This window comes from Phyllobates terribilis, unplaced genomic scaffold, assembly GCF_046119375.1.
Source record: "Phyllobates terribilis strain yellow unplaced genomic scaffold, ASM4611937v1 Scaffold_9__5_contigs__length_417890890, whole genome shotgun sequence".
Lineage (NCBI taxonomy): Eukaryota > Metazoa > Chordata > Amphibia > Anura > Dendrobatidae > Phyllobates > Phyllobates terribilis.
The window spans coordinates 248,090,267-248,162,355 of NW_027362769.1; positions in this window are offsets into that span (position 1 = coordinate 248,090,267).

The following is a 72,089-nucleotide window of genomic DNA, read 5'->3' on the forward strand; positions in this document are numbered from 1 at the left end:
AGCATGACGCTGCAAGATGCTGTGGTAGCTATGCTGGTTCAGTATGCCTTCAATTTTGAATAAATCCCCAACAGTGTCACGAGCAGAGCACCCACACACCATCAAACCTCCTCCTCCATGCTTCATGATGGGAACCAGGCATGTAGAGTCCATCCGTTCACCTTTTCTGCTTCGCACAAAGACACGGTGGTTGGAACCAAAGATCTCAAATTTGGACTCATCAGACGAAAGCACAGATTTCCACTGGTCTAATGTCCATTCCTTGTGTTCTTTATCCAAAACAAGTCTCTTCTGCTTGTTGCCTGTCCTTAGCAGTGGTTTCCTAGCAGCTATTTTATCATGAAGGCCTGCTGCACAAAGTCTCCTCTTAACAGTTGTTGAAGGGATGTGTCTGCTGCTTGAACTCTGTGTGGCATTGACCTGGTCTCTAATCTGAGCTGCAATTAACCTGCGATTTCTGAGGCTGGTGACTCAGATAAACTTATCCTCAGAAGCAGAGGTGACTCTTGGTCTTCCTTTCCTCATGTGAGCCAGTTTCTTTTTAGCGCTTGATGGTTTTTGCAACTGCACTTGGGAACTAGTGTTGAGCCACCCCCGTAGTGTTCGGGTTCAGTTTGGTTCGTCAAACACCGGGATGTTCGTGGAACTGTTCGTCGAACACCTTAGAACACCGTCGAACACCGTCGAACACCGTTAAAACCAATGGCAGGCAAACAAAAACACATAGAAACACATAGAAAACACCTTCAAAGGTGTCCAAAAGCTGAAAAACTGCTCAGAAGACGCTCTCTTTAAAAAATCCGGCCAGCAATTAAGCATGCATCGGTACCCGACAATTTAGACAAGAAGGAATAGAGCATCACACATAGATTAGATAGATAGAAACATGTCAATCACATATATAAGAAGTACAGTGACAGTGTTGCTTACTGTACTTGTCATTTAGTCTTAAAAGATTTTTTTTTAAAAATAATAGTGTTTTCATGCACTGTCTCTTTAAAAAAGCCGGCCGGAAATTCAGCATCAGTACCCGACAATTTATAACAGAAAAAATAGTGCATCACACATAGATTAGATAGATAGAAACATGTCAGTCACATATATAAGAAGGAGTGTTGAGCCACCCCCGTAGTGTTCGAGTTCGGTTCGGTTCGTCGAACACCCGTATGTTCGCCGAACTGTTCGTCGAACTGTTCGTCGAACACCGTCGAACACCGTTGAAACTAATGGCAGGCAAACAAAAGCAGATAGAAACACATAGAAAACACCCTCAAAGGTGTCCAAAAGCTGACAAACTGCTCAGAAGACACAACTAACACATGGAAAAGTGACAAGTACATATAGTCATGCGAAAAGAAAAGAGGTGGAGGAGTAAAAGGAGGGGGAGACACAGATATAGGCATGTCATGTCCTTCTAAAATCCAAAAAGTGAGAAGCCGACACGTTCAGTCCGCTCCTGCCCGTGCGACCTCCGTGTCGCCGGGTTTGTGCCAGAGCTGCGGTGGACCCTGACGGCCAGCCCCCCTCTCCCAATACTGGTGCCTGTCCGCTGGTGGGTCGAGTGAGCCCCCCTGAGGTGGAGGCAGGTCTAAGCTTTATAATTTAAATTATCTCTCTAATTTGAATGAATACACTTTAAATACTTTTACAAGGATCTATTGGAGGGCCAGTCTCATGCCAGCAGCCGTGTAATTCCAGCTCCAGTAGCGTCCACTAAAGCTGCTGCAGTTAAAAAGCTTTTATAAAGATCAAGCTCGGCGGTCCACCGCAAGGCGTCCTAACGCCAGTCCCAGCCCCTATGCCTTGGGGTGCCTCCCCAATGCTCTTCACTGAGTGTCCCGGGGCCCGAACCATTTCCATTGAAAAAATTAAGTGTACAAACTACAGGTGGTGTAGCTTGCTTAACAGCAGGGATAATCCGCTGACTAGCAGACACTGCTACTAGGCACAAAGTATTTCCTGGGCTAGATGCAGTTAAAAATTTGTAATTAGATACTCTCGTTGGATGCTGAGAAAGCACTCCATAGAGTCTCCTGGCACGCCATATATTATTCCCTTAAAAAGCTTGGGGTAGGGGTCTAGGGGACCCTTTTATAGGCAAAATTACTGCCCTGTATCGCAATACGTTACCTAGGCTGAAGATAAATGGAACATTTTCATCACCTTTCATAATCACCATTGGGACAAGGCAGGGATGTCCTCTGTCCCCTCTCTAGTACATCCTAGTGACGGAGCACCTGCTCTCATCAATTCACCATCAGCCCAATATTAGGTGGATTGAGCTGGGAGGCACCGAGTACAAGTGCTCTGCATTTGCTGATGATGTCCTAGTATATATTACTCAATCACATATATCCATCCCTGCTGTTATTGCTGAAATAGATCACTTTGTTACATGGTCAAATTTTAAAATCAATGCAGCGAAGTCTGAGGCCATCGATGTCTCCCTCCCCAAATCCATACAGGTTTCCATTCAGTCCAACTTTCCCTTTGCCTTGCCCTCACAGGGTATCAAATACTTAGGAATTCCTATTCATAGAGACCTCTCCCCTCTATGTTATCTTAATTTTGGGCACTTTATTGAACAACTCCATACAGACCACTGTTGACAAGTTAGAACTGTAAGATTCACTACGTGAACCACTGGTGTTTTGTGGAAAAGCACATGCACACTGTGTTCCAAATTATTATGCAAAAAGTGTTTAGGAGTGATAAGGGAAGAATTTGTTTGTCAGTTAAACTCATTGATGGTGATGTGTGTCAGGGCTCTTTATATCACTGTAAGCAATTGCAGACACCTGTGCTAATTAGTTTGGCAGGTTTGTCCAATGAAAGGCAAGACTACTTAATAAGTCTGTCCCCACATTATTAAGCAGCCTACATTTTCTGCCAAAATGGGAAAGAAAAAGGATGTGTCGGCTGCTGAGAAGCAACAAATTGTGGAGTGTTTAGGTCAAGGCATGAATACAATCAACATTGCCAAGACACTTCATCCTGATCATCGCACAATCAAGAAGTATGTAGCTGATTCACAGTACACACGTGTGCGTGCTGATAAGGGAAAATTGAGGACTCTTTACTACAGTCAATTACGTCAGGTTAAAAGAGCAGCAGCAAAAAAGCATTGTCATAGCAGCAGACAAGTTTTTGAAGCTGCTGGTGCCTCCACCGTCACCCGAACAACAAGATGCAGAGTCCTTCAGAGGTTTGCAGCTGTGCGTAAGCCATCCTGTCGACCTCTTCTATCCACTGCACACAAGCATAAACGGCTCCAGTGGGTCAAACAATACATGAAGACTGACTTCAAAACTGTTTTGTTCACCGATGAGTGCCGTGCAACGCTCGATGGTCCAGATGGATTGAGTGGAGGATGGCTGGTTGATGGACACCCCACGCAAACACAGCTACAGAGCCAACAAGGAGGAGGTGGAGTAATGCTTTGGGCTGGAATCATGGGGAGAGAGATTGTCGGCCCCTTTAGGATCCCTGAAGGGGTAAAGATGAACTCCATAATGTATGTGGAGTTTCTCAAACAGCACTTCCTGCCAGGGTTCAAGAAGAAGAACCGTGTATTCCGCAGCAAGATCATTTTCATGCATGATAATGCACCGTCTCATGCTGCACATAACACATCTGCATCGCTGGCTGATATGGGCATAAAAGGGGACAAACTTATGGTGTGGCACCCATGCTCCCCTGACCTCAACCCCATTGAGAACCTCTGGAGCATCATCAAAAGGAGTGTCTATGATGGTGGGAGGCAGTTCACATCTAAGCAACAGCTCTGGGAGGGTATTCTGTCCTCATGCAAAACAATTGAAGCAGAAACCATCCAAAACCTGACAAATTCAATGGATGAGAGAGTTGAGAAGCTCCTTTCGAACAAGGGGTCCTATGTGCAAATATAACATCACCTAGAATAAAGTTTTGAGTTGAAAACTGTTTGATTTCAGTTTCTAATAACCTGCTAATGCTTATAATTTCAAAAATCCCCAACAATGTCACCATTTTTTTGTTCTTTATTAAAATGAAAAGGTTGATTGAAGAGTGTGGGGGATCTAAGAGTGTGGCAACCCAGTAGTCAGGATTACTTTGAATTCTGACAATCTGAGGGTCATGTTGCAGGTAGTGCAGCAAGAAGGCACTCATGTGTCTTGCACATCTAGGAGCCCCAAAATTATTTTCCGGGCTAGATGCAGCTAAAAATTATTATTAATTTGAAAGCTGGTGGAGCTTAGTATAGATGGCCTAATAGAATCAGTACTGCAAACTGCTACAAATCCCAAATTGTTTTCCATCCAAAATACAGATAAACATGATTAGTAATTTTAAATCTGGTGGAGTTTAGTAAAGATGGCCTAATAGAATCAGTGCTGCACACTGCTACAAGGCCCAAATTATTTTCCAGCCAAGATACAGATAAACATGATTAGTAATTTTAAATCTGGTGGAGATTAGTATAGATGGCCTAATAGAATCAGTACTGCACACTGCTACAAGGCCCAAATTATTTTCCAGCCAAGATACAGATAAACATGATTAGTAATTTTTAAGCTTTAAACGGTTGGTGAGGTGATTTTAACAAATCATCAAGCTTTTACTCTCCCCAGGATGACACAGGGGTAGAAAAGTCGTTTCGGATCCATGATTTGTTAATTTTTATGAACGTGAGTCTGTCTACATTATCAGTGGAGAGCCGCGTGCGCTTATCTGTCAGCACACCACCAGCAGCGCTGAACACACGTTCAGACAGAACTCTGGCTGCGGGGCATGACAAGATCTCCAAGGCGTAAGTGGCGAGCTCCGGCCATTTATCCAGACTGGAAGCCCAAAAAGAGCAAGGGTCCAGTGATACAGTCATGACTTCAATGTTTACTTGGAGATACTCCTGTACCATCGTCTCTAGGCGTTGACTATGTGTCAGACTTCTTGTCTCCTGTGCCTTGCAAAGGATGGGCTAAAAATGTGGAGAAATGATTCCGCAAAATTGATGTTACCAGCAGATACTGTGTTTCTGTTACGTTTTGAGAGCTGAACACTCGACGGTCCCACGGTTTGCAAGTTGGAACTGTGAGATTCACTACGTGCACCACTAATGTTTTGGGGAAAAGCACATTTAAGATTCTGCAACAGTCTCTGCTGATACTCCTGCATGCGTGCATCTCTTTCTATGGCAGGAATAATTTCTGCAGATTTACTTTTGTACCGGGGATCTAACAGTGTGGCAACCCAGTAGTCAGGATTATTTCTAATTCTCACAATTCGAGGGTCTTGTTGCAGGTAGTGCAGCAAGAAGGCACTTATGTGTCTTGCGCATCCAGGAGCACCAAGTCCCTGTTGTGTTGGTGGCGAGGTAACAATCATGCTTCCTTTCTCTGCCCCCCCACCCCCAACCTCGCACAAAAGAAATGTGATCAAGCTCTCCCTCATCTGATGAGTCTTTCATCCGTGCGTCCTCCACCTCTTCCTGGGCTACTGCACCTTCCTCACTATTTTGGCTGCTAAGATGCGCCCTGGTAAAACCATCTCCCCCACCCTCACATGCCTGCCGCCTTGGTGCTGCCGACCGTCTGGACCTTGCAGATGTTAGGCCTTCCTCATACAACTCCTCCTCCTCTACTTCCTCCACCTCCTCTTGTGCCACCACCTGACTCCGAATTCTGTTTAACATGTGCTCCAGCATGTAAATCACCGGAATAGTCTTGCTGATAATGGCATCGTCAGCACTAAACATCTTCGTCGCCATTTCAAAACTGTGCAGAAGGGTGCATAGGTCCCTGATCTGAGACCACTCCTCCAGCGTGATTTGCCCCACCTCTGGATCTCGTTGGCCCAGGCTATATGTCACAACGTATTGCACCAGGGCTCGACGGTGCTGCCACAGTCGCTGCAACATGCACAGAGTTGAATTCCACCGGGTAGGCACATCGCATTTTAGCCGGTGAAGTGGCAGGGCCAACGACTTCTGTAGAGATGCAAGACGCTGAGCTGCGGGATGCGAATGGCGGAAGTGAGCATACAGCGACCGTGTCCTCTGCAGAAGGCCATCTAGTCCGGGATAGCGGGCTAAAAATTGCTGGACAACCAGGTTCAACACGTGAGCCATACAAGGCACGTCTGTGACCATTCATGAAACTGGTTTTCCAGAGCTGACCACAACTCCTCAGGTGTGTGACTCACATTTCCCCGAAATTTAAAGTAAAAACCGCCTGATGACGTTGAGCCCTGCTGCCAGCATAATAAGGAGGTGTGCAGGATCCCTTCTGCGCAGTTAGAGAGCTTGTGGCATGACCAGACAGGCTTTGGGTGCAGGTGGACGACTGAGAGGAGGTTGAGGAGGCAGAGGCAGTGAAGGAACTTTGAGATAAAGAGGATTAACGCACAACTCGTGGGGACGGCAAGACTTGGACAGCAGCCCCTTGTCCTGCTGTCACCATAGTAACCCAGTGCCCAGTCAGCGACATGTAACGCCCCTGTCCATGCCTACTCGTCCAAGTGTCTGTGGTGAAATGCACCCTGTCACACACAGAGTTTCTCAAAGAAGCAGTGAAGTTGTGTGTGACATGCTGGAGGAGAGCAGGCACACCTTTCTTTGAGAAGTAGTGCCGACTGGGCATCTGGTACTGGGGCACTGCGACGGACATAAGGTCTCGAAAATCCTCTGTGTCCTCCAGGCGGAAAGGAAGCATTTCTGTAGCCCAGAGCTTGCAGATGGTGAAATTCATCCTCTTAGCTTTCTCATGGCTAGGAGGAAATCGTCTTTTACTTGTCCATATCTGAGGGACTGAGGGCTTGCAGTTGTGCTTAGACGGGGTTGAGAAGGGTGTCACCGGCAAACTGCCCGTCTGTGAGGAAGTTGCAGGCGGACATGTTAGGTTGCCTTGATCCAAAGGTGGTGCTATCGATGTCGGACAGCGCTGAACACCAGCTGGTGTTTCCACCTCCAAAGAAAATGATGACCTGCTAATCACGCTGGCTGTTGCGGGTAAAGAGGTGGCAGGTCTGCGTCCCAAAACAGGTGTGACTGCTGTCCCCCCAGTCACAGAGGATGAAGAGGCCACAGATGCACAAGATGTAGCAGACTGTGGTTGACCCGGCCGGCTAGGTCGCATTGTAGCACAGTGAGCTTCTCACTGCAACTTATGCTTCATATCCATGTGCCGATTCATGCATGAAGTACTCAAACTATGTATTTTTTGGCCTCAACTTAGCTTTTGCTGACAAATGTTACAGATAACACGAGTTGGGTCATCTTTATCAATCTGAAAAAATGCCCAGGCTTTGCAAGGCTTAGCACCCATGCGTCCTGAAGAGCAACCACGACTTGTGGTCAGAGGCAGAGTTGTGTTTGAGGATGCAGTTGTTGACGTGCTTCCAGTACTACGTCTGTGTCCAGGAAGGCGCAACCTGACCTCGTCGTCACTAGCATCCTCCTCCACCTCCTCTGCTGACCTCATCTCTTGGCTGACTGTGGGTTGACAGTAAGTGGGATCTCCAACCTCATCATCATCACCCTGTGCTTTATCACACCCGTCGTCCTGAGAGCCAACCTCTTCCTGCCCTGACAAAAAACTAAAGTTGTCGCTCCAATCAGGTATTTGAGTCTCATCATCGTCTTCCTCATTGTCTCCACCAACAGGAGTTACAGTTTGGGAACGAGGGTCTACATTATGGTCAGAACCTTCTGCGTCTGATCCTGGATCCGACTCATAAAGATTCTGGGAATCAGTGGAGATAATTTCCTCATCTGGATTCACAGAAGATCTGGAGCCAACCTCTGATTCCCAGGCTATAGTATGAGTAAACAGCTCTGCAGACTCAACCATCTGTTCTAACCCATACTCAGATGGGCAGCTGGAGACATGGGAGCTGTGAGGAAGGGTGCGATTGGGGTGACACCTTTGAGGACTGGAGGATTTGTGATGTTGAAGTTGATGTGGAGGAGAGCCCACTTAAAGGAGCACTTGATATCCGTTGAAGCACCTGCTGTTTTTGTGCCTCATCTGGAATTTGTAGCGATTGGCGTGGCCTTAAGAAAGGGATCGCATCACATTGTCCGCTAAAAGAAGTAGACATCTTAGCTTGGCTGGAAGATGGTCTTTCTACTGCAGATGTTACTGTTGCTTTAATACCTACCCCACGGACACAACCTTTTTTTCACTTCCCAACACGCCTATTCCCCTTTCCACCAGCAGCAGGCCTTTATCCACTCATTTTGGTGATTAACTAATTCACAACTCTGGAGTTGTTTGCACAAAAAACAATGGATGGGAACCGAGCAGAGCTGAGTGGCCAAATTGTGGTATTAGCCCAAAAGTATTGGCTGGGTTAGATGCAGATAAAAATTATATTGAATTTGCAATCTGATGGAGGTCAGTATAGATTGACTAATAGAACAAGTCCCACACACTGCTACAAGCCGAAATATTTTTTCAGAGCTAGATGCAGAAAAAAATTATATTGAATTTGCAACCTGATGGAGGTTAGTATAGATGGACTAATAGAACAAGTTCCACAAACTGCTACCATCCGAAATATTTTTTCAGAGATAGATGCAGAAAAAAATTATATTGAGTTTGAAACCTGATGGAGGTTAGTATAGATGGACTAATAGAACAAGTCCCACACACTGCTACAAGCCGAAATCGTTTTTCAGAGCTAGATGCAGAAAAAAATTATATTGAATTTGCAACCTGATGGAGGTTAGTATAGATGGACTAATAGAACAAGTCCCACACACTGCTACAAGCCGAAATAGTTTTTCAGAGCTAGATGCAGAAAAAATTATATTGAATTTGCAACCTGATAGAGGTTGGTATAGATGGACTAATAGAATAAGTCACACACACTGCTAGATGCCGAAATATTTTTTCAGAGCTAGATGCAGAAAAAAATTATATTGAATTTGCAACCTGATGGAGGTTAGTATAGATGGACTAATAGAACAAGTTCCACACACTGCTACCATCCAAAATATTTTTCAGAGCTAGATGCAGAAAAAAATTATATTCAATTTGAAACCTGATGGAGGTTAGTATAGATGGACCAAAAGAACAAGTCCCACACACTGCTACAAGCCGAAATCGTTTTTCAGAGCTAGATGCAGAAAAAAATTATATTGAATTTGCAACCTGATGGAGGTTAGTACAGATGGACTAATAGAACAAGTCCCACACACTGCTACAATCCGAAATAGTTTTTCAAAGCTAGATGCAGAAAAAATTATATTGAATTTGCAACCTGATGGAGGTTAGTATAGATGGACTAATAGAATAAGTCACACACACTGCTTGATGCCGACATATTTTTTCCGGGCTAGATGCAGAAAAAAAATTATATTGAATTTGCAACCTGATGGAAGTTAGTATAGATGGACTAATAGAACAAGTCACACACACTGCTAGAAGCCGAAATATTTTTTCAGAGCTAGATGCAGAAAAAAATTATATTGAATTTGCAACTTGATGGAGGTTAGTATAGATGGACTAATAGAACAAGTTCCCCACACTGCTAGAAGCCAAAATATTTTTTCAGAGCTAGATGCAGAAAAAAATTATATTGAATTTGCAACCTGATGGAGGTTAGTATAGATGGACTATTAGATCAAGTCCCACACACTGCTACAAGCCGAAATATTTTTTCAGAGCTAGATGCAGAAAAAAATTATATTGAATTTGCAACCTGATGGAGGTTAGTATAGATGGACAAATAGAACAAGTCCCACACACAGCTACAAGCCGAAATAAGTTTCCAGAGCTTTATGCAGAAGAAAATTAAATTGAATTTGCAACCTGATGGAGGTTAGTATAGATGGACTAATAGAACAAGTCCCACACACTTCTAGAAGCCGAAATATTTTTGCAGAGCTAGATGCAGAAAAAAATTATATTGAATTTGCAACCTGATGGAGGTTAGTATAGATGGACTAATAGAAAAAGTCCCACACACTTCTACAAGCCGAAATAAGTTTCCAGAGCTTTATGCAGAAGAAAATTAAATTGAATTTGCAACCTGATGGAGGTTAGTATAGATGGCTAATAGAACAAGTCCCACACACTGCTAGAAGGCGAAATAATTTTTCAGAGCTAGATGCAGAAAAAAATTATATTGAATTTGCAACCTGATGGAGGTTAGTATAGATGGACTAATAGAACAAGTCACACACACTGCTAGAAGCCGAAATATTTTTTCAAAGGTAGATGCAGAAAAAAATGATATTGAATTTGCAACCTGATGGAGGTTAGTATAGATGGACTAATAGAACAAGTCCCACACACTGCTAGAAGCCGAAATATATTTTAATAGCTAGATGCAGAAAAAAATTATATTGAATTTGAAATCTGATGGAGGTTAGTATAGATGGACTAATAGAAAAAGTCCCACACACTGCTAGAATCCGAAATATTTTTTCAGAGCTAGATGCAGAAAAAAATTATATTGAATTTGCAACCTGATGGAGGTTAGTATAGATGGACTAATAGAACACGTCCCACACACTGCTAGAAGCCTAAATATTTTTTCAGAGCTAGATGCAGAAAAAAATTATATTGAATTTGCAACCTGATGGAGGTTAGTATAGATGGACTAATAGAACAAGTCCCACACACTGCTGCAAGCCGAAATAGTTTTTCAGAGCTAGATGCAGAAAAAAATTATATTGAATTTGCAACCTGATGGAGGTTAGCATAGATGGACTAATAGAACAAGTCCCACACACTTCTAGAAGCCGAAATATTTTTTCAGAGCTAGATGCAGAAAAAAATTATATTGAATTTGCAACCTGATGGAGGTTAGTATACATGGACTAATAGAAAAAGTCCCACACACTTCTACAAGCCGAAATAGTTTTTCAGAGCTAGATGCAGAAAAAAATTATATTGAATTTGCAACCTGAAGGAGGTTAGTATTGATGGACTAATAGAACAAGTCCCACACACTGCTAGAAGCCGAAATATTTTTTCAGAGCTAGATGCAGAAAAAAATTATATTGAATTTGCAACCTGATGGAGGTTAGTATAGATGGACTAATAGAACAAGTCACACACACTGATACAAGCAGAAATATTTTTTCAGAGCTAGATGCAGAAAAAAATTATATTGAATTTGCAACCTGATGGAGGTTAGTATAGATGGACTAAGAGAAGATCTCCCACACACTGCTAGAAGCCGAAATATTTTTTCAGAGGTAGATGCCGAAAAAAATTATATTGAATTTGCAACCTGATGAAGGTTAGTATAGATGGACTAATAGAACAAGTCCCACACACTGCTAGAAGCCAAAATATTTTTTCAGAGCAAGATGCAGAAAAAAATTATATTGAATTTGCAACCTGATGGAGGTTAGTATAGATGGACTAATAGAATAAGTCCCACACACTGCTAGAAGCCAAAATATTTTTTCAGAGCTAGATGCAGAAAAAAATTATATTGAATTTTCAACCTGATGGAGGTTAGTATAGATGGACTAATAGAACAAGTCCCACACACTGCTAGAAGCCGAAATATTTTTTCAGAGGTAGATGCAGAAAAAAATTATATTGAATTTGGAACCTGATGGAGGTTAGTATAGAAGGACTTATAGAACAAGTCCCACACACTGCTAGAAGCCGAAATAATTTTTTAAGAGCTAGATGCAGAAAAAAATTATACTGAATTTGCCCTAAAGGTTTTACTTCGCTAGGTACAGTAAAAAAAATTGTATTCTACACACAGGTGGTGTAGCTTGCAACACAGATAGGCTTCTCCACTGACTAACACACACTGCAAGAGGACAAAAAGGATTTGCTTTGTTAGATTTAGCCAAATGCTGTGAAAAAAACTTGCACAGCACTGGCACAGACCTGCCTGGCAAAAATTGATAGGAACTGATGTAACCTAGCCCTCAAAAGGACTGCAATTACAATTATTCTTTACTCCCAACCTATCTATTTAAGAGCACAGACCTGCCTGATAAAAGTGATAGGAACTGATGTAACTTAGCCCTGAAATGGACTGCAATTACAATTAGTCTTTTCTCCCAACCTATCTATTTAAGAGCACAGACTTGCCTGATAAAAGTGATAGGAACTGATGTAACCTAGCCCTGAAAAGGACTGCAATTACAATTAGTCTTTATTCCCAACCTATCTATTTAAGAGCACAGACCTCCCTGATAAAAGTCATAGGAAATGATGTAACCTAGTCCTTAAAAGGACTGCAATCACAACTATTCCCTACTCCAAAGCTTTCTGTAGATTTGTGCGAAAATTGGCTTGAAATGAACAAAGTATAGCGCACACAGCAACAGCGGTGCCGTCTAACATGCAGCTGCAGCAGTGAGAAAATGGTGGCGACGGGGAAAATGGCTGGGTCTTATAGGTCAAGGACATGTGACATACACTGCCAAAGACACATGCCCTTGCTTGTGTGAAAAAAAGCAGTTCGATTCGCGTGTGCGCTGCTGATAGGCTGACAGATTGCACCTCCCCACTGTAAATGAGGGAAAGAGAAAAAAAAATGGAGTTCTTCATTATTTCTGCTGAGATCCATCCCCTGCCCCTCCCCCCGCCCCGCTGTACACTCAAACTGCGTATTAACATAAATTTTCAGCATTACTGAGAAAAAATCCAGTTATGATTTTGGTGCACAAACAGTTATCGAACATAACATCGAACAGCTGAATTTTTTTCAAATCGTTCGTGTTCGCCGAACGGCTCGAACACCGCCCAAAACACCGCCATTTCTGGGGCGGCTGATGGCTGGTGTTTCTAGCCTGGGAGGGGGCCAATATTCATGGCACCCTTCCTAGGCTATTAATATCAGCCCCCAGCTGTCTGCCTAGCCTTTGCTAGCTATTAAAATAGGGGGGACCGCACGTCATTTTTTGGGGGGTCCCCATTTTAATAGCTAGTAAAGGCTAGGTATTCAGCTGGGGGCTGATATTAGTAGCCTGGGAAGCTCCGTGGGTATTACCCCCTTCCCAGGCTTCAAACATTTGCCCCAGCCATCTGCTTAACCTCCGCTAGAGACTAAAATTACTGCGAACCCCACTCCAATTTTTTTTAATAAATCCTTTATTTTAACACTAAATGACAAGTACAGTATTCAACACTATCACTGTACTTCTTATATATGTGACTGACATGTTTCTATCTATGTAATCTATGTGTGATGCTCTATTCTTTCTGTTATAAATTGTCGGGTACCGATGCTGAATTGCCGGCCGGCTTTTTTAAAGAGACGGTGCTTGAAAACACTATTATTTTTTCTAATAAATCCTTTAACACTAAATGACAAGTACAGTAACCAACACTGTCACTGTACTTCTTATATATGTGACTGACATGTTTCTATCTATCTAATCTATGTGTGATACTCTATTCTTTCTGTTCTAAATTGTCGGGTACCGGTGTATGCCGCTGCTGAATTGCCGGCTTTTCATGTTTCACTGTGAACACTGTTCCCATCGATTTGGGCAACCACTGTAATGCCACAACCACCATGGCTGTGGCACTGCAGTGAGTGGCAGACAATCCCTGCATGATTGGTGCTCTAAATAGCGCCAGACATGCAGGACATGCTTTTGGTGCACGAACAGTTATCGAACATAACCTCGAACACCCGAATTTTTTGCAAATCGTTCGCGTTTGTCGAACGACTCGAACACCACCCAAAACAGCTCGAAATTGAGATTGGCGAACAGTTCTAGTCGAACACCGCTCATCTCTATTGGGGACACTTTCAAAGTTTTCCCAATTTTTCGGACTGACTGACCTTTATTTCTAAAAGTAATGATGGCCACTCGTTTTTCTTTACTTAGCTGCTTTTTTCTTGCCATAATACAAATTCTAACAGTCTATTCAGTAGGACTATCAACTGTTTATCCTCGGACGCAAGGTTTGAATGTCAAGCAGAAGACTTGAGGGAGAGATTTCTCTCGCGTAGTTATAGTAATAGATCCATCAATAGGGGATATAATCGAGCTAAACAGACTCCAAGATCTGGCCTTTTAAATAAGGCCTTTAGAGGTAAACAAAGGGACAATAATATAAGGTTCATCTCCACGTACAACTCTCAATGGAATATTATGCGTCATATTCTGGAGCGACATTGGAGCATTTTGAGGACTGACTCCACATTCGCCATGACCCTTCCAGACAGACCACAGTTAACTGCAAGGAGAAACAAGAGTATCCGAGATAGACTGGTGAGGAGCCATTACGTGGCTGAGACAGTCCCCTTGTTCGGATCTAGGGGCCTGAGGTGGGACTTTTTTCCATGCGGCCACTGTCTGGCATGCAGGAATATGATAAGGGCTTTCGATTTTTGGTCTTCCTTTGGCAAACAGCAATTTCAAATTACCCATCATATTTCATGTAGTTCCATGCATATAATTTATTATGCTACTTGCGCCTGCAATCTTATTTATGTAGGCCTCACCTCTCGCGAACTAAGAATCCGAACAAGGGAACATGTACGTGATATCATAGCGGCCAGGGAGGCCCTGGATCCCTCTGGGTTAAAAACAATACCGAGGCATTTTAGACTAGTTCATGGCTGTGATCCATTATCGTTTAAGGTACGGGGCATTGATAGGTTGCGCTGTGGCATCAGGGGAGGTGACTTACAACGTCTTTTAGCCCAAATGGAATGTCGCTGGATTGAGACCTTGGACATGGTGACTCCAAAAGGATTGAATGAGAAACTGAGTTTCTCCTCCTTCTTATAGGGTCTTTTCCTCCATGCTTTTTGTTTTAATTTTATTCCTTATAATATTTTAATTTTGGGGTTTTTTCTGCTTGTGTTTTAGATATTTGCTCCATATGACGTGCAATAGCTTTACTCATCATGTTTCTGATCTATGTCCACTTGTTCTTGTCGTGAATCGTTGCTGATGCCTCATCTAATTAAAAAGGAATTTTCCTTAGACACCAGTGCTAATTAGCATGGTGAATTTTTAAAGGTATGTTTATGATTGTAAGTGTATTATCTAATAAAATGATGACTTTATATTATTGTTATGAGTTATTCTGGCTTTATTTGACTCAGAATGGTGCTTTGTAGGTTCTGATAATTGGGAGTCTTTGGGTCTAATTATGATGTAGCTTGTTCGGGATTTCTTTGTTATTTCCCCACTGTACATTGAAAAGATTTTTCTGTTACAAAAAAATCCTGCCACATGCGTAGATGCTTATGTAGTGACATCACTTTTCTTCTTCTAAAGGTAAATGAAGAGGTAAACGGAGTGAAAATTTTAAACATTTGGGGTGGTGATATACAATAAAATGTTATATTGTGGTATAGTGAGTATTTCGAACCCATAGATGCCTCACAGAATTTTAAAATTTTGAGACATGGAAATATGACATTTCAGTGGTAAAATTGCTGTAAATTTTTTAGGTACACAAGGGTTAATAGGTGAAACTGGACCCCATAATTTGTTGTGCAATTTCTCCCGAACCCGGCGATGCCCTATATGTTGTCAGAAATTGCTGTTAGGCCACACGTCAGGGCTGAGAAGGAAGGAGCGCTCTTTGGCTTTTGGAGCACAGATTTTTCTAGAATAGTTTGCGGGCGACATTTGCAGAGTTCCGAAAGTGTCAGAACAGCAGAAAAACCCCAAAAGTTACCATATTGTAGAAATTGCACCTTTCAATAAATTAATCTACCTCTGCAGTGACTATTTTGTAATATCTATGTTAGGCTTTTTTTCTGGAGAATTTCAAATATGCAAGTTTAGTGCCCATTAGTGTTGAGCCACCCCCGTAGTGTTCGAGTTCGGTTCGGTTCGTCGAACACCCGTGTGTTCGCCGAACTGTTCGTCGAACTGTTCGTCGAACACCTTCGAACACCGTTAAAACCAATGGCAGGCACAAAAACACATAGAAACACATAGAAAACACCTTCAAAGGTGTCCAAAAGCTGACAAACTGCTCAGAAGACACAACTAACACATGGAAAAGTGACAAGTACATATAGTCATGCGAAAAGAAAAGAGGTGGAGGAGTAAAAGGAGGGGGAGACACAGATATAGGCATGTCATGCCCTTCTAAAATCCAAAAAGTGAGAAGCCGACACGTTCAGTCCGCTCCTGCCCGTGCCACCTCCGTGTCGCCGTGTTTGTGCCAGAGCCGCGGTGAACCCTGACAGCCAGCCCCCCTCTCCCAATACTGGTGCCTGTCCGCTGGTGGGTCGATCGAGCCCCCCTGTGGTGGAGGCAGCTCTAAGCTTTTTAATTTAAATTGTCTCTCTAATTTGAATGAATACACTTTAAATCCATTTACAAGGATCTATTGGAGGGCAAGTCTCATGCCAGCAGCCGCGTAATTCCAGCTCCAGTAGCGTCCACTAAAGCTGCTGCAGTTAAAAAGCTTTTATAAGGATCGAGCTCGGCTGTCCACCGCAAGGCATCCTACTGCCAGTGCCAGCCCCTATGCCTTGGGGTGCCTCCTGATGCTCTTCACTGAGTATCCTGTGGTCCCGAAGCATTTCCTTTGAAAAAATTAAGTGTCCAAACTACAGGTGGTGTAGCTTGCTTAACAGCCGGGATAATCCGCTGACTAGCAGACACTGCTACTAGGCACAAAGTATTTCCTGGGCTAGATGCAGTTAAAAATTTGTAATTAGATACTCTCGTTGGATGCTGAGAAAGCATTCCATAGAGTCTCCTGGCACGCCATATATGATTCTCTTAAAAAGCTTGGGGTAGGGGTCTAAGGGACGCTTTTATAGCCAAAATCACGGCCCTGTATCACAATACGTCACCTAGGCTGAAGATATATGGAACTGTAGCACCCTAAGGGCTTGGTTGCTACAGAGGTATTGCACCTCACCCAGAGGTGTGATATTTCACTCTCAGGTAAGGATGGAGTGTGGATCAGGACCCGACACCTGCATGCATTACACCACATTGCCGTGGGGCAGGGCGACCAATATGCCTCTGAGATGGGCACGACAGTCCCTGTCCCTGGCTGGAGTGGGGGGAGGGAACGCTGAGGAAGGGGAACCCTGTAGTGCAGGAGCAGGGAGGAAGCAGTTCCTGGGTGCATTGAGAAGGGAGTATAAAAGGTGAGCACCATCTTAGTTCAGTGCAGAGAAGTCTGAGCAGAAGTGGCAGGGAGCAGGGGCTCTGCATGAGCTCTGCTCCGGAGGCGGGCCTAGTAACAGAGGCCCAGGCCTGGAAGAGGGAGAAGGAAGGAAGAGGAGCGGAGAAGGCTCCAGGAACGAGGAATGAAGGGATCCCAGGGGTGCGGACGGGCGAGTCGCCACCGCACGCCAGAATCCACCTGTGTGGAGGGGTCAGGCCAAAGGAGGAGACCGGTCCCCGAAACTAGTGGAGGCAGGAAACGACCCTCAGCTAGAAACCGGAGGCTGTGATATTTTATGTGGCGCAGCCCCTCGCTACACCCGCTAGGAAGGCACCACATAGGGTCAGGGAAACTGGCGCCAAGTTTACCAAGAGGAGGCCCGAGGCAGCCGGACAGAAGGGTTGGTAAGAAAGGCCAGACAAAGGACACACAAAGGGGGTCCTGTGAAGTGCTCCAAAGTTATCTGGGAGTTGTCTGAGCCCCTCACCTGGTGAGCACAGTACGACGTGGGCAGCCGTTACCTGCAGACGTGGTCTGGATAATAAGAACTGTGAGTAAAGGCCCTGGACTGCATCATTGACTCCGTGTCGTTACTGCTGCTGCCCTGCACCATCACCCCCATCCTCCGCATACACTGCCCTGAGGCTATACTCCTCCCGTGGGGAGATATGCTACGCTCTGCTGCATCCACAACACCAGCCTCAGCGGTCTGCCCTGCAGCGGCGGTTCACTCTGACCGCAATCCACGGGTGGCGTAGTCGGAAATTTAAACATCAAAACCACATAAATAGTTCCGCCACTGGTTTGAACACCCTGAGCCATGGAACAGGGTCGCCGCCACGAAGACTACAACCACCAGCATCCACCAAAAAGGGTCCGGCTCCGGGTGTCCCAAGGCCCAGGGGGTGCATCAGAACATTTTCATCACCTTTCACAATCACCAATGGGACAAGGCAGGGATGTCCTCTGTCCCCTCTCTTATACATCCTAGTGATGGAGTACCTGCTCTCATCAATTCGCCATAACCCCAATATTAGGTGGATTGAGGTGGGAGGCACCGAGTACAAGTGCTCTCTCTTTGCTGATGATGTCCTAGTATATATCACTCAATCACATATATCCATCCATGCTGTTATGGCTGAAATAGATCACTTTGTTACATGGTCAAATTTTAAAATAAATGCAGCGAAGTCTGAGGCCCTCGATGTCTCCCTCCCCAAATCCATATAGGATTCCATCCAGTCCAACTTTCCCTTTGCCTGGCCCTCACAGGGTATCAAATACTTAGGAATTCCTATTCATAGAGACCTCTCCCATCTATGTTATCTTAATTTTGGGCCCTTTATTGAACAACTCCATACAGACCACGGTTGGCAAGTTAGATCTGTAAGATACACTACGTGAACCACTGGTGTTTTGTGGAAAAGCACATGTACACTGTGTTCCAAATTATTATGCAAAAAGTGTTTAGGAGTGATAAGGGAAGAATTTGTTTGTTTGTCAGTTAAACTCATTGATGGTGATGTGTGTCAGGGCTCTTTATATCACTGTAAGCAATTGCAGACACCTGTGCTAATTAGTTTGGCAGGTGTGTCCAATGAAAGGCAAGACTACTTAAGAAGGCTGTCTCACATTATTAAGCAGCCTACATTTTCTGCCAAAATGGGAAAGAAAAAGGATGTGTCGGCTGCTGAGAAGCAACAAATTGTGGAGTGTTTAGCTCAAGGCATGACTACAATCAACATTGTGCGATGATCAGGATGAAGTGTCTTGGCAATCAAGAAGTATGTAGCTGATTCACAGTACACACGTGTGCGTGCTGTTAAGGGCAAATTGAGGACTCTTTCCTACAGGCAATTATGTCAGGTTAAAAGAGCAGCGGCAAAAAAGCCTTGTCATAGCAGCAGACAAGTTTTTGAAGCTGCTGGTGCCTCCAACGTCCCCCGAACAAAAAGATGCAGTGTCCTTCAGAGGTTTGCAGCTGTGCATACGCCATCCTGTCGACCTCCTCTATCCACTTCACACAAGCAGAAACGTCACCAGTGGGCCAAACATTACATGAAGACTGATTTCAAAACTGTTTTGTTCACGGATGAGTGCCGTGCAGCGCTCGATGGTCCAGATGGATGGAGTGGAGGATGGCTGGTTGATGGACACCCCACGCAAACACGGCTACAGCGCCAACAAGGAGGAGGTGGAGTAATGTTTTGGGCTGGAATCATGGGGAGAGAGATTGTCGGCCCCTTTAGGATCCCTGAAGGCGCTAAAGATGAACTCCATAATGTATGTGGATTTTCTCAAACAGCACTTCCTGCCATGGTTCAAGAAGAAGAACCGTGTATTTCACAGCAAGATCATTTTTTTGCATGATAATGCATGATCTCATGCTGCACATAAAACATCTGCATCTCTGGCTGATATGGGCATAAAAGGGGACAAACTTATGGTGTGACCCCCATGCTCCCCTGACCTCTACCCCATTCAGAACCTTTGGAGCATCATCAAAATGAGTGTCTATGATGGCGGGAGGCAGTTCACATCTAAGCAACAGCTCTGGGAGGGTATTCTGTCCTCATGCAAAACAATTGAAGCAGAAACCATCCAAAACCTGACAAATTCAATGGACGAGAGAGTTCAGAAGCTCCTTTCGAACAAGGGGTCCTATGTGAAAATGTAACATCACCTAGAATAAAGTTTTGAGTTGAAAACTGTTTGATTTCAGTTTCTAATAACCTGCTAATGCTTATAATTTCAAAAATGACCATTTTTTTGGTCTTTATTAAAATGAAAAGGTTGATCGAAAAGTTTGGGGGATCTAAGAGTGTGGCAACCCAGTAGTCATGATTACTTCGAATTCTGACAATATGAGGGTCATGTTGCAGGTAGTGCAGCAAGAAGGCACTTATGTGTCTTGCGCATCTCGGAGCCCCAAAATAATTTTCCGGGCTAGATGCAGCTAAAAATTATTATTAATTTTAAATCTGGTGGAGCTTAGTATAGATGGCCTAATAGGATCAGTGCTGCACACTGCTACAAAGCCCAAATTATTTTCCAGTCAATATACAGATAAACATGATTAGTAATTTTAAATCTGGTGGAGCTTATTATAGATGGCCGAATAGAATCAGTGCTGCACACTGCTACAAAGCCCAAATTATTTTCCAGCCAAGATACACATAAACAAGATTAGTAATTTGAAAGCTTAAAACGGTTGGTAGGGTGATTTTAACCAATCATCAAGCTTTTACTCTCCCCAGGATGACACAGGGGTAGAAAAGTCGTTTCGGATCCATGATTTGTTCATATTTATGAACGTGAGTCTGTCTACATTATCAGTGGAGAGCCGCGTGCGCTTATCTGTCAGCACACCACCAGCAGCGCTGAACACACGTTCAAACAGAACGCTGGCTGTGGGGCATGACAAGATCTCCAAGGCGTAAGTGGCTAGCTCCGGCCATTTATCCAGATTGGAAGCCCAAAAAGAGCAAGGGTCCAGTGACACAGTCATGGCTTCAATGTTTACTTGGAGATACTCCTGTACCATCGTCTCTAGGCGTTGACTATGTGTCAGACTTCTTGTCTCCTGTGGCCTTGCAAAGGATGGGCTAAAAAAGTGGTGAAATGTTTCCGCAAAATTGATGTTACCAGCAGATACTGTGGTTCTGTTACGGTTTGAGTGCTGAACACTTGACGGTCCCACGGTTGGCAAGTTGGAACTGTGATATTCACTACGTGCACCACTGGTGTTTTGTGGAAAAGCACATGTAAGATTCTGCAACAGTCTCTGCTGATACTCCTGCATGCGTGCATCCCTTTCTATGGCAGGAATAATTTATGCAAATTTACTTTTGTACCGGGGATCTAACAGTGTGGCAACCGAGTAGTCAGGATTATTTCTAATTCTCACAATTCGAGGGTCATGTTACAGGTAGTGCAGCAAGAAGGCACTCATGTGTGTTGCACATCCAGGAGCACCAAGTCCCTGTTGTGTTGGTGGCGAGGTAACAATCATGCTTCCTTCCTCTGTCCTCTCCCCCCAACCTCGCACAACAAAAATGTGATCAAGGTCTCCCTCATCTGATGAGTCTTCCATCAGTTCGTCCTCCACTTCTTCCTGGGCTCCTGCACCTTCCTCACTAGTTTGGCTGCTACCATGCACCCTGGTAAAACCATCTCCCCCACCCTCACATGCCTGCCGCCTTGGTGCTGCCGACCGTCTGGACCTTGCAGATGTTAGCCCTTCCGCATACAACTCATCCTCCTCTACTTCCTCCACCTCCTCTTGTGCCACCACCTGACTCCGAATTCTGTTTAACATGTGCTCCAGCATGTAAATCAATGGAATAGTCATGCTGATAATGGCATCGTCAGCACTAAACATCTTCGTCGCCATTTCAAAACTGTGCAGAAGGGTGCATAGGTCCCTGATCTGAGACCACTCCTCCAGCGTGATTTGCCCCACCTCTGGATCTCGTTGGCCCAGGCTATACGTCAGAACGTATTGCACCAGGGCTTGTCGGTGCTGCCACAGTCTCTGCAACATGTGCAGAGTTGAATTCCACCGGGTAGGCACATCGCATTTTAGCCGGTGAAGTGGCAGGCCCAACGACTTCTGTAGAGATGTAAGTCGCTGAGCTGCGGGATGCGAACGGCGGAAGTGAGCACACAGCGACCGTGCCCTCTGCAGAAGGCCATCTAGTCTGGGATAGTGGGCTAAAAATTGCTGGACAACCAGGTTCAACACGTGAGCCATACAAGGCACGTGTGTGACATTTCCCCGGTGAAGGGCCGCACCCAGGTTTGCAGCATTGTCGCACGCGGCCTTCCCTGGTTTCAGGTCCAGTGGAGACAACCATTCATGAAATTGGTTCTCCAGAGCTGACCACAACTCCTCAGCTGTGTGACTCATTTCCCAGACATTTCAAAGTAAAAACCACCTGATGACGTTGAGCCCTACTGCCAGCATAGTAAGGAGGTGTGCAGGATCCCTTCTGCGCAGTTAGAAAGCTTGTGGCATGACCATATAGGCTTTGGGTGCAGGTGGAAGACCGAGAGGAGGTTGAGGAGGCAGAAGCAGTAGAGTAACTTTGACATAAAGAGGACTGACGCACATCTCGTGGGGACGGCAAGACTTGGACAGCAGCCCCTTGTCCTGCTGTCACCATAGTTACCCAGTGCCCAGTCAGCGACATGTAACGCCCCTGTCCATGCCTACTCGTCCAAGTGTCTGTGGTGAAATGCACCCTGTCACACACAGAGTTTCTCAAAGAAGCGGTGATGTTGTGTGCGACATGCTGGTGGAGCGCAGGCACACCTTTCTTTGAGAAGTAGTGCCGACTGGGCATCTGGTACTGGGGCACTGCGACGGACATAAGGTCTCGAAAATCCTCTGTGTCCAGCAGGCGGAAAGGCAGCATTTCTGTAGCCAAGAGCTTGCAGATGGTGAAATTCAACCTCTTAGCTTTCTCATGGCTAGGAGGAAATGGTCTTTTACTTGTCCACATCTGAGGGACCGAGGGCTGGCTATTGTGCTTAGACGGGGTTGATAAGGGTGTCCCCGGCATACTGCCGGTTTGTGAGGAAGATGCATGCGGACATGTTAGGTTGCCTTGATCCAAAGGTGGTGCTATCGATGACGGACAGCGCTCAACACCAGCTGGTGTTACCACCTCCAAAGAAAATGATGACCTACCAATCACGCTGGCTGTTGCGGGTAAAGAGGTGGCAGGTCTGTGCCCCAAAACTGGTGTGACTGCTGTCCCCCCAGTCACAGAGGATGAAGAGGCCGCGGATGCACAAGATATGGCAGACGGTGGTTGGCCCGGCCGGCTAGGCCGCATTGTAGCACACTGAGCTTCCCACTGCAACTTATGCTTCATGTCCATGTGCCGGTTCATGCATGAAGTACTCAAACTATGTATTTTTTGGCCTCTACTTAGCTTTTGCTGACAAATGTTACAGATAACATGAGTTGGGTCATCTTTCTTGATCTGAAAAAATGCCCAGGCTATGCAAGGCTTAGCACCCATGCGACCTGAAGAGCCACCACGACTTGTGGTGAGAGGCAGAGTTGTGTTTGAGGATGCAGTTGTTGACGTGCTTCCAGTACTACGTCTCTGTCCAGGAAGACGCAACCTGACCTCGTCGTCACTAGCATCTTCCTCCACCTCCTCTGCTGACCTCATCTCTTGGCTGACTGTGGGTTGACAGTAAGTGGGATCTCCAACCTCATCATCATCACCCTGTGTGTTATCACACCCGTCGTCCTCAGAGCCAACCTGTTCCTGCCCTGACAAAAAACTAAAGTTGTCGCTCCAATCAGGTATTTGAGTCTCATCATCGTCTTCCTCATTGTCTCCACCAACAGGAGTTACAGTTTGGGAATGAGGGTCTACATTATGGTCAGAACCTTCTGCGTCTGGTCCTGGATCCGACTCATAAAGATTCTGGGCATCAGTGCAGATCATTTCTTCGTCTGGATTCACAGAAGCGCTGGAGTCGACCTCTGATTCCCAGGCTATAGTATGAGTAAACAGCTCTGCAGACTCAACCATCTGTTCTACCTCATACTCAGACGGGCAGCTGGAGATTTGGGAGCTGTGAGGAAGCAAGTGCGATTGGGGTGACACCTTTGAGGACTGGAGTATTTGTGATGTTGAAGTTGATGTGGAGGAGAGCCCACTTAAAGGAGCACTTGATATCCGTTGAAGCACCTGCTGTTTTTGTGCCTCATCTGGAATTTGTAGCGATTGGCGTGGCCGTAAGAAAGGGAACTTATCACATTGTCCGCTAAAAGAAGTAGACATTTTAGTTTGGCTGGAAGATGGTCTTTCTTCTGCAGATGTTACTGTTGCTTTAACACCTACCCCACGGACACAACCTTTTTTCCCCTTCCCAACACGCCTATTCCCCTTTCCACCAGCAGCAGGCCTTTTTCCACTCATTTTGGTGGTTAACTAATTCACAACTCTGGAGTTGTTTGCACAAAAAAACAATGGATGGGAACCGAGCAGAGCTGAGCGGCCAAACTGTGGTATTAGGACAAAACTATTGGCTGGGTTTGATGCAGAAAAAAATTATATTCAATTTGCAACCTGATGGAGGTCAGTATAGATGGACTAATAGAACAAGTCCCACACACAGCTAGAAGCCCAAATATTTTTTCAGAGGTAGATGCAGAAAAAAAATTGTATTCAGTTTGCAACCTGATGGAGGTCAGTATAGATGGACTAATAGAGAAAGTCCCACACACTGCTAGAAGGCCAAATATTTTTTCAGAGCTAGATGCAGACAAAAAATTATTTTTAATTTGCAACCTGATGGAGGTCAGTATAGATGGACTAATAGAACAAGTCCCACACACTGCTAGAAGGCCAAATATTTTTTCAGAGCTAGATGCAGAAAAAAATTATATTCAGTTTGCAACCTGATGGAGGTCAGTATAGATGGACTAATAGAACAAGTCCCACACACTGCTAGAAGCCCAAATATTTTTTCAGAGCTAGATGCAGAAAAAAATTATACTCAATTTGCAATCTGATGGAGGTCAGTATAGATGGACTAATAGAATGATGCTATGCCCAAAAGATTTTACTTCACTAGGTGCAGTAAAAAAATTGGTATTCTATACACAGGTGGTATATCTTGCAACACAGATAGGCTACTCCACTGACTAACACACTCTGCAATAGGCCAAAAAGGATTAGCTTTGCTAGATTCAGCCAAATGCTGTGAAAAAAACTTGCACAGCACTAGCACAGACCTGCCTGACAAAAACTGATAGGAACTGATGTAACCTAGTCCTGAAAAGGCCTGCAATTACAATTAGTCTTTACTCCCACAATCTATCTATTTAAGAGCACAGACCTGCCATCTAACACGCAGCTGCAACAGTGAGAAAATGGTGGCGACGGGGAAAATGGCTTGGTCTTATAGGGCAAGGACATGTGACATACACTGCCAATGACACATGCCCTATCTTGTGTGAAAAAAAGCACTTCACTCCGTGTGTGCGCTGCTGATGGGCTGACAGATTGCACCTCCCCACTGTAAATGCGGGAAAGAGAAAAAAAATGGAGATCTTCATTATTCCTGCAGAGATCCATCCCCTGCCCCTCCCCCCACCCCGCTGTACACTCAAACTGCGTATTAACATTAATTTTCATCATTACTGAGAAAAAATCCAGTTATGATTTTGAGCACAAACAGTTATCGAACATAACCTCGAACAGCCGAATTTTTCTCAAATCGTTCGTGTTCGCCGAACGGCTCGAACACCGCCCAAAACAGCTCGAATTTGAGATTGGCGAACAGTTCGAGTCGAACAACGCTCATCTCTAGTGCCCATACATTGTGCCCATATACAGTGTACAGCCTCAATGTATTGTAGCGACCCTATACATTGCGCCCAGGTTGTGCTTCTGGTGATATGCAACCCGTAAATTGTTAAGTGCGCTCTCCCCACTACAATAATGCCAAACATGTGGTCAGAATTCACTGGATTTAATTTGAGGGGTCGAGAGTAGAGATGAGCGTTGTTCTACTCGAACTGTTCGCCAATCTCAAATTCGAGCTGTTTTGGGCGGTGTTCGAGCCGGTCGGCGAACACGAACAATTTGAGAAAAATTCGGCTGTTCGAGGTTATGTTCGATAACTGTTCGTGCACCAAAATCATAACTGGATTTTTTCTCAGTAATGATGAAAATTAATGTTAATACGCAGTTTGAGTGTACAGCGGGGCGGGGGGAGGGGCAGGGGATGGATCTCTGCAGGAACAATGAAGATCTCCATTTTTTTTTCTCTTTCCCGCATTTGCAGTGGGGAGGTGCAATCTGTCAGCCTATCAGCAGCGCACACACGGAGCGAAGTGCTTTTTTTCACACAAGCAAGGGCATGTGTGATTTGCAGTGTATGTCACATGTCCTTGCCCTATAAGACCAAGCCATTTTCCCCGTCGCCACCATTTTCTCACTGCTGCAGCTGCGTGTTAGACGGCACCGCTGTTGCTGTGTGTGCTATACCTTGTTAATTTCAAGCCAATTTTCGCACAAATATACAGATAGCTTGGGAGTAGGGAATAGTTGTGATTGCAGTCCTTTTAAGGACTAGGTTACAGCATTTCCTACGACTTTTATCAGGCAGGTCTGTGCTCTTAAATAAATAGATTGTGGGAGTAAAGACTAATTGTAATTGGAGTCCTTTTCAGGACTAGGTTACATCAGTTCCTATCAGTTTTTGCCAGGCAGGTCTGTGCCAGTGCTGTGCAAGTTTTTTTCACAGCATTTGGCTGAATCTAGCAAAGCTAATCCTTTTTGGCCTATTGCAGAGTGTGTTAGTCAGTGGAGTAGCCTATCTGTGTTGCAAGATATACCACCTGTGTATAGAATACCAATTTTTTTACTGCACCTAGTGAAGTAAAATCTTTTGGGCATAGCATCATTCTATTAGTCCATCTATACTGACCTCCATCAGGTTGCAAACTGAATATAATTTTTTTCTGCATCTAGCTCTGAAAAAATATTTGGGCTTCTAGCAGTGTGTGGGACTTGGTCTATTAGTCCATCTATACTGACCTCCATCAGGTTGCAAATTAAAAATAATTTTTTTCTTCATTTATCTCTGAAAAAATATTTGGGCTTCTAGCAGCGTGTGGGACTTGTTCTATTAGTCCATCTATACTGACCTCCATCAGGTTGCAAATTAAAAATAATTTTTTTCTGCATCTAGCTCTGAAAAAATATTTGGGCTTCTAGCAGTGTGTGGGACTTGGTCTATTAGTCCATCTATACTGACCTCCATCAGGTTGCAAATTAAAAATAATTTTTTTCTGCATCTAGCTCTGAAAAAATATTTGGGCTTCTAGCAGTGTGTGGGACTTGGTCTATTAGTCCATCTATACTGACCTCCATCAGGTTGCAAATTGAATAAAAAAATTTTCTGCATCTAGCTCTGAAAAAATATTTGGGCTTCTAGCGGTGTGTGGGACTTGGTCTATTAGTCCATCTATACTGACCTCCATCAGGTTGCAAATTAAAAATAATTTTTTTCTGCATCTAGCTCTGAAAAAATATTTGGGCTTCTAGCAGTGTGTGGGACTTGGTCTATTAGTCCATCTATACTGACCTCCATCAGGTTGCAAATTAAAAATAATTTTTTTCTTCATTTAGCTCTGAAAAAATATTTGGGCTTCTAGCAGTGTGTGGGACTTGTTCTATTAGTCCTTCTATACTGACGTCCACCAGGTTGCAAATTGAATATAATTTTTTTCTGCATCTAGCTCTGAAAAAATATTTGGGCTTCTAGCGGTGTGTGGGACTTGGTCTATTAGTCCATCTATACTGACCTCCATCAGGTTGCAAATTAAAAATAATTTTTTTCTGCATCTAGCTCTGAAAAAATATTTGGGCTTCTAGCAGTGTGTGGGACTTGGTCTATTAGTCCATCTATACTGACCTCCATCAGGTTGCAAATTAAAAATAATTTTTCTCTGCATCTAGCTCTGAAAAAATATTTGGGCTTCTAGCAGTGTGTGGGACTTGGTCTATTAGTCCATCTATACTGACCTCCATCAGGTTGCAAATTAAAAATAATTTTTTTCTTCATTTAGCTCTGAAAAAATATTTGGGCTTCTAGCGGTGTGTGGGACTTGGTCTATTAGTCCATCTATACTGACCTCCATCAGGTTGCAAATTAAAAATAATTTTTTTCTACATCTAGCTCTGAAAAAATATTTGGGCTTCTAGCAGTGTGTGGGACTTGGTCTATTAGTCCATCTATACTGACCTCCATCAGGTTGCAAATTGAATAAAAAAATTTTCTGCATCTAGCTCTGAAAAAATATTTGGGCTTCTAGCGGTGTGTGGGACTTGGTCTATTAGTCCATCTATACTGACCTCCATCAGGTTGCAAATTAAAAATAATTTTTTTCTGCATCTAACCCAGCCAATAGTTTTGGCCTAATACCACAGTTTGGCCACTCAGCTCTGCTCGGTTACCATCCATTGTTTTTTTGTGCAAACAACTCCAGAGTTGTGAATTAGTTAACCACCAAAATGAGTGGAAAAAGGCCTGCTGCTGGTGGAAAGGGGAATAGGCGTGTTGGGAAGGGGAAAAAAGGTTGTGTCCGTGGGGTAGGTGCAGAAGAAAGACCATCTTCCAGCCAAACTAAAATGTCTACTTCTTTTAGCGGACAATGTGATAAGATCCCTTTCTTACGGCCACGCCAATCGCTACAAATTCCAGATGAGGCACAAAAACAGCAGGTGCTTCAACGGATATCAAGTGCTCCTTTAAGTGGGCTCTCCTCCACATCAACTTCAACATCACAAATACTCCAGTCCTCAAAGGTGTCACCCAAATCGCACTTGCTTCCTCACAGCTCCCAAATCTCCAGCTGCCCGTCTGAGTATGAGGTAGAACAGATGGTTGAGTCTGCAGAGCTGTTTACTCATACTATAGCCTGGGAATCAGAGGTCGACTCCAGCGCTTCTGTGAATCCAGACGAGGAAATGATCTGCACTGATGCCCAGAATCTTTATGAGTCGGATCCAGGACCAGACGCAGAAGGTTCTGACCATAATGTAGACCCTCATTCCCAAACTGTAACTCCTGTTGGTGGAGACAATGAGGAAGACGATGATAAAACTCAAATACCTGATTGGAGCGACAACTTTAGTTTTTTGTCAGGGCAGGAACAGGTTGGCTCTGAGGACGACGGGTGTGATAACGCACAGGGTGATGATGATGAGGTCGGAGATCCCACTTACTGTCAACCCACAGTCAGCCAAGAGATGAGGTCAGCAGAGGAGGTGGAGGAAGATGCTAGTGACGACGAGGTCAGGTTGCGCCTTCCTGGACAGAGACGTAGTACTGGAAGCACGTCAACAACTGCATCCTCAAACACAACTCTGCCTCTCACCACAAGTCGTGGTGGCTCTTCAGGTCGCATGGGTGCTAAGCCTTGCATAGCCTGGGCATTTTTTCAGATCGATAAAGATGACCCAACTCATGTTATCTGTAACATTTGTCAGCAAAAGCTAAGTAGAGGCCAAAAAATACATAGTTTGAGTACTTCATGCATGAACCGGCACATGGACATGAAGCATAAGTTGCAGTGGGAAGCTCAGTGTGCTACAATGCGGTCTAGCCGGCCGGGCCAACCACCGTCTGCCATATCTTGTGCATCCGCGGCCTCTTCATCCTCTGTGAATGGGGGGACAGCAGTCACACCTGTTTTGGGGCGCAGACCTGCCACCTCTTTACCCGCAACAGCCAGCGTGATTGGCAGGTCATCATTTTCTTTGGAGGTGGTAACACCAGCTGGTCTTGAGCGCTGTCCGACATCGATAGCACCACCTTTGGATCAAGGCAACCTAACATGTCCGCCTGCATCTTCCTCACAGACCGGCAGTTTGCCGGGGACACCCTTATCAACCCCGTCTAAGCACAATAGCCAGCCCTCGGTCCCTCAGATGTGGACAAGTAAAAGACCATTTCCTCCTAGCCATGAGAAAGCTAAGAGGTTGAATTTCACCATCTGTAAGCTCTTGGCTACAGAAATGCTGCCTTTCCGCCTGGTGGACACAGAGGATTTTCGAGACCTTATGTCCATCGCAGTGCCCCAGTACCAGATGCCCAGTCGGCACTACTTCTCAAAGAAAGGTGTGCCTGCGCTCCACCAGCATGTCGCACACAACATCACCGCTTCTTTGAGAAACTCTGTGTGTGACAGGGTGCATTTCACCACAGACACTTGGACGAGTAGGCATGGACAGGGGCGTTACATGTCGCTGACTGGGCACTGGGTAACTATGGTGACAGCAGGACAAGGGGCTGCTGTCCAAGTCTTGCCGTCCCCACGAGATGTGCGTCAGTCCTCTTTATGTCAAAGTTCCTCTACTGCTTCTGCCTCCTCAACCTCCTCTCGGTCTTCCACCTGCACCCAAAGCCTATATGGTCATGCCACAAGCTTTCTAACTGCGCAGAAGGGATCCTGCACACCTCCTTACTATGCTGGCAGTAGGGCTCAACGTCATCAGGTGGTTTTTACTTTGAAATGTCTGGGAAATGAGTCACACAGCTGAGGAGTTGTGGTCAGCTCTGGAGAACCAATTTCATGAATGGTTGTCTCCACTGGACCTGAAACCAGGGAAGGCCGTGTGCGACAATGCTGCAAACCTGGGTGCGGCCCTTCGCCGGGGCAATGTCACACACGTGCCTTGTATGGCTCACGTGTTGAACCTGGTTGTCCAGCAATTTTTAGCCCACTATCCCAGACTAGATGGCCTTCTGCAGAGGGCACGGTCGCTGTGTGCTCACTTCCGCCGTTCGCATCCCGCAGCTCAGCGACTTACATCTCTACAGAAGTCGTTGGGCCTGCCACTTCACCGGCTAAAATGCGATGTGCCTACCCGGTGGAATTCAACTCTGCACATGTTGCAGCGACTGTGGCAGCACCGACAAGCCCTGGTGCAATACGTTCTGACGTATAGCCTGGGCCAACGAGATTCAGAGGTGGGGCAAATCACGCTGGAGGAGTGGTCTCAGATCAGGGACCTATGCACCCTTCTGCACAGTTTTGAAATGGCGACGAAGATGTTTAGTGCTGACGATGCCATTATCAGCATGACTATTCCGGTGATTTACATGCTGGAGCACATGTTAAACAGAATTCGGAGTCAGGTGGTGGCACAAGAGGAGGTGGAGGAAGTAGAGGAGGAGGAGTAGTATGCGGAAGGGCTAACATCTGCAAGGTCCAGACGGTCGGCAGCACCAGGGCGGCAGGCATGTGAGGGTGGGGGAGATAATTTTACCAGGGCGCATGGTAGCAGCCAAACTAGTGAGGAAGGTGCAGGAGCCCAGGAAGAAGTGGAGGACGAACTGATGGAAGACTCATCAGATGAGGGAGACCTTGATCACATTTCTGTTGTGCGAGGTTGGGGGGAGAGGACAGAGGAAGGAAGCATGATTGTTACCTCGCCACCAACACAACAGGGACTTGGTGCTCCTGGATGCGCAACACACATGAGTGCCTTCTTGCTGCACTACCTGCAACATGACCCTCGAATTGTGAGAATTAGAAATAATCCTGACTACTGGGTTGCCACACTGTTAGATCCCCGGTACAAAAGTAAATTTGCAGAAATTATTCCTGCCATAGAAAGGGATGCACGCATGCAGGAGTATCAGCAGAGACTGTTGCAGAATCTTACATGTGCTTTTCCACAAAATACCAGTGGTGCACGTAGTGAATCTCACAGTTCCAACTTGCCAACCGTGGGACCGTCAAGTGTTCAGCACTCAAACCGTAACAGAACCACAGTATCTGCTGGTAACATCAATTTTGCGCAATCATTTCACCACTTTTTTAGCCCATCCTTTGCAAGGCCACAGGAGACAAGAAGTCTGACACATAGTCAACGCCTAGAGACGATGGTACAGGAGTATCTCCAAGTAAACATTGAAGCCACGACTGTGTCACTGGACCCTTGCTCTTTTTGGGCTTCCAATCTGGATAAATGGCCGGAGCTAGCCACTTACGCCTTGGAGATCTTGTCATGCCCCGCAGCCAGCGTTCTGTCTGAACGTGTGTTCAGCGCTGCTGGTGGTGTGCTGACAGATAAGCGCACGCGGCTCTCCACTGATAATGTAGACAGACTCACGTTCATAAAGATGAACAAATCATGGATCCGAAACGACTTTTCTACCCCTGTGTCATCCTGGGGAGAGTAAAAGCTTGATGATTGGTTAAAATCACCCTACCAACCGTTTTAAGCTTTCAAATTACTAATCATGTTTATCTGTATCTTGACTGGAAAATAATTTGGGCTTTGTAGCAGTGTGCAGCACTGATCCTATTAGGCCATCTATAATAAGCTTCACCAGATTTAAAATTAAAAATAATTTTTAGCTGCATCTAGCCCGGAAAATAATTTTGGGGCTCCGAGATGCGCAAGACACATAAGTGCCTTCTTGCTGCACTACCTGCAGCATGACCCTCATATTGTCAGAATTCGAAGTAATCATGACTACTGGGTTGCCACACTCTTAGATCCCCCAAACTTTTCGATCAACCTTTTCATTTTAATAAAGACCAAAAAAATGGTCATTTTTGAAATTATAAGCATTAGCAGGTTGTTAGAAACTGAAATCAAACAGTTTTCAACTCAAAACTTTATTCTAGGTGATGTTACATTTTCACATAGGACCCCTTGTTCGAAAGGAGCTTCTGAACTCTCTCGTCCATTGAATTTGTCAGGTTTTGGATGGTTTCTGCTTCAATTGTTTTGCATGAGGACAGAATACCCTCCCAGAGCTGTTGCTTAGATGTGAACTGCCTCCCGCCATCATAGACACTCCTTTTAATGATGCTCCAAAGGTTCTGAATGGGGTAGAGGTCAGGGGAGCATGGGGGTCACACCATAAGTTTGTCCCCTTTTATGCCCATATCAGCCAGAGATGCAGATGTTTTATGTGCAGCCTGAGATGGTGCATTATCATGCAGAAAAATGATCTTGCTGTGAAATACACGGTTCTTCTTCTTGAACCATGGCAGGAAGTGCTGTTTGAGAAAATCCACATACATTATGGAGTTCATCTTTAGCGCCTTCAGGGATCCTAAAGGGGCCGACAATCTCTCTCCCCATGATTCCAGCCCAAAACATTACTCCAACTCCTCCTTGTTGGCGCTGTAGCCGTGTTTGCGTGGGGTGTCCATCAACCAGCCATCCTCCACTCCATCCATCTGGACCATCGAGCGCTGCACGGCACTCATCCGTGAACAAAACAGTTTTGAAATCAGTCTTCATGTAATGTTTGGCCCACTGGAGCCGTTTCTGCTTGTGTGAAGTGGATAGAGGAGGTCGACAGGATGGCGCATGCACAGCTGCAAACCTCTGAAGGACCCTGCATCTTGTTGTTCGGGGGACGTTGGAGGCACAAGCAGCTTCAAAAACTTGTCTGCTGCTATGACAAGGCTTTTTTGCCGCTGCTCTTTCAACCTGACGTAATTGCCTGTAGGAAAGAGTCCTCAATTTGCCCTTATCAGCACGCACACGTGTGTACTGTGAATCAGCTACATACTTCTTGATTGCCAAGACACTTCATCCTGATCATCGCACAATGTTGATTGTAGTCATGCCTTGACCTAAACACTCCACAATTTGCTGCTTCTCAGCAGCCGACACATCCTTTTTCTTTCCCATTTTGGCAGAAAATGTAGGCTGCTTAATAATGTGAGAGAGCCTTCTTAAGTAGTCTTGCCTTTCATTGGACACACCTGCCAAACTAATTAGCACAGGTGTCTGCAATTGCTTACAGTGATATAAAGAGCCCTGACACACATCACCATCAATGAGTTTAACTGACAAACAAACAAATTCTTCCCTTATCACTCCTAAACACTTTTTGTATAATAATTTGGAACGCAGTGTACATGTGCTTTTCCACAAAACACCAGTGGTTCACGTAGTGAATCTTACAGTTCTAACTTGCCAACCGTGGTCTGTATGGAGTTGTTCAATAAAGGGCCCAAAATTAAGATAACATAGATGGGAGAGGTCTCTATGAATAGGAATTCCTAAGTATTTGATACCCTGTGAGGGCCAGGCAAAGGGAAAGTTGGACTGGATGGAATCCTATATGGATTTGGGGAGGGAGACATCGAGGGCCTCAGACTTCGCTGCATTGATTTTAAAATTTTACCATCTAACAAAGTGATCTATTTCAGCCATAACAGCATGGATGGATATATGTGATTGAGTGATATATACTAGGACATCATCAGCAAATAGAGAGCACTTGTACTCGGTGCCTCCCACCTCAATCCACCTAATATTGGGGTTATGGCGAATTGATGATAGCAGGTGCTCCGTCACTAGGATGTATAAGAGAGGGGACAGAGGACATCACTCCCTTGTCCCATTGGTGATTGTGAAAGGTGATGAAAATGTTCTGACGCACCCCCTGGGCCTTGGTACACCCGGAGCCGGACCCTTTTTGGTGGATGCTGGTGGTTGTAGTCTTCGTGGCGGCGACCCAGTTCCGTGGCTCAGGGTGGTCAAACCAGTGGCTGAACTATTTATGTGGTTTTCATGTTTAAATGTCCGACTACGCAACCCGTGGATTGCGGTCAGAGTGAACCGCCGCTACAGGGCAGACCACTGAGGCTGGTGTTGTGGGTGCAGCAGAGCGTAGCATAACTCCCCACGGGAGGAGTATAGCCTCAGGGCAGTGTATGCGGAGGATGGGGGTGATGGTGCAGGGCAGCAGCAGTAACGACACGGAGTCAGTGATGCAGTTCAGGGCCTTTACTCACAGTTCTTATTATCCAGACCACGTCTGCAGGTAACGGCTGCCCACGTCGTACTGTGCTCACCAGGTGAGGGGCTCAGACAACTCCCAGATAACTTTGGAGCACTTCACAGGACCCCCTTTGTGTGTCCTTTGTCTGGCCTTTCTTACCAACACTTCTGTCCGGCTGCCTCGGGCCTCCTCTTGGTAAACTTGGCGCCAGTTTCCCTGACCCTATGTGGTGCCTTCCTAGCGGGTGTAGCGAGGGGCTGCGCCACATAAAATGTCAGAGCCTCCGGTTTCTAGCTGAGGGTCGTTTCCTGCCTCCTCTAGTTCGGGGACCGGTCTCCCCCTTTGGCCTGACCCCTCCACGCAGGTGGATTCGGGCGTGCGGTGGCGACTCGCCCGTCCGCACCCCTGGGATCCCTTCATTCCTCGTTCCTGGAGCCTTCTCCGATCCTCTTCCTTCCTTCTCCCTCTTGCAGGCCTGGGCCTCTGTTACTAGGCCCGCCTCCGGAGCAGAGCTCATGCAGAGCCCCTGCTCCCTGCCACTTCTGCTCAGACTTCTCTGCACTGAACTAAGATGGTGCCCACCTTTTATACTCCCTTCTCAATGCACCCAGGAACTGCTTCCTCCCTGCTCCTGCACTGCAGGGTTCCCCTTCCTCAGTGTTCCCTCCCCCCACTCCAGCCAGGGACAGGGACTGTCGTGCCCATCTCAGGGGCATATTGGTCGCCCTGCCCCACAGCAATGTGGTGTAATGCATGCAGGTGTCGGGTCCTGATCCACACTCCATCCTTATCTGAGAGTGAGATATCACACCTCTGGGTGAGGTGCAATACGTCTGTAGCAACCGTGCCCTCGGTGCTACAGTTCCATTTATCTTCAGCCTAGGTGACGTATTGTGATACAGGGCCGTGATTTTGGCTATAAAAGGGTCCCCTAGACCCCTACCCCAAGCTTTTTAAGAGAATCATATATGGCGTGCCAGGAGACTCTATGGAATGCTTTCTCAGCATCCAACGAGAGTATCTACTTACAAATTTTTAACTGCATCTAGCCCAGGAAATACTTTGTGCCTAGTAGCAGTGTCTGCTAGTCAGCGGATTATCCCGGCTGTTAAGCAAGCTACACCACCTGTAGTTTGGACACTTAATTTTTTCAAAGGAAATGCTTCGGGACCACGGGATACTTAGTGAAGAGCATCAGGAGGCACCCCAAGGCATAGGGGCTGGGACTGGCACTAGGATGCCTTGCGGTGGACAGCCGAGCTCGATCCTTATAAAAGCTTTTTAACTGCAGCAGCTTTAGTGGACGCTACTGGAGCTGGAATTACGCGGCTGCTGGCATGAGACTTGCCCTCCAATAGATCCTTGTAAATGGATTTAAAGTGTATTCATTCAAATTAGAGGGACAATTTAAATTAAAAAGCTTAGAGCTGCCTCCACCACAGGGGGGCTCTCTCGACCCACCAGCGGACAGGCACCAGTATTGGGAGAGGGGGGCTGGCCGTCAGGGTTCACCGCGGCTCTGGCACAAACCCGGCGACACGGAGGTGGCACGGGCAGGAGCGGACTGGCCGTCTCGGCTTCTCACTTTTTGGATTTTAGAAGGGCATGACATGCCTATATCTGTGTCTCCCCCTCCTTTTACTCCTCCACCTCTTTTCTTTTCGCATGACTATATGTACTTGTCACTTTTCCATGTGTTAGTTGTGTCTTCTGAGCAGTTTGTCAGCTTTTGGACACCTTTGAAGGTGTTTTCTATGTGTTTCTATGTGCTTTTGTTTGCCTGCCATTGGTTTTAACGGTGTTCGAAGGTGTTCGACGAACAGTTCGACGAACAGTTCGGCGAACACACGGGTGTTCGTCGAACCGAACCGAACTCGAACACTACGGGGGTGGCTCAACACTAGTCGAGAGCCATGACGCTTTTCCAGAATCTTTGTTCTACCAGTAGCGTGGGAACCCCCTACAATTCCAGTGACAGATAATGGACCTGATTGGGTGCTGGTTTTCTGCGGGATAAATTATTTTATTATTAGTAACATTTTGGGGTACATAATATTTTTCAATTGCTTCCAGAGGCTGCGATTCTGATGAAACCCCCAATGGAACCACCCACCATGATGAGTAAGATGGACACACTTTGGAGTAATGAGAAAACAACCATATTCTTCCAATCATTTTGCTTTTGTGCCAATGACTCACCCCCTGGGCCTAGTTTGGACGTGTGTGGGATACCCGGAGCCGGGGCTCTGGGGGTTGTAGAATCCGTGGCGGAGACCCGGTCACGTGGCTCAGGGTGGTCATTCCGATGGCGGTATTTTGTGGGGGTTTTAGGTTAATTGTCCGACTGCGGTCAGGGTGTACAGCCGCTGCGAGGCAGTCCGCTGAGGCTGGTGTGGTGTGCGCAGCAAAAGATGGGATAACTCCCCACGGGAGGAGTATAGCCTCAGGGCAGGGAATGTGGATGATGGGAGTGATGGTGCGCGGGCGTCCCAGCACTAGTAGTGCTGGTGCGGTGATGTAGCAGGAACGACTCAGAGTCTTTGCAGTGCAGTTCAGGGTCTTTACTGGTGATATTAAGGCAGGCCCTCCCGGGAGTACTGGCTAGCATAAGTGGCCTGGTCAGGCTGCATGCAAACAGGAGTTCCCCTGGCCAGGTGGAGTTGTAGGCGTCCCCGTCTATCTGCACTCTTTCTGGCTACCTTGCTGTAAGCGGGTAGAAGTAGCCCACGTCCCTGAGTATACTGTGTGGTGCTCACCCGTATGGCTGGTGACTTGGGGCCTTCTGTTAGCCTCCGCTCCTGGATGGCGGTGATGGTCCCTTCCTTGTGACTGAGCCCCCGGGCTTCTATGGCCAGAGGACCTGGAATCCCCTGCCGGATGGTTTCTGCTGCTGGGTGAATATCAGTCCCCACAGCCTCGGACTCCTGTGCCCGGTTCCTAGATTCTTCTGCCAGGGCGAGCTCTTCTCAGCTCCAGCCCCTGGTCTTCAGCTACTGCTCCTACAGAGCTCCAGCTGTAACTCTCCCTGTGTCTGGAACTGTCTCCAGGCTCTGACTGTCTGCTCTGATCCCGCCCCAGACCCAGTTTATAAGGGCAGATTCCTCCCCTCCCAGGTCTGGGCAGGAAGTGTTGCATGCTTAAGGGCTCCTGACCAGAGAAACCTCCCACTTGCTCTCAGACGTAATATTTCTGTGGTAACCAGACCCCTGGGGTGCCACACCAACTCTACTACCAAGTTGTTGGTGACACAGATGCTGCTGAACCACCTAGTAGAATTCAATGCCTTTTGAGTAATGGTGTTGTCGTGGTCTCATCCTCACTCAAACATATCCAGCCACCATTATTTTTCACAGTAAGTGATGCTTGCTCTTGCTCTCATATGCACACATCATAGAAAGAAGGAGCATAACAACAAGACACAAGTAAGTTATACTGTAAAGCAGTAAAGGCAAAGATTTCGAAGCAGACTGTTTCAAGATATGCTGTCAAAGCTCTTTTGAAGAAGTACCAAGAAATGAGCAATGTTGAGGACTGCAGTTGGCCAAGGAAATTTAGTGCAGCAGATAAAAGACATATCATGGTTACTTCCCTTCAAAATCAGAATATGCCTAACAGTGTTTTCAGCTTAGAAGTGACAGCAGCTACTAGGACCAAGTTACATCCACCTATTGTTCCGAGAAGTCTGACCAGAAGTGGACTTCATGAAAGAATTGCAGCCAAAAAGCCAGAACTGAGACAAGGTTAAGTTACTTAACGATGCATTAAAACTTAGGAACTGGGGAGCAAAAAAATGGCAGCAGCTTCTATGGATTGTCAAAATCTAAATAATTTGGCTGTAACAAATAGCAGTTTGCCAAATTACTGGGGAGAGTACAATAATGAGTGTTGGCTATGGTTTAGATAAATCTCTCTGACTAGTTACTTTGAAAACTGTGGGGAGGTGCATTAAGAAGAATTGATGCTGTTTAGATATTTGAAGACAAAAGGTGGTCACAAAATATATTAATTTGAATTAGATTTCTCTTTTTCTCATTCACTTTGTGCATTATTAGTGGATAAAAATAAACGATTAAGACTTTCATTTTTTAAAGCATATTTTATAGAGTTTTTTTCCACACTTTCCTAAAATTTTGTACACTACTGTATACTGATGATGCCCCCTCTGCAAAAATGTTTTGGTAGCAGGGTCTCAATGTGATAGAAGATATTAGCTGAATAGCTTTCCATAGTACACCTGAGGCTTTCTCATTATTTATGATACCTTCCAGTCACATGAGATATAAAAAATCATTGGTGCACCACTTGCTCCAGGCGACTAAAAATGTGCTACCTAAGCATTGTAAAAGCAAAAGTTCCTTAACCTTTGTGGAATGATTCTAAGAGCTGTCTCTCTTACTTATATGGACTGGAACATATGATTGAAGACATCATGAAAATGGTAGCATACTATATCTCACCTTGTGGGACTGATGACTATTTCAAGATGCAGACCGGCATCTAGCTAGAGTCTGTAACTTGCAGTCTATTCGGCCATAGTTAATATACTTTTGTAATAAAGAATGAAGTGGCATAATACTTTGTATTCTAAACTATTTACTGTCTGTTGGGTGCATTTATAGCAAGAGTAGGAAATCTTCGGGTGCTAATTTTCTGCTCAGACGGGAGATACACCCTGTGCACTATTTGTAAATGTTAATTGATTTACCTCTAACCAACACCAGAAGATGCAACTCTTATGTTATTTTAAGCCATACTATGGGAATAAACATTATGTATAAGGCTATGTGCCCACGTAGCAGATTTGATGCAGAGCGTTTTTGCCTCTCTCTGGCAGAAAAAAACACATGCAGATTTACATGCGTTTTTTCTGCCTGAGAGAAGCGTTTTTTCAGCGTTTTTGCTTGCGTTTTCGCATGCGTTTTTTCAAGCACTTTTCCAAGCGATTTTGAGCATCACTTGGAAAAATGCTTGACAAGTTGATCACACAATATAAATCCATGCAACCGGCATGGATTTATAATGTGTGAACAACGTAGATGCTTTAAATGCTGCTTCTATAGTAAATAAAATAATTAAAACGTTAAAAATAAAAAATAAACTGTATATTCACCTCTCCGGCGGCCCCTGGTCTGCTCTCCGGTCACCTCCAGTCTGCTCCCGGCTGCGTCCTCTCTCTCCTTGCCGTCCCGCAGTGTACTGTCAGGACCTGCGGTGACGTCATTTAGTCAGCTGATGGTCACGCGACCATCACCTGACCGTCGACGTCAGCGGTCGCATGACCATCAGGTGACTAAATTACATCACAGCAGGTCCTGACAGTACACTGCGGGTCGCCGAAGAGAGAAGATGCGGCCGGGAGCAGACTGGAGGAGACCGGAGAGCAGACCGGGGGCCGCCGGAGAGGTGAATATACAGGTTTTGTTTATTTTTAACTTTTTTATTTCTTTTTTTCATGGCGTGGTAGCCGGGATGAAGAGGAGTTGTAGTCTCCTCTTCATCCCGGGTACCGCACGCATTGCGATTACGCTGCAAATTCGCGGCCATTGAATTTAATTGAAATTCAGCAAATCAACATATACCTGCGGGTTTGCTGCATTTCAATGTTCCTCAATGGCCGCGAATTTGCAGCGTAATCGCGGTAGAAATGGTCATGCTGCGTTTTGCAACGCAATGCGAATTCGGCGCGCAAATTAGTGCATCATGTGCAAATTGCTTTGCATGACAGACTGTTTTACAAGCGTTTTCACGGCCGTAAAAACGCCGCAAAAACGCTACAAAATGCTACGTGGGCACATAGCCTAAGACAACAGAATAATGAGCACTCTATTGAAAAATTGCATGTAATGTAATGGCGTGATTACTATACAGCCATGTGAAAACAATATTCCATGGAATTTACTTCTGTATTAATTTTTTTCTTAATGTGCTAGATTTTAAAAATGAATAGAACATAAAAGGGATTTAACTTGTTCCCTATAGTATTTCTCTATAACATTTCCTCGTATAGGACAAAATCTAGATTTTTAGCCGAAAAAAAACACAAAATTGGGGCAGTTTTATAGCTTGAAGATTTCCATCAGTCTTAGGTGAGCAGTTCCATGCTGTCTGTAGTATGATGATTGAAGTTATATTGCACTCTCATTCTTTTATATTGCTCTGTGATACATTATGATGTCTTGCAATGCTATTAAATATGGTGTTCTTTCACACTATAATCTCTTCATACAGGATTGGAAAACATGTTGTTACTGAGGTTAAAAGTTTTTAACTTTAGTGATAAGGGTTTTGTTAATTAAAAAGTTTATAATAGTAGCAGTAATAATAATAATAATAATAATAATAATAATAATACATTTTTTCAATGTAAGTTAACCCCAAACTGGAGAGGGATTTTATTTCCTTAGATTATGGTATTGAAATTTATTGCATCTAACAGTGACCATCGGCAAATGCTAATATATTTATTCTTGTTATTAATTCTATAAAAATAATCATTTTTGTGAGCCTTTTGCAAAAGCAAATTTAGTAAGAATATCAAATGGTATAGTAATATAATTCTGTGTAGCCTAATATGAAAATAAGGTAATTACAAGAAAATATCATTTTAGCAAACGTAAATATTTAAGAAGAAGCAAACACAAAATGAATTTTATCTCAATGTTTGTAGCACAGACTTTATTTAGGCCTCCCTTAGCATAATCCAATAATAAAAAAATGAAACTTGTATTTTTTATTGGACATGTTCTTCTTTTCAACTTGTGTTTCTTACTTTAGTGAATAAAGTGTGTTATTTTAATGTTATTTTACGAGATTCCAAAAAAGGCTATTTTCATACAATTTGTGTGAACCATCAAACTAAACTACTTTCTACTTAGTTTTTGGACAATTTATGCCCAATACTCATGCACAAATGTCCCAGAACACACATTGGTGTCTTTCAGTAAAAGAGTCAACAAAGTTTCTGCTGCTGGATATGGCCAGCTGACATTATGAATCTGCACCCCCTAAAGCCCCCGTCTCACATAGCGAGATCGCTAGCGAGATCGCTGCTGTGTCACGGTTTTGGTGATGCAACAGCAACCTCACCAGCGATGTCGCTATGTGTGACACTTTGCAACGATCAGGCCCCTGCTGTGAGGTCGCTGATCGCTGCAAAGTGTCCTGGACCATTTTTTGGTCGTTGCTCTCCCGCTGGTCAGCACACATCGCTGTGTGTGACCAGCGGGAGCAGCGATCAGGCTGGTAACCATGATAAACATCGGGTTACTAGGGGCACACGCGCACCTAGTAACCCGTTGTTTATCATGGTTATGAGCCTGCTAAAGTGAGCGGTAACCTCCCGCTCACTGTAGCAGAGTAGTAACCATGATAAACAACGGGTTACTAGGAGCACGTGTGCCCCTAGTAACCCGATGTTTACCATAGTTACCAGCCTGCTCCTGCTTCAGCAGGCTCATAACCAGGAGCAGGACATCGTGGAAAGATTCTTTCCACGATGTCGCTGCTCCCCTGATCGTTGGTGAGCCTGCCTGTTTGACAGCTCACCAGCGACCACATAGCGACACAGCAACGATTCCTGACAGGTCGTATCGTTGTCGGGATCCTTGCAGCGTTTCTAAGTGTGACAGGGCCTTAAGTCCACAGTCAAAAGGCATGTCATCAAGTCAACCATTCCCCTGCTTTACACTGACCACAAGCAAAAGAGCTGTCTGCTCATGGGTGACTTCTGACATAGATTTTGGTTTCAGTTATAGTTGTTATTTGATGCAATCCTCATTAAAGAGTTTGACATTTACTTATAGTCTCTATAAGTCCAACAGATGGCACTATTGAGATATTTTTCCTTCATACTAGCGTTCACACTAATGGAGAGCTCATTTGCATACTTTTAAAGTTTTAGAAAGTCATATATTTGAAAATACAAAAAAAGTTAGAAACTACAATAACAAAACCAATGAAAAGAGTTACAAAATAAACAGAATGAAAACAGAAGCAACAGTCCTAGGAGGAACTGTAGAGGCTCACAGAGTTTACATCGGGTGACACTAGTGAGCACTACAGTTAAGCTGAACTGAGTTCCATAGTAATATCAATTTTCTAGCTGAGCAATGTGAATTAGTGCATGGACTTTTATTGAAAAAGAGAAAACCTCTTACTTTTTCTGTGGTAGCACACGAGGAAGCACTGATTTTCTTTTATTGCAGAAAAACATGACAAAGATATTAGTACTTACAATTTATACAATTTCAAGTTTCAACTGTTTACTTTTTGTAGGAAAGAAACATGGTTGTGAATACAATACTATTTTAACTTAGAATTGACCATCAGAATGTGAATAACTTTTTATTCTACAAATGATATTTTATACTCTTTGTATATGGGCCATTTTTTCATGGCAGTGGCCTAAATTTTAAACATGGTAAATGAAGTAAATGAAGAAAGAATTCTGGATGTGTTTTATGAGTGTATAGGTGCTCTCAACTAATTAGGAATTAACCATCGCTTGATATTTAGTAGCTATCACATTTTCAAGAAACTATTCCAGTCTTTATTACGCTATGTATAGATTTTCAGTGTTAATAGATGAGATGTTGTACAGATGCTTGATCAAAACAACCAACCTTTTCATGAAACACCTTTGAAAATCCTTGATCAAATAGTCACACACAGTTTCATTTCATCTCTGTTAAATAACCATATATGAAGATTAACTGTTACTTAGTTACAGAAGTGAAATGTCTGCTCGCAAAACAGATATATTTCGTACACATTTGCCATTTTTTTCATTAATATAGCTTCAACATGTTTCTATGTTTTTCTGATCCTGATAGATTAAGGAAATCCATTTTTTCCCTTAACTTGCCATTTAACTAAATGAGGTTAAATTCTGTTTGAACATTCCCACAACACTTTGTTCTTTTAGGGTCTGTTACACAGTTCTACTGGCTGCACTAAATAACATTCGATTGGTAAATCTTATTTAATAGCCTATTTACATAGGCAAAATGCAGTAAATAAGGTGCACTAAGCAATCTAAAAAGATTGTAAACTTGAGAATAGGGCCTTCACTCCTCTTGGTGCCTGTTGAATTATGTGTTACTCTGTAATGTCTGATATTGTCTTTACATGTCCTATCTGAATGGTAAAGTGCTGCAGAATATGTTGGCACTATAAAAATAAAAATTATTATTATTATTATTATTAATGTGTAATAGATTATTCAGTGCGCATAGACTGCCAAAGCTCTGGGCAATGCGTACTTTCTTTACATAGGATGATGCACCGCCAGTAACGATGATCTTTTATGCTGCACAAAAGATCATGTCATTCAACGAACGATCTGTATGGACCGTTCATCTGGTGATCGGCAGTCATTTTGCACTTAAAGGCAACTTGTCACCAGCAAGAATGCTATTAACCTGTAGATGTGGGCTTAATCTGCAGGTTAATAGAGTTATTAACCTGCTCGGCACATACCCAAATGCTGCAGGGAGAAAAATACTTTATTCTCTCCAGCAGCATTAGTTTTAAGTCACAGGGAGTTGCCGGCACTGGTTCAGTCAATGCTCTGAGAATACAGAGCGGTGACTGTAACCGTGCCCCTAGCCCTGACTGACACTCCCTCTGCATTGGGGCTCAGCTGTCAGTCAGGGCCAGGCGTGTGGATACAGCTGCCATTCTGTATATTCAGAGCGATTACTAAGCCAGCACCGGCACCGCCCCCATGACTGAAACCGAATGCTGGCATGGAGAGTAAAGTTCATTTTCTTCCCGCAGCATTTGGCTACATGCAGGTGCCGGGTAGGTTAGTAACACTATTAACCTGCAGATTAAACCCATATCTGCAGGTTAATAGTGTTTGGCTGGTCGCAGTTTCCCTTTAAAGATCATTGTTAAAGGAGAATTCTTAAAAACGCTCGTTCATGATAATCTCAGCGTTAATGCAGCTTTAGCTTGACTACAGTTAAAACACTGTTGCCTAGGCGTTGAGTTGGCATCAATTATCACAATTTTGGGGGGCTGCATTTAACCTTGCCCCCTTCTATTACATTTTGTTCACTTATTGAAACATGGCATAAAAGAGAAAGAAATATATAAATATTTTCCCAACATAGGTATGTTCCAAAATTTGTTCCTATTTTCTTTTAGAAAAGTTGAGTAAATAGCTTAATACAAGTCACCTAAGTTTATTAATAAGTTGTTCAATATACTGCTATTATACTTACTGCATCTTCATAAAGGGAATCTGTCACCTACAAAAATACCAATTACCTGCATATATAGTTAATACTGAGATCATTATTTTTTTTTTCCTTGCAGCCTGTCGCTTCCAGTTATCGAGGTGGCACTTGGTCTGTAAGACACCACTCACTAACCAATGAGCATGCTGTAATCACTCCCATTGAAAATTGACTGACAACCTACTCTACAGTGTGTATGCAGAGCAGGCTCTCAGTCAAGGTGCAGACGGAGTGATCACAGTGTGCTCATTTTGCAGTGAGCCGTTACTGTTATAACTCCCTACACCAACTCACAGCTGAATGGAGAGTAAAATTGCATTTCCTCCCTAAATCTGATTTTCTAGTTTACCAGCCTAACATGATCTAAGCACTTTTAACCTGCAGATTAATTTTGTTTTTCCATGTAAATTTTTCATTTGATAGTTTTAAGCATCTTGACTGTGTGGTCACATTAACATGCATGCGGCTGTTAAACTGCTCACGTCATGACGATATATATGCAAACATTAACATATTTGTATTTCCACTAGAAAAAATACTTCTCTGAAATACTGCTCATACTGAAACACAACAAGAAAACTGACTTTTAGAATACATCTATTTGCTGAATATGACAAAAAGTTAAAAGCGGTAAATTAGGAAACTTAAATGTGACAGAGCATGATAGATGTGAGTTGGCGCGGTTTGAAAATGAGAAACATTAAAATCATATATTAGAATAGATCAAGCTTTGCATGGCAGTATATGTCAGCAAGATTTTTTTTTAGTTGTCAGCATTTTCAAATGGTTTTAAAAGAAGTAAAAATCATACTATTGATTGCCTTATTAGTTTAGACAAGCAAGATAGCTGTGGTTAAAGGTTCCAGGTAAATATACTTATGCTCAAATAAATTATGAATCACATTATTACACATACTGAACAAATGTCCATGCATAGTTATTATTTTCCACATACAGTATGAGTAAGAAAATAATGGGAAGGCCTAATGGAAATGGCCATATTATGTATTTTATAAAGATTAAATTTTGAAATTCAAATTCCCCAGGTTCACTGCATTTTCCCCCAAAATTTGATTTGCAATGAATATATTTGTCAAGAATCTAAATAGTGCAAAGCTTCTATTTACCCCAAAATAGTTATATTTTGAAGTCTGCTGTCTCCTAGGACTATAACTCTTTGTGAAGAATAAATAATGTTCATTTGACTTCAATCAAACTGACTTAAATGGATTGTAACTGGTTATAACCAACAGCCTATTTCCAACAGAGTGCACTAAAAGTCTTTTTAGGCTACTTTAAATTGTAAAAATGGTCCAAACATTATTCCTTTTTGGGGTCAGATGCCTGATCTGCTGGTGTGTATCCAAGGCGGTGCAAATGGAAGAATCTATGTCTTTTTCTCAAAGGGTTGTGCAAAACTGATTCCTGTTTAGGGAGTTTCAATAGCTTTTTTCTTTGCTAATTGAAGGTAAGAAAGATTTTTCACTAGTCATCCAAAATGTATACCTTTATTTGCGTAGCAAAAACAAAAATGCTATCTTGATAATAAAAATGTAATGGCTTCTCAACTAGGAGAAAAAAAATGATCCCCTTTTGAGATCTGCAGCAGGTTTGCTAGTCTCAAAACATCTAAACATTGAAAAAAGCTTTTTATCAAGCGGTCAAAAAATAATCCCTTTTTAGGTGCCAAGGAGCAGTCTAGCTGTTTCAAAGTGAAGAAGTAATGACTTTTCTACAAGCTGTGGAAAAACTATGCCTAATTTCAGAGCTTTTTCATGTTTGTGTAACCTCAAGAAAGATTTTTTCCCAGCAGCAGTACAATATAGCTATACAGGACAATAAACAAGTGCCAGAAAAGTGTGTTGGCGTCAAGCGGCAGTTGCATTTTAAAAACCAGTATAAAAATATGATAGGTAAGGCCTGGAGATGTCTGGCTGTGTAGGGCCAGCAGCAGTAGCCCCAGCAGCAACAGTACAATTAAGCATTGTAAACCACAATGGGCAGCCAGTAGATGTGAATCTGGGGTAGCCGTGCAATGACACTGGACAATGCCAAAAGGTAGAAAAAATGATTGGCCAGGCAAGGAGATGATTGGCAGTGTAGGACCAGGAATAGTAGTCTGGCTTCTGCAGTAAAGTACTGCACTGAGTGAGCAGCCAATAAATATTTGACTGATATGGCTGTGCAGTGGCAATAGCAGGGACAGAAGTCACAAGTTACAAATATACGGCATTTCAGTAAAAGAGATGTCTTGCAGTCTAAGCGAAGCAATGAAAGCTTAGGCTGCAGCAGTACATTATAGTGTTATAAAAAACTAGTGGCAGGCAGGATATATGTGTCTAGCATGCTTGCGCAATGGTAGTAGCAGTAGCAGAAGCTGAATGGTAGAAAAATAAGAAAAGGCAAGAAGATGTCTAGCAGTGTAGGGCCAACAATGGTAGCCCGTCAGCAACTCTACAGTAGAGAAAAAACAGTGGGCAGCTAGGAAATGTGTGGCTGGCATGGGTGTGCAATGAAAGTAACAGTGACAGAAGCTAAGGGGTACAATATTAGCATGAATCAGGCAATGAGATGTCTGGCATTGTGGGGCCAGAAACAGCAGCATCAGTACAGTATGCTATTACAAACCAATGTACAGCCACGACATTGTGTAGAATATAGATAATCGACAGGCAGGCAGGCAGATGGTACAGCTATTCTAATAATTGACTTCAGTCAAAGTTGAATGAGAGAAGAAATCAAAGACATAAAAGAACATACATATAAATGCTCAAGCTGTGGTATTGTACAGTATTCCTGACTAAATATTGAACAATTGCATTCAGAACCGGTGCAATGCAAGGAGAGTGAGTTACTTTGCCAAACCATAAGTAAGCAGTAATGTTCTAGACATTGTAACTCACAACAATACCAGGTTGAAGTTGACAGGAAACCAGCCACCATAAGATTTGCTGCTTGATACACATCAGCAAATTGTTCGCTGTATAAGTTTGTCCTCTTGCCTTCAAGCTGTAAAACTGGTTGGTAGCACTTTACTTTTCCTAAAGGAAAGTATGAGGGTTGTATGTGGAATTTACACTGCTCCTTTTGACTGTTGGGTTTGGGTCATGTCTGTTATGCAGGATCTTTAGGATATGTAAAAAGAGACAGATAACCACCACCTGGTGATGGAAACAGACTTAACTCCTAAGTCATGGAGGCTTCAACATCTGTCCGTGTTGTGATAGTACATCTCTGCTACTCAAACAATCACTCAGTGTGCCATGAAACTAGTATTTTGTCCCTCTCCATAGTTGCGGCATCTGGTGTCTATGATGCAGTGCAGTTTAAAACTTAAATTTAAGATGAAAGAGTCTCCTACGTTCTCCTGCACATGAGAGCACATAGTGAACACATTATTTTGAGAGCAATAATGGTGAGAGTATGTCATCATTTTGCAAAAGACAGCTGACTTCACAAAGTGGTGTGGCTGAGACAACACCACCAGCATCTTAACCAGCTGGGAGTTAAATTGGCACACAAGAGAATGGCTGGCATCATATGCAATGGGGACAGTTCCAATAATGTCTGTAAAGCGCTATGGAATTAATGGTGCCATATAAGTGAGTAAAATAAATATATAATAATAATATGCATGGCTTTTCAACATACAATCAAAGATGGCTTTCTGCGGGTGCGAAGGAGAAGGAGGAGGAGGTGTACTCAGAATATTACAAGCGGTAGTGTTTTATGACTATAATCGTGTTGATGTCAATGATAGAAACTAATTGAGAATGTGGCTTGGCTGACAGAAAAATCATTACAACAAATGTGCAAAAAAATATTTTACATTTCCTAAAACATGCACACTTTGTAAGGTAGTCAGTTGCATTTAAATCTCTGGACTGTGGAGATTTTTCATTTGTCGTATAAAAAACTACAAAAGAAATGCAAAAAGATATAGCTTATAATTTGTCCATCTCACATGCTAAAAAGCACACTTTCTCTGACAAGCAAAACTTTGGTCAGTTGTTCTTTACTGATAAAATTAGGACAGGGTGAATTCAATTGCCCCCTTGTTTGCACTGCATTATTCATAAAAAAATGGTATAATAAAGGTGTTCTTCTCCAGTGTTAGATGGATCAATAAATTCACAGTGACATAGACAATGCACCATCCTCTGACTTGAATCTGTTTAGAATTCCACTCTCATTGCCTCTGTTCTTCAGCTTTGGGGTAGCACACCACAATCAACTTCAGGTCATGCTATGCCTATCTATACTGATGAGCTGTTTGTCATGACCTCCTTTCCCTAGGCTATAAAATCCTAAAACAGTTAATGCTTTCCCTACCCTCATCTTTTATAGTGCCACTGATAATCCCCCATGATAGGTGGCACTACACTATGTGAAATAATAGCTGCAAGGATCTACCGGGAAGCCCAAGCGTGAGACCACTTTCTTAGTGATGCAATATGTAAAATGCCATTTTTACTTTTTTTTCACAATTTTCCCAAATTTAATCTCAAATTGTTCTGCAGAATCTGCGAATTTCATGAAATTTGACTCAAAGTCGATTAGCTGTGGATCTACATGATCATCTTTAGTGCCTAGATCTGCTATCTGCATATGTCTTGTAGGCTCTGCCAGAGGCAGGGCCTAATAGGATGTCTGTCAATTTCATTAAAGCAAGTGACTGATCACATGATTATGCCCTTGTTAGGACGCTTTTGTTGATTCTATACTTCATTGACCTAAAAGTTAAAAATAAAACACTCATATAGCAAAGCATTTGTCTCTCAAAAACATAGTTTAAGGTCATTTGAATACTTTTTGACCAGTATTGGAAAGTTATCCAAATGTCTACATTTTGTACAATATCAGTTTGGTCAGGTTAGAATAATTTTTTTGTCAAGTTACACATATTGGTATTAAAGGGGTTTTCCACTACTAGAACAACCCTTTCTTGATTTAAATGTTAGGCGCCGATAAAATAAAAAAGCCTATACCCCGTTCCTGGGGCTCTCGCATGGTTGTTATGACACCTGAGCCTGGTGCCCAATCAGCGCTGGCATCACTGTCTCTGCCTTCAGACAAAACAAATATCAAAATGAAGTGAGAGCAGTCGCAGCCTTGACTTCCTCTTGATCCTTGATTTGTCTGAAGACGCGGATAGTGACGTCGGCGCTTGTTGGGCGCCAGGCTCACGTGTCATAACCACACGAGAGCCCCAGGAACACAAGTGACGACACTGCTGGAACGGCACCAGCAAGGCAAGTGAGTATAAGCTTTTTTATTTTATCGGAAGCCAAACGTGAAATATGAGAAAGAATTGTCCAAGTAGTGGAAAATTTCTTCAACTTTAATGTACAGCACTTAATTTGTGAAACAGATATATTATAACACATTAAAATTTACAGTGATTATAGTCTTTTTGCATTTGCCTTTTTAAATATTTTATTTAATTTAAATGATGGAATTATAACGTATTGGATTGTAAGAAAAAAAGGTAAGTAAAGTCCGTTCACCATTGGGGTGTGGTGCAGTCTCATCCTCTCTCGGATACAGCCAGGGCAGCCTGGTTCATGAATCAGAAAATAGGAGTAATGATCCAATGTATCAGGCAATAAACTTGAATAAATATAGCTTTAATTGAGCCATTAAAAAAATGCTGATACCACCATAATCAGTCTTAGTACACACAAGGATCACAGCTGTCTCGACCTACGCATTTTGACGTGCAGGCTTAATCATGGTCTGTCTGAACTGTGGACTAGTGAGCATATAAAGGTAGGTTATAAGTAAAGATAATAGTTATCATGTACTCACTAGTCTCTGAGGTCAGTATGATTAGCATAGACAAAAGTGAAAAAAAAAAACATTAGTGACACATATATATTAATATCCTCTAAAATTAATATCATTCACACGTAGAAAAAATAAAAATATTTGTGATACAAATATAGAATAACTATAAAAACAAGCGATATACCATGTCCAAGCTGTAAACAAAACTGTCATTAATATTGTAGTATTAGATCCTGCCTAAGATTCAAACCAAAGGGTACACAAGTTTCTAACATAAAAATCTAATATGATTCCCTATTTAGCAGTTTGCGTCTATCGTCTCCCCCCCCCCCCGGATAGGTCTATAAACTTTTTCTACGCCTTGAAATTTCAATGTTGAAACTTCCCCTTTCGGAAGTGTTTTGACACTGCTGAAATATTTGTGGCCAAAATATTAACGGCATCAGATATGTGTCTTCTAATCTGTACTTTTAAATGGCCGGTAGTACAGCCAATGTATTGGATCTTACATGTAATACATTCAGCATGGTATATAACCAAGGGCATACTGCAAATAATAAAGTCATGCATTTTGTACATATGATTATTATGTAGTGAAGTAAAAGTATCCTTTTTCACAGTGTGTGAACAGACTTTGCAGCGGTTCGCTCCGCATTTGAAAAGACCACTAAGATTTAACCAGGTATTAGATTCAGAAAGCCTATGCTCTTCACTGAGGAAAAGACTGGGGGGCAGGATGGTACCAAGCGTGGTGGCTTTCTTAGCCACAAACAGAATATCCTTGGTAAGAATTTATTAAGCCCCAAAACATTACAATCTTAACATTACTATCTTGACAAATTCCTCAAGATAAAGTATTCATAATAGAAATGAAAAACCAGGGGATAGCATAAATGACTGACTATTTTCTTTAATTAAAGAATTAAAAAGATGACCAATAATTAGACATGTGCCAAAGGGAATAAATGTGGGTCATAGATTACATAAATTTTCTGCAATAGCCAAATACTAGAGGTAAATTTTTATGTGACTCTGGTCCACTCTTTCCATGGATTCACTTAAGAATTTCATCTCAAAAGTGGTGTTATAATACCCTGTGTATGGGCAAGATGTAGCACAATCAAGGAGATGTGGGTTGGAAAGCTGTCTGCAGTATCTGATCAAACTACAGTCTGAGTCTGTTTGGAGAGGTTTTGATTCCCTTTTTTCTTAAGAGAGTGCCTTGGGATAATTGGTCCATTAGATAATTTTCCTATTTGTCGGCACTAGCTTAAAACCTTAGCAACAGAGACATTTTTTACCTTAAAAGGGTTGTCCAAAGTCAAAGTAAATTTCATTCTAAATCCTTATCTTTGTAGTGCCATAATCTAAGCTAGTTTCTTATAGACTTGCATTAAAAATTCATTACCATCTCCTAACTACACTGCCTAAATGCTATTATACTTTCTGTGTAATGACACTTTGTTTAAGTATCCCAGAGAGTGCTGGTACGCTGTCATCAAGGGGCAGAGGCTGCGGTCACTGCGACAGCCTCTGCTCCCTCCCTAAAACAATCATCATCAGTGACGCTCATAGCGGCGGGGCTTGTCTTTGCTGTATCCCTGCATGCTGTGCTCTATACAATGTGCACAATCACAGTTCGAGCTCTGTTGTCTGCTCAGCTCAACAGTAACCAGTCGGCAATCGAGCAATGTCACCATACCCAACCTGCAGGAGACCAGTGATCCGATTTTGGAAACTAGACCCCTCAAAGAATTCATCTAAGGGTGCACTGAGCATTTTTAACCTACAGTTGATTAAAAAAACATAACATTTAGATATGAAAACAAAAAAAATATTTTTTTCCACTAAAATACTGTTTTAGCAACGATTTGAATTTTACATGAGGGGTAATAGGAGAAAATGGACCCCATAATTTTTTTGTAATTTCTCCTGAACACAGTGATATTGTGCTCTAACATGTGGTCAAAAACTAATGTTTTGGCACATGGCAAAACATGGAAAGCAAGGAGCGGTATTTAATTTTTGGAACAAAAATTTGGACACCATGTTGCATTTGCAGAAACCCCAAAGTGCCAAAAAAGAAGAAACACACATAAGTGACCCCATTTGGCAAACTAAGAAATTCATCTAGCATTTTGAACACGCAAACTGCTTAATAGAATTCTTTAAGAATGGGCCGGGAAAATGAAAAACTTAGAGGTTTTCCGCAAAAAAATAACATTAGCCTCGAATTTTTAATTTACAAAATTTTTTCTGAACATGGAAGTACCCCATGTGTGGTTGTATACGACTGTTTGAGCACATGGCAGGGGTCAGATGGGAAGGCGCACTACTTGGCTTTTAGAACACAGATTCCATTTCAATAGATTGTGGGCTCCATTAACCGAGCACCTGTGGAGCCAGATGAGCAGAAAACTACACAAGTGATTCCATATTGGAAACTTCACTGTTTAAGGAATTCATCTAGTTGTGCAGTGAATATTTAGAACCCACAGGTGCCTCACAGAATATTATAATATTGGAATGAAGAAATATAATATTTTAGTGGTAAAAAAAAAAATTATTAGCTGCAAACCTGTCAGTGTTAGGCTGTGTGCCCACTATGCATTTTTTAAGCATTTCCGCAGCGTCAATTCCACCGCAGAAACGCTTAAAAAACGCTTGTTAGTAGGTCTACTATGTTCCCCAATGATAATCCGCATGTGCTGTGCACATGCTGCGGAAATTTCCGCTGCGGATAATCATTGCGAAAAATCCGCAGCACTACTAATTATTTTACGGGCATGCAGCGTAATTGCCGCCATTGACTTGCATTGAATTGCTTAATATCCTCATGACTGCATGTGCACATGCGGATATTAAGTACCCGGGTCAGGAGAAGAGGAGACTTTATTCCAGACTCGGGTACCATAGTACCTGTAAAAAATAAGAATTTAAAATAAAAACATATTATACTCACCTTCTGATGGCCCGCGGTCTTCTATCTGGTACGTCTTGGCTCCCCGGTGGCTCGCGATGGAGTAAAAGGACTTTCCATGATGTCATTCAGTCATGTGACCAGTCACACGACCGCCGACATGGGCAGTCGCGTGACCTGTCACATGACTAAATGACGTCATGGAAGGTCCTTTTACACCACCGCGACACACCGGGGAGACCGGATGTATCGGAAAAGGAGACCAGGGGCCATCGGAAGGTGAGTATATGTTTTTCTTTTATTTTTTACCATTTTTATTCTTTTTTTTAACTAACTTGGTCACACTATATAAAATCCATGCCGGTTGCATGGATTTATATAGTGTGACCAAGTTGTCAAGCACTTTTTCAAGTGATGCTAAAATCGCTTGGTAAGCGCTTGACAAGCTGCATGCGAAATCGCATGTGCAAAACGCGTGACAAACGCCTATTCCTGGCTGAAAAAACGCATGTAAAATCCGCATGCATTTTTACTGCCAGGGAGATGCAGAAACGCTCAGGAAAAATCTGGAGCATTTCTGCATCATGGGCACATAGCCTTAATATTGTAACTGGACCCCACAATTTCTTGCGCAATTTCTCCCAAACGTGGTGATGTCTTATGTGTTGTCAGAAACTACTATTTTGCCACATGTCAGGGCTGAGATGGAAGGAGCACTATTTGGCTTTTGGCGCACAGATTTTGCTAGAATAGTTCGCGGAGCCCTGAAGGTGCTAGAACAGCAGAAGAATCCCAAAAGTAACCCCATTGTAGAAATTGCACCTCAATGAATTCATTTGTAGCTGTAGTGACTGCTTTGTAACATTCATGCCATGCTTTCTTCTGAAGAATTGCAAATATGTCTGCTTAGTGCCCATTTATTGTGACCAGATTGTGCTTCAAGAGACATACATCCCATTAATTGTTATGTGCCATCTCCCTGCTACAATAATGCCAAACATGTTGCCGCTTATTGCGGTTTAGGCAAAGTTGGGCTCTGAAGGAAGGGGCATTTGTATTTGGAAGCGCAAATTTCACTGGATTTTATTTGAGGGGGTGGGAGCCATGTCATTTTTCCAGAGCCTTTGTTTTACCAGTTAAGTGGGAACCCCTATGTTTTCAGTGACAAATGACAGACCTGAGTAGGGGATGGTTTTGTGTGGGATAAGTTAGAGGCTACAGTTATATGAAAAAGTGTGGGCACCCCATTAATCTTAAGCTTAATGTTTTGTAAAAATTGGTGTTTTGCAACAGCTATTTCAGTTTGATATGTGTAACAACTGTTGGACACATTAATGTTTCTGCCTTGAAATGAGGTTTATTGTACTAACAGAAAATGTGCAATCTGCATTCAGACAAAATTTGACAGGTGCATATGTATGGGCACCCTTATCATTTTCTTGTTTTAAATACTCCTACCTACTTTTTACTGACTTACTAAAGCACTTTTTCTGGTTTTGTAACCTCATTGAGCTTTGAACTTCATAGCCAGGTGTATGCAATCATGAGAAAAGCTACTTAAAGTGGCCACTTGCAAGTTGTTCTCCTGTTTGAATCTCCTCTGAAGAGTGGCATCATGGGCTCCTCAAAACAACTGTCAAATAATCTGAAAACAAAGATTATTCAACATAGTTGTTCAGGGGAAGGATACAAAAAGCTGTCTCAGAGATTTAACCTGTCAGTTTCCAATGTGAGGAACATAGTAAGGAAATGGAAGAACACAGGGACAGTTCTTGTTAAGGCCAGAAGTGGCAGGCAAAGAAAAACATCAGAAAGGCAGAGAAGAAGAATGGTGAGATCAGTCAAGGACAATCCTCAGACCACCTCCAGAGAGCTGCCGCATCAACTTGCTGCAGATGGTGTCACTGTGCATTGGTCAACTATACAACGCACTTTGCACAAGGAGAAGCTGTATGGGAGAGTGATGCGAAAGAAGCCGTTTCTGCAAGCACGCCACAAACAGAGTCGGCTGAGGTATGCAAAAGCACATTTGGAGAAGCCAATTTCTTTTTGGAAGAAGGTCCTGTGGACTGATGAAACCAAGATTGAGTTGTTTGGTCATACAAAAAGGCATTATGCATGGCGGCAAAAAAACACAGCATTCCAAGAAAAACACTTGCTACCCACAGTAAAATTTGGTGGAGGTTCCATCATGCTTTGGGGCTGTGTGGCCAATGCCGGCACCGGGAATCTTGTTAAAGTTGAGGGCGCATGGATTCCACTCAGTATCAGCAGATTCTTGACAATAATGTTCAAGAATCAGTGACCAAGTTGAAGTTATGCAGGGGATGGATCTTTCAGCAAGACAATGATCCAAAACACTGCTCCAAATCTACTCAGGCATTCATGCAGAGGAACAATTACAATGTTCTGGAATGGCCATCTCAGTCCCCAGACCTGAATATCATTGAACATCTGTGGGATCATTTGAAGAGGGCTGTCCATGCTCGGCGACCATCAAACTTAACTGAACTGGAATTGTTTGTAAAGAGGAATGGTCAAAAATACCTTCATCCAGGATCCAGGAAATCATTAAAAGCTGCAGGAAGCGACTAGAGGCTGTTATTTTGGCAAAAGGAGGATCTACTAAATATTAATGTCACTTTTCTGGTGAGGTGTCCATACTTATGCACCTGTCAAATTTTGTTTGAATGCAGATTGCACATTTTCTGTTAGTACAATAAACCTAATTTCAAGGCAGAAACATTACTGTGTCCAACAGTTATTACATTTATCAAACTGAAATAGCTGTTGCAAAAACACCAATTTTTATAAAACATTAAGCTTAAGATTAATAGGGGTGCCCAAACTTTTTCATATAACTGTATATTGGTAACATTTTGGGTACATAACATTTTTGGTTTACTTTTGAATTTAAGGCTGAGATCACATTCTTGCTTAGTATTTCTGAAGCGGTTTCTGGGTAAATCCTACAAAAATGCAATTCAGACAAAATTTCTGAAAGAACAACTCTCTATTATGAGGCAACTGGAGACACTTTGGAATTTATTTATCGTCTATTCCTATGGAATCCATCTTTTTTGGCAATCACAGAACTGTGGTCATCCACACTTCCGTGCTAAAAAGTTGCATAAAATAATGGGACACTGTCGGAACCGAAAACAGACGGAGCCCAAAGTACCTCCATTTGTCTCATAAGTGAGTGGTCCCATCGAGGGTTTGACTTAATCATGTTTTTTCGGATTTACGCGGAAACCCTGACATAAGCGCTCAGCTGGGACCACAGTATAAATGTGAACCAAGCCTTATTCCGATTTTTGGGAGGCACAATGAACAAATAGACAGCGGTACAAGAATAGTTTTTATTTTTATTTTTTCTTTGGGTCGGTGCGATTACAGCGATACCAGTTTTATATAATTGTTTTGTGTTTTTCTACCATAACACACTAAAAATGCTTTTTTTTTTTTAAATAGTTTTTTGTCGCCATATTCTTAGAGTTGTAACTTTTTACATTCTTGTGTGCGGTTCACCGTGTGGTAAAATTGATAACATCATTTTATTTTTTTGGTCAATATAATTATAGTGATACCAAATTTATATTGTTTTTATGCTTTGCTACTTTTATACACTTTTATACACTAAAAACAACATTTTCCAAAAATGTATTTGCTTTTTGCATTGTCATATTCTGAGAGCTGTCACTTTTTTACTTTTTCCCGAATGAGCCATAATAGCACTTGCTTTTGCAGGACGCTTTGGTGTTTTCAATTTCTACCATTTTTTTACATATGATTTTTTGATTGCTTTTTATTCAATTTTTTGTGTGTCAGCATGATGAAAAGTGCAATTTTTGTCGTGCTGTGTATTATTTATTTTGTAGTGTTCGCCGTACAGAATAAATAAGATGAACAATTTAAAGTTAAGTCATTCAGGATGCAGGATACCAAGGTGTATGCTTGTTTGTTTATTTTTGTTTTAGCACAAAGTTCCAAAATGGGTCTGGTCTGTTGGCGCAGGGTGTCAGCTCTCATATACAGCTGTTACCCATGGGGTTTTCACCTGCTGTGGGCGCTATTTACTTCTTTCTCATCGGCATTTTAAAATGGCGTTGAGGAAAAAGGTCCCATTAAAGGCTGTCATTTTATGGCACATTAGCGATCATTAAAAAGTTAAGTAAAGGAAGAAATTTTAGTGGATCTGAGATGTTTGATGTGCAACCAATAACCTAGTTTTCTGCACAATAGTTTGCAGCAGATATTTTTGTTCAAGTGAAAACATGCAGCTTTTAAACGACATGTAAAAAACTAAATTACAGCTACCACTGGAATATTTCTATGCCTAATAATAATGTTCTAAAGCAAGAGAAACATTATTGCAAAATTATTCACTTTTGCCCCTGAGAGAATAAACTTGCAGACACTTGCGAACATTAACATACTTTTACTTATTAACTATAGTTTTGCAATTACATTTCTTGTCTCCATATTTATATTAAAACAAATTGAGGGGATGTAATTAAGAGTGTGATAAAAAAAAAAAAGACAGGATTAAGTTGCTATATTTTTTACTGCTATAAGTACTAGTAGGGCTCAGTCACACTAGCGTATAAATCGGTCGAGTGCGATGTGAAAAGAAAAGGGGATTGCACTCTGACCAATGTTATTCAATGAGGCAGTGCAGATCTGAGGTTAACTTACAGTCACACTATCAGTATTTGGTCAGTGTTTCAAATCAGTATTTGTAGCCAAAACCAGGAGTGGGTGACAAATACAGAAGTGGTGACGTGTTTCTATTATACTCTTCTCTGATTGTTCCACTCCTGGTTTTGGCTACAAATACTGATGTAAAATACTGACCAAATACTGAGAGTGTGACCGTAACTCTTACTTCTCAGCTTTATGTGGCATGACATTAAGGGTATGTGCCCACGTAGCGTTTTACAAGTGTATTTGATGCGGAATTTCCACAGCGGAAACGCTTGTAAAACGCTTGTTAATCCGCACCCCATGGTCCCCAATGAGAATCCACAAGTTTAATGCCCATGCTGCGGATTTTTCCGCAGCGTTTTTGATGCGCACAAAAATCCGCAGCATGTCAACTAATTTTGCGTTTCCGCATGCGGAATTGCCTTTGCAATGCAATAAAAAACGCAAGGCAATTCCGCATGTCGAAAACGCGCGAAAAACGCACGATAAACACTTGCGAAATTCTGCATGCGTTTTTCCGGGAAAGGACATGCGGTAAAAATTGCTGCTGGCTATGATTTTCACTCCGAAATCAGACACGTGTGAGGAAAAAAAATCATTGCAATTCATTAAGATGGGAAACTGTAAATGGTCCATTAAAAGATTAATAGCTGCTGAGTAAAAAAAACATATTGCAAACGTATTGTAACGAACAGCACATGGATGACAAGTGAGAAAAGATTATCCCACTCTCCTGGATGAAAATGAGACCAATTTTTATAAGTAAGTGTGAGCGAACCTTTAGTCTAAAGATTTTCTTCCCATGCCAACTTTTCTCCAAATGCTTTTTTAGTATGTACAACATAGAAAAGGGTTTGCCATATGCCATAGAAATTGTTAGTAAAATACATCCATCTTATAGCTTCAATATAGTGTATTATCCACAAAATGTAAATTACACCCAACCACTTGCACTACTTTTACCACTTTAATACTGCTCTCACTATTAAAAATCAGCAAATAATACATTTTCTAGCTATTTTTTTAGCTACCTTTTTCAAGCTATGCACAAAATTAGTGCAAGAGATATGTTTTGTGCGTAAGAATCCAAAAACTGGGTCTGTGGTGTTTATTGGTATTGGTAGCTTTAGTACTGATACACACTACAATACCTAGTGGTGAATTATACATAGAGTTTTCAATAACAACTTCTCAGCAGTTTAGTCATTTTTGGTCCTTAGTACAGTGGAATTCCATTACTAATGCTCAGGCAACTTTATATTTTTTAATTTTTACAATGAACTTAAAGAGGAAAGAGCATAGAAAGTATACAATTACAATTAAAATTTCCCAAGTATTATGAAACCTTTCTTTACAAAAAAAATAAAATAAACAGGGAGGTCAGTGTATAATAAATATAATAAAACAAAAAGATATACCACAGGGTAATTCATTAATTGCTCTAATATTTACTAATATTACATGAAATTGTGACAGTGACGCTGTGTGACATGTGAAAGAAAAGGTGTATTCACTTGATACACCATCATGTGTCTGCAACTAGAAATGAGCAGATTGATCCATGGAGGATCCAGTTTGAGTTGAATTTCATTGAGACTCAGTGAGCATGCTGAAGGCATCAGGCACAACCATGCAGGCTGTCCCATAATGCCATGCAGCAATCAGTTCACAAGGTTTAGCCTAGCCAATCAGGGGGGACTATAACATCCATTGTGAAGGAAAAGAACTCATACAACACAGCATAATTATTGAAAAAGGCCTAGTGTGATTGTGATGTACTACTTGGATGCCGATGTACCAGTCTGAAAATGGGACAGAAAGTCTCAGTCTGTAAATAGAAATCCAAGATTCAAATGAAATACAGTGAACTGTTGTGTCAATCCCATCATCCCCATACAGTGTGACTGAATTAATACATTTGTAACATCTGAATCAGTCATTGAAAACTAAACTAAACATTCAAGTGAAATGTAAGGAACTTCTGTAACTGTATAGCCATTCAGTGTGACTGTGAATTGTTCATATGTGATACACTGCAGTGACAGTACCTTAATAACTCCATTTTGGAGTTAACTCCATAATTCCCCATAATCCCCCATAATCCGAACCTCACATCTCCGTCTCCAAGACTTCCGTCGTGCTGCACCAGTTCTCTGGAATGCTCTACCCCAGACAATCCAACTGATGCCTAGCACCCACGTCTTCAAGCGCGCTTTAAAATTCTATGTCTTTAAACAAGCCTACCACTTCAACTCAGTAAACTAAATTTCCCCTGTTCCCTCCTTCTAAATATTATTCAAAATCTGCTCCCTACTATTCATCTGTCTCCACATCCTTCATACAAATGATAACTGCACTTGATACTTGATTATTGCGCTTAAACATACAACCCGATGACCGGATCATGCAGCCTTATATGAAAATCCCTACTTATTATAATTGCCAGACCTGATATAGCAAGCACTTTTCACCTATTGTGTCCCCCCAATTCCTTGTAGATTGTAAGCTTGCGAGCAGGGACCTCACTCCAAATGTAACTGTTTAAACTGTCTCACCTTGTATTGAATTTATTGTCTGTTCATGTCCCCGCTTAAATGTAAATTGCTGCAGAATATGCTAGCGCTATAAAAATAAAAATTATTATTACTATTATTATTTTGCTTTCCATTTTTCATACAGTGAAATAAAGGAGGATCTCTATTAAACCATTCATTGCTAATTGTGAAATTAAACCAAATTCTGAATTCAGAGCTTGAAAGTGTGATTACTGTATTATGAAGCACGCAAGACATTTGTTTCACCCTTTCACGACATTTATATACCTATATGTCATGATCAGGCAGGGGTTCCCGACCAATGATGTATAGGTACGTCATGGCGATCGTGGCATAGGAGCTTGGCACGTACGAACGATGCCCGGAACTCTGCTTAAGTGATAGCCAAGCTTTGGCTGTCGCTGCAATTAACAGTACCGCAATCAATATTAATCGCAACATTTAGGAGAATAAGAGAAGGAGGGAGCTCCATCTCCCTGCCGATCACTGCCCTTCGGGTCTACCAACAATGGAGGCCTGATTAGACCATCATCTAAGAGGCTTCAGTCAGTGTAACACTGACAGGTATAATGCATTGCAATGCATTATACCAGCAATCAGAGTAATAAAAGTTAAAGGAGGACTCAGTAAAACAGTTAAAAATAATGTAAAAATAATTTTTAAAAAGTTACCAATAATAAAAAGAGTGAAAGAAAAAATAATACCTATAAATACTTATATTTATGTAAAAATAAACAAAAAAAATACACATATTTGGTATTGCTGCATCAGGAACAACCTGATCTATAAAACTGTATGAAATTGCATCAATGAACATCATAAAAAATACATAAAAAATGTGGCAAAAAACTGTTTTTTTTCAACTTACCACCATAAAAAAGTGGAATAAAACAGAATCAAAGTAGTTAAATGTAAATAAAAATATCACTGAAAATGGCATCATGTCTTGCGAAAAAAAAGCCTCCACGCAGCTTCATCAGCAGAAAAATAAAACAGCTAGAGCTCTCGGAATATTGCAATGCAAAATCAATTATTTTTTCCATAAAATAGTTTTAATTGTGTAAAAGTGGCAAAACATAGAACAAAATTATATGTGGTATCGCTGTAATCGCACTGACCCAAAAAAATAAAGCTGTCTTATAACTTTTACCACATGGTGAACAGCATTAAAAAAAACACCAAAAAACAATTCCTGAATTGCTGTTTTTTGTTCAGTCTGCCAAAAAATGGATTAGAAAGTGATCAAAAAATATTCTGTGCCCTAAAATGGTACCAATAAAAACTGCAACTTGTGTGATACTAGCCAAACAAAAAAAATGATATAAATCTGGAAACACTGTAACCTGAAGAATAAAATCATCTAATCGCTGATACCAAATGAGTAGGCATGAGCAAACATTTCAATATTCGGTTCTGAAAAGTTCGCCGAACAAATTAATATTCGCCGAATGTTCATTGAACATTTCCGAATTCCATAGGAGTCAATGGGGGTATAAAAAAAATGCATATACAACACCTAGAAACGGGACCAAAAGCTGCCAAAACACATCAAATTAGGTGTAGACACCAGGGATGTGCCATCAATTGACCCAGAGTAGAAGTACTATAATTATTGTTACTATGACAGCGACATTTATGCAGTTGCGCTTAAAATGTCAAAAAGGTCACCGACTGGTACAACAGGAGAGCGGAGCCTGCCTGCGAGGGCACACTGTCACGTACGTGGTTTGTGGAACCAATGTGCAACAGACCACGGAGAGCCTGGAGGGGCGTGACTAAGCAAGCAACGGACTGTTCACTAGAGCCTCTGATGGTGAGGTTAGACATGGCTCCCGATGTACGCCAGGTGCAACTCCAAGACAGATCAACAGACGCGCAGCAGTTGGACCCAGTAGGACAGACAAGATGGTGCAGCAGGCAGAGTCTGTATCAGAGTGCAGAAGGCAGAGTCTGTATCAGAGTGCAGCAGGCAGAGTCTGTATCAGAGTGCAGCAGGCACAGTCTGCATCAGAGTGCAGCAGGCAGAGTCTGTATCAGGAGTGCAGCAGGCAGAGTCTGTATCAGGAGGGCAGCAGGCAGAGTCTGAATCAGAGTGCAGTAAGCAGAGACTGCATCACAGTGGAGCAGGCAGAGTCCGTATCAGGAGTGCAGCAGGCAGAGACTGTATCATAATTCAGCAGGCAGAGTCTGTATCAGAGTGCAGCAGGCAGAGTCTGTATCAGGGTTGCCGCAGGCAGAGTCTGTATCAGGAGTGCAGCAGGCAGAGTCTGTGTCAGATTGCAGCAGGCAGAGTCTGTATAAGAGTGCAGCAGGTAGAGTCCGTGTAAGAGTGCAGCAGGCAGAGTCTGTATCAGAGTGCAGCAGGCAGAGACTCTATAAGTAGTGCTGTAGGCAGAGTCTGTATAAGGAGTTCAGCAGGCAGAGACTGTATCAGGAGTGCAGAAGGCAGAATCTGTATCAAGAGTGTAGCAGGCAGAGTCTGTATTATCAGGAGTGCAGCAGGCAGAGTCTGTATCAGAGTGCAGCAGGCAGAGTCTCTATAAGAAGTGCCGCAGGCAGAGTCTATATAAGGAGTGCAGGAGGCAGAGTCTGTATCAGGAGTGCAGCAGGCCGAGTCTGTATGGGAGTGCAGCAGGAAGAGTCTGTATCAGAGTGCAGCAGGTAGAGTCTGTATCAGAATTCAGCAGGCAGAGTCTATATCAGAATTCAGAAGGCAGAGTCTGTATCAGGAGTGCAGTAGACAGAGTCTGTAACAGGAGAGCAGCAGGCAGAGTCTTTGTCAGATTGCAGCAGGCAGAGTCTGTATAAAAGTGCAGCAGGCAGAGTCTGTATAAGAGTGCAGCAGGCAGAGTCTGTATCAGAGTGCAGCAGGCAGAGTCTGTATAAGGAGTGCAGCAGGCAGAGTCTGTATAAGGAGTGCAGCAGGCAGAGTCTGCACCAGGAGTGCAGCAGGCAGAATATCAAGAGTGCAGCAGGAAGAGTCTGTATCAGAGTGCAGCAGGCAGAGTCTGTTTCAGAGTGAAGCAGGCAGAGTCTGTATCAGAGAGCAGCAGGAAAAGTCTGTATCAGAGTGCAGCAGGCAGATTCTGTATCAGAGTGCAGCACGCAGAGTCTTTTTCAGAGTCCAGCAGGCAGAGTCTGTATCAGAATTCAGCAGGCAGAGTCTGTATCAGGAGTGCAGCAGGTAGAGTCTGTATCAGGAGTGCAGCAGGCAGAGTCTGTATCAGGAGTGCAGCAGGCAGAGTCTGTATCAGGAGGGCAGCAGGCAGAGTCTGAATCAGAGTGCAGTAGGCAGAGTCTGCATCAGAGTGCAGCAGGCAGAGTCCATATCAGGAGTGCAGCAGGAAGAGACTGTATCAAAATTCAGCAGGCAGAGTCTGTATCAGAGTGCAGCAGGCAGAGTCTGTATCAGGAGTGCAGCAGGCAGAGTCTGTGTCAGATTGCAGCAGGCAGAGTCTGTATAAGAGTGCAGCAGGTAGAGTCTGTGTAAGAGTGCAGCAGGCAGAGTCTCTATAAGGAGTGCAGCAGGCAGAGTCTATATAAGGAGTGCAGCAGGCAGAGTCTGTATCAGGATTGCAGCAGGCTGATTCTGTATGGGAGTGCAGCAGGAAGAGTCTGTATCAGAGTGCAGTAGGCAGAGTCTGTATCAGAATTCAGCAGGCACAGTCTGTATCAGAATTCAGCAGGCAGAGTCTGTATCAGGAGTGCAGTAGACAGAGTCTGTAACAGGAGTGCAGCAGGCAGAGTCTTTGTCAGATTGCAGCAGGCAGAGTCTGTATAAAAGTGCAGCAGGCAGAGTCTGCATAAGAGTGCAGCACGCAGAGTCTGTATCAGAGTGCAGCAGGCAGAGTCTGTATCAGGAGTGCAGCAGGCAGAGCCTGTGTCAGATTGCAGCAGGCAGAGTCTGCATAAGAGTGCAGCAGGTAGAGTCTGTGTAAGAGTGCAGCAGGCAGAGTCTCTATAAGTAGTGCTGTAGGCAGAGTCTGTATAAGGAGTGCAGCAGGCAGAGACTGTATCAGGAGTGCAGCAGGCAGAATCTGTATCAAGAGTGCAGCAGGCAGAGTCTGTATTATCAGGAGAGCAGCAGGCAGAGTCTGTATCAGAGTGCAGCAGGCAGAGTCTGTATCAGAGTGCAGCAGGCAGAGTCTCTATAAGGAGTGCAGCAGGCAGAGTCTATATAAGGAGTGCAGCAGGCAGAGTCTGTATCAGGAGTGCAGCAGGCTGAGTCTGTATGGGAGTGCAGCAGGAAGAGTCTGTATCAGAGTGCAGCAGGCAGAGTCTGTATCAGAATTCAGCAGGCAGAGTCTGTATCAGGAGTGCAGTAGACAGAGTCTGTAACAGGAGAGCAGCAGGCAGAGTCTTTGTCAGATTGCAGCAGGCAGAGTATGTATAAAAGTGCAGCAGGCAGAGTCTGCATAAGAGTGCAGCAGGCAGAGTCTTTATCAGAGTGCAGCAGGCAGAGTCTGTATAAGGAGTGCAGCAGGCAGAGTCTGTATAAGGAGTGCAGCAGGCAGAGTCTGCACCAGGAGTGCAGCAGGCAGAATATCAAGAGTGCAGCAGGCAGAGTTTGTATTATCAGGAGTGCAGCAGGCAGAGTCTGTATAAGAGTGCAGCAGGCAGAGTCTGTATCAGGAGTGGAGCAGGCAGAGTCTGTATCAGGAGTGCAGCAGGCAGCGTCTGTATCAGGAGTGCAGCAGGCAGAGTCTGTATAAGAGTGCAGCAGGAAGAGTCTGTATCAGAGTGCAGCAGGCAGAGTCTGTATCAGAGTGCAGCAGGCAGAGTCTGTATCAGAGTGCAGCACGCAGAGTCTGTATCAGAGTGCAGCACGCAGAGTCTGTATCAGAATTCAGCAGGCAGAGTCTGTATCAGGAGTGCAGCAGGTAGAGTCTGTATCAGGAGTGCAGCAGGCAGAGTCTGTATCAGGAGTGCAGCAGGTAGAGTCTGTATCAGGAGTGCAGCAGGTAGAGTCTCTATCAGGAGTGCAGCAGGCAGAGTCTGTATCAGGAGTGCAGCAGGCAGAGTCTGTATCAGAGTGCAGCAGGAAGAGTCTGTATCAGAGTGCAGCAGGCAAAGTCTGTATCAGAGTGCAGCAGGCAGAGTCTGTATCAGAGTGCAGCAGGCAGAGTCTGTATCAGAGTGCAGCACGCAGAGTCTGTATCAGAGTGCAGCAGGCAGAGTCTGTATCAGGAGTGCAGCAGGTAGAGTCTGTATCAGGAGTGCAGCAGGCAGAGTCTGTATCACGAGTGCAGCAGGAAGAGTCTGTATCAGGAGTGCAGCAGGCAGAGTCTGTATCAGAGTGCAGCAGGAAGAGTCTGTATCAGAGTGCAGCAGGCAAAGTCTGTTTCAGAGTGAAGCAGGCAGAGCCTGTATCAGAGAGCAGCAGGAAAAGTCTGTATCAGAGTGCAGCAGGCAGAGTCTGTATCAGAGTGCAGCAGGCAGAGTCTTTTTCAGAGTCCAGCAGGCAGAGTCTGTATCAGAATTCAGCAGGCAGAGTCTGTATCAGGAGTGCAGCAGGTAGAGTCTGTATCAGGAGTGCAGCAGGCAGAGTCTGTATCAGGAGTGCAGCAGGCAGAGTCAGTATCAGGAGTGCAGCAAGGACTGGTACGCAACCATACACAACTTAGACTGCAGAACAGGAAGGTTCCACTACAGCCAACCCAATAGATGGAGACCCAAACAGGATTCCTCACATTTAAAATAAATAGTGGCAGATGCCAGCAAAGTGGCATCAATATCACTACTGTACAAATAGTGTAAATAAGACCCACACCTCTTCCAGTACAGCCAACCCAGGAGATGGAGACCTAACCATGAATGTTCACACTGCCGTAAATGAGGGCCTAACACCACCGAAGTGGCATCAATGACATCAGACTACAAGTAGTTTAACGCAGACCCCAAGCAGTCCCACTACAGCAAACCAAATGGATGGAGACACAATCAGAATTCTCCACATTTCCCAAAATTAAGGCCTAAAACCTGCAGCAGCAGCAAGAGCAGGCACAGAAGCCATATCACATACTGCAATTTCAAGAGATCAATGGAGCATACTCATAACGACAACATCGCCTACTCTGTACAGTCTGCAATTGGGGTGCAAAAATCCTTGGAGATCCATGACTTGTTTATCTTGATGAAAGTTAGGCGGTCCACACAATCAGGGGACAGTTGGGTGTGCTTATCCATCAATACACTACCAGCAGCGCTGAAGACACGTTCAGAGAGAATGCTTGCAGCCGGGCATGATAAAACCTCCAAGGCGTGAGAGGCGATCTCAGGCCATTCATCCATTTTTGAAGACCAAAATGTAAAAGTGTCAAAATTCTCCCTGATGGTATTGATATTGAACTCTAGATACTCCTACACCATCCTCTCCAGTTGTTCACCACATGTCAGACTTGTACTCTGTTGTGTTGGTACACGAGCTGATGCAAAAAATGTGTGAAAGGACTCCCCGAAATTGATTCTGCCACTTACTCTGCTGCTGCTAATGTTTGGCGTTGACAAACTGACGTGCTGGAGCTTGAAAGACCACCGCTGCGATACACACTGTGTGCCTCACTGTTATCTTGGAGAAAACCTCTATTAAGGTTGCTTAAAAGCTTGTTTCGATACTCTAACTTAAGTGGGTCCCTTTCCAGGGCGGGAAGCATCTGGCAAAATTGACTCTTATAATGTGGCTCTAACAGAGTGACAACCCAGTAGTCAGCATTATTTCAAATCCTAACTATGCGGGGATCATTTTGCAGATAGTGCATCAAGAAGGCACTCATATGTCAGGCACTTCCAGGAGGTCCAAGGCCATGCTGTATTGTGGGCTGCATAACACTTATGCGTGTTTCCTCCATCCGCTCCTGCCAACCACATTCAAACGAGAGGGGATGATTATCCTCTTCATCCTCTGACAGCTGCCCGCCCATCACTTCTTCCTCCTTCATTAGTTCCTTGGCTCTTGCACCTTCACTAACAGTTTGCCTGGTATCACCAAACCCCCTGAATCGCTGTAATCCACCATCACTTGGCATCCGCCTGTGTGACAACAGTCTGGAAATTTGAGACATTGGTATCCCTTCCGCATCCTCTTCTTCTGCTGGTGCCACCACCTCCTGCCAAAGGTTATTCAAAGTTTGCTCCAGCATGTATATGACCGGAATAGGGATGCTGATGACAGCATCGTCAGCGCTAACCAGTTTGGTAGCCATTTTAAAACCCTGCAGAAGGGTGCACAGGTCCTTAATCTGTCCCCACTCTGCAAACGTGATATGCCCCAAATGCGTACTGCGTTGCCCCAAGCTATACGTCATGACATACTGCGTCAGAGCTCGTTGCTGCTGGCACAGTCACTGCAACATGTGCAGAATGGAATTCCACCGCGTCGGCATATCGCAGATCAACCTGTTAACTGGCATGGACAAAGACCTATGTATCGATGTAAGTCAATGACATGAGGGGTGCGAATGGCAGAAGTGAGCACACAGATTCCGTACTTTGTGAAGCAACTCATGCAGGCCAGGATAGTGGCGGAGAAATAGCTGTACCACCAGGTTGAGGAAGTGAGCCATGCAAGGAACGTGTGTGGGCTTACCTTGGCCTACAGCCGCTAACAGATCCGCACCGTTATAGCAAACGACCTTCCGTAGCTCTTGGTTCAGCGGAGACAGCCATTGCTCAAACTGAGCCTGGAGAGCTGCCCACAACTCTTTACCTGTATGACTGCGATCTCCAAGGCATATTAATTTGAAGACTGCCTGATTACGGTGAGGCCTTACTGCGCAGTAGGGAGGTGGTGTGTATTCTCTCCGCACCCTTGGAACGCGTGTCTCATTAAGACAGAGGTTGAGTGCGCAGGTGGAGGCCCTAGAGGAGGTGGAGGACGCAAAAGCAGCCGAGGAATTGGGAAATACAGAGGTTTCTTCTGCAAGCCTTGGGGATGCCAAGATTTGTGGAGCAACCCCTTCACCGCCTGCCACCACAGCCACCAGAGTTACCAAGTGCCCAGTCAGCGAGATGTAATGCCCTTGGCTATGCTTACTCGTCCAGGTGTCTGTGGTGAAATGCACCCTGGCACAAAGATTTAGACAAGGAACAGGTGATGTTGTCTGCGACATGCTGGTGTAGCGCATGCACAGCTTTCTTAGAGAAGTAATGGCGACTGGGCAACTGTTACAGAGTTACTTCGACGGCCATCCGTTTTCGCAAACCGTCTGTATCTACCAGGTGGAAAGACAGGATTTCCATGGCCAACAGATTGGAGATGGTGGAGTTCAAGCTCTAAGCTTTGTCATGCGTAGGATGAAACAATTTTTTATGTGACCACAACTGCGGGACAGAGGGCTGGATAAGGTGCTTAGAGAGGACGGAGTATGGTGAACCGGAAAAACTGATGGAGCGTGAGTGAGGTGCAGATGTTACGGTGGATTGAGAAACATGCGGTGTGCTTGGTGAAACAAACACAGCAGGTGTGTCGGCTTCCATTATACCTGACAGGCTGTCACTCAGCCTAACTGGAGCAGGTAAAGAACCGGAGTTTCTGTGATGGGAGACCTGCGTGACAATACTTGGCATGGTAACAGAGGAAGAGGAAGAAGCAGCAGATGCGTTTGATGGGGCAGCTGATGGTTCTTGAGGTGCGCTGGTCCGCATTTCAGAGCGGTAAGATTCCCAGTATAAAGAATGTTGTTTAAGCATGTGAACGTTCATGCATGTACTAGTCAAATTATTGCAGTTTTTCCCTCTACTGAGTTTTTTTAACGTAAAGTTTGCAGATTGGCTCATCCTTTGCAGTGACAAAAAAGGCCCATGATAGGCAACCCTTGCTGACCCTGCGAGCTGCAGACCCGTGACTGTTGCTGGCCACAGCCACGGTTGTGGCTAAGGATGCAGTGCTCCTCGTGCTTGCATCACTCCGTGTTTGCGCTGTAGGGCTCAATGTAACCTCCTTGTATTCCTCCTCCTCCACCTCTGATGAGCTACTCGGCTGCTTGATTCTGGGTTCACACCAAGTAGGATCATCAACCTCGTCATCATCCAATGTGTTATCCCATTCCATGCCTTCAGTGTGACCCCTCTCCTCTTGTTGCCCTCACAGCACAGTACAGTCCACATGAGCCTCAGGTATCTGAGTCTCATCGGGATCATCTCCCTCCCCTCCTCTGGTGACGAGGGTTAGGAACCTGCTCGGACCCTACTTCTTCCTGCCCCGAATTCAAGCTAAAAAATTTTTGGGCATCTGTGCAGATGCTTTCCTCCCCTTGACTCTGTGACTGTTTGGAGTACACTTCTGTGGTTCACTACAGTCAGTTGGGCAGTTGGCCAGTTGTGACGCAGGGGGAAGCATGGGTAATTGGGGTGCCACATCTGTGGACTGTGCTGCGTGTGATGTTGAGGTGGAGGCAGAAGAGGAGAGGGCACTGGAAGCAGAGCTTGCCATCCACTGGAGCACCTGTTCTTTCTGGGCCTTATCAACAAGGCGTATCGCTGTGCGGCTGCCAATGGAAGGGAGTGCAGTAGGCTGTCCACTAACATAAGTTGTCAGTTGTCTTTGGATAGGACCTGTTTGTGTTGGTTCACTAGTGCTTTCAATAACATTATCACGTACCCCACGTACACCCTGAACACCAAGCCTATTCCCCCTTCCACCACGCCCTCTCTTTTTCTCACTCATGTTGGTCAGATACAGTGGTAGGAGTACGCATTTATCTAAAGAAAAATATGTTTTTTTCTTGTGCAATAGCTCAGCACACACATGAATTTCAGTGACTTTAAATGATAAGGTAAGATATGGCCTGCTGTATAACGTTACTAACAGACATAAGACATTTTTTAGTGTGCATGAGGCCGATAAAATCTATGAGATATTCTCCAAACAATTTCAAACTGAGATGTCCCCTGCTGTATTTCTTTAGGAACAAAAGAAAAAATGTTTTTTGAATGTGGATGATGCCAGTATGACATAGAATATATGCTCCAAAATATTTCAAACTCAGATCTAGCCAGCTGTATCACTTTACTCATAGCAAAAAATATTTTTGGGTTTCTCTGTATAAGCTCTGCGTCCAGCTGACTTTGACCTCCACTGACGTAGTAGCTGGCTTATAGCACAGTATGACTTTTGGCACAGTAAAAATAATCTTTTGGACTGGGCCTAGTAAGAGAGGTCTTGTTTTTTTTACTGTGAAACCAGGACAAGTTCAACGCCGCTAAAATAGGATCGGCCTTTTAGCAGACTGGATCAATTTGCCACAGTAAAAAACCTTTGGTTGACTCTGCCTACCAACCAAAAATATATATAGGTTTGATTGTGTGTACATGCTGAATTTGACCACCACTGAGGTAGTAGCTTGCTTATAGCACTGTATGACTTTTGGCACAGGAAAAAATATTTTTTGGACTGGGTGTAGCAAGAGAAAAAAATAATTTTTTTACTCTGAAACCACCTGAAGTTCAACTCCACTGAAATAGTATCTGACACTAAAAAAAAACTTTAGTGCACACAGCTTTCCATATCACAATAGCAACAAAAAAACAGATTTTGTGCTCTGCAATAAGAAGCTATGCAGACTGTGCAGAGCACAATTTCAACCCCACTAAATGAAAAGGTGCACTGCGCTTGCTTGATCACATTACCAAGTGCAAAAAAAGATTCAAGGTATACTGAGACATGGAGCTCTATACCAGCGGTGCACAGCACTATTGTATGGCATGGGCCCTCAGTACTTGCACAAGAACACCAAAAATGTGCTTCACCAGCGGTTGCAGAGGTACACAGGCCAGGAATTATCTACACTAACTGACTACCACACAAGCGCCCATCTATCTAGCTAATATCTCTCATTACACAGGAGAACACAGAGCTGCGTTTGTCTCCAGCAGTGACATGAATATAATGGCGCTGAGGGAACATGGCTGCTTTTTATATTGAGAGGACATGTGATTTCTGCAACCAATCGCAGAAGCCCTTATGTCTGGACAGTGTAGATGATTCCTGCGCTATGATTGGTTGGCAACACTTTCCTCAGTTAAAGTTACCACCCACAGGAAAAGAAGAAAACAGTGCTCCGCTGATCTGACCTGTTCTAAGTTCTCCACAGCCCCCACACTCACCTGGCACATGTCACCGCTTATTATACACTTGCACTATGCTAACAAAACTGTTCAAAATGCCGTGGTTGCCCTGTATTCGCGGTCCCGTGCAAATTCTTCAAACTTTTCCGATTTTATGAAAATTTGCTGGCCTTTGTGATCACGAATCCGAATGTGCCATATTTGTGCCGAATTTGAAACTTTAGAACATTTGCCGAACAAATTCGCTCAACACAATATATGAGGAACGACGTAAAAAATAAAGGAAATCAATTCTTGAACTGTTGTTGATTTGTTCATTCTGCCTCACAAAGATCGCAGTAAGGCTCTACTCACATTATTCTGCACTGAGCTCTTATTCCTGGGTTTCTGGAAAGGTTCTATGGCCCCTCACTCCCTAAAAGAAATACAGCGAATTCTGTGCTCCCAA